Source organism: Cupressus sempervirens, chromosome 11 (assembly GCF_028749045.1).
Source record: "Cupressus sempervirens isolate cs-2001-9-10 chromosome 11, ASM2874904v1, whole genome shotgun sequence".
NCBI lineage: Eukaryota > Viridiplantae > Streptophyta > Pinopsida > Cupressales > Cupressaceae > Cupressus > Cupressus sempervirens.
Window position 1 is genome coordinate 279,449,760 of NC_143128.1, and position 72,089 is coordinate 279,521,848.

At 33.4% G+C, this 72,089-nt stretch overlaps 2 pseudogenes; both read right to left on the bottom strand.

Moving 5' to 3' along the window:
• Positions 1-10,712: 10,712 nt before the first annotated feature.
• On the bottom strand, positions 10,713-26,313 carry LOC149529199 (uncharacterized; annotated as a pseudogene).
• Positions 26,314-32,977: 6,664 nt separating this feature from the next.
• Positions 32,978-35,703, bottom strand: LOC149529200 (uncharacterized; annotated as a pseudogene).
• Between the last annotated feature and the right edge of the window lie 36,386 nt (positions 35,704-72,089).

Genomic DNA, 72,089 nt, shown 5'->3' on the forward strand with positions numbered 1-72,089 from the left:
ACTAGACAATGACTTTAACTAATACCTTTTGTTCATGATGCACACACTGTTTGCAATATGTTATCTCACATTACTCATGATTTATTTGGAATTTTGTAGTAGATCATCAAATTTTTAAATCATTGTAAATAATTTATATTTTAGAACAATCTATAGTCTTTCATTCATCCAACTACCAAGCATCATACACCATGCTATTATACCAAAGTTTTTTGTAATTGTCGCTTACCATCACCATTGTTACTTCACTTGCATGACTATAATGACCTTAGAAATATCTCTCATCCTATGTGGATAACGCCATACTTCACTTCATGTATGAAAAACTAGTCATATCATGAGCTTACCTCCACTCAGGAGGCTCACTCCTACTATACAATGTGACCTTCCATACTTTGTCACATTAGAAAAGCCCTACATTAGCAAGTTGGTTCAAAAATCCAAGGAGCAACATGGTTAGAGTATGTCTTTAATTTAGCATTTTTAAATTATCCTCTTAAAACAATATTCAAATTTTGACTGGACAATATTATGTGTTCTTCCTAGACAACATCAACATTGTTTTAGATTCATTAGGACAGTTCCACTTATATGTTTTTCCTCCCCCGCCATTTACTTATGTTGGAAAATAACAATCATGTTTCTAGATCAAAGAAGGAAAAGCCTAAATGCCCTATATAACATATGTTTGACTGTTATGTCAGTACAAATGTTTACATTTACTGAAGTGACCTAATCTCCTAGCCTCTGATTTTCCTTTTGACAAGGTATAGAAACAAGGCTTACTAACACTGGTTTTTCCTTTTATTTATTGATAGTGTTCCTGAGTCATTAGGATGTATTTTATTTTTTGTTAGGATTGGACTCCAAGGTAATCATGTAATAAATATAAATAATAGAATTTATAATGTATTTATTTATTTTGGTATTGGGGAATATATGAATTCAATACAATTTAATTGCTTATAATATAGATTTTGTTATTACACCAAATATTCTTGAATCCTGGATTCAAACTCTTTACCAACTTTAGTTTTACAAGTTATTTTCAAATTGAGTTCTAAAATATAAGGGTATGAATTGAGTGCCTTCTTAGTCACTTTGCATGATGGGTTTGTATGTTTCAACTTTTCATCTCTTTTAACAAGATGATCAATTAAAATATTATTATAATTGATTGATTTGTTGAGTATTTGGTTTGTTATTTATTTTTCCTTTTTGTTTTTTCGTTATCGATGCCCTACTAAATAGCATTCATGATATTGTGTCCTTTCTATTAGTAGAATACTTTCTAGATATGTTACCAAAACCTTCTACCTTTTAAATATAAATGCATTATATTAATGTTGCTAGAGACAATTTTTCTATTAGAATTAACCCATGATTAAAAAATAATTTAAATTGTTAGACAATTTTTAAAAAATTAATACTTAACATATATTTTAAATGTCTACAAACATACATTTTAATTTCTCCTTATTAGTCCGTACATGCACATAATTAATTTTTTTAAAGAATGTACAACTTATTGCTTATTACTTCCTTAAGAAGTACAAGATTAGTACTACACAATGACATTAACTATAACTTTTTTCCTCATACACACCATTCGCAACATGTTATCTCACATTACTCATGATTTATTTGGAATTTTTACTTATACAATAAGATTTTTAAATCACAATAAATAATTTGCATTTCACAATAGTCTACCGACTATCTTCCGTTCATCCAACTGCCAAGCATCATATACCATGCTCTATGTACCAAAGTTTTTGTCTTTGCCAATTTTCATCATCGTCGATACTTCACTTGGTGTGAGTATCATGGCCTCAGGAATATGCTTTTGAGGCAAAGCCCCTACATTAGCAGGTTGCTTCAGCAGTACAGAGAACAACATGGTTAGAATATGCTTTTAGTTTAACATACAAGATGGTTTTGAGGCAAAGCCCCTACATTACGAGGTTCGTTCAATAGTGCAGAGAACAACAAGGTTAGAGTATGCTTTTAATTAGAATTTTGTAATTATCCACTTAAAACAATGTGCAAATTTTCATTGGACAATATTGCATGTTCTTCATAGACAACATCAAGATCATTTTACATTTGTTTGGATAGCTTTCGTGATTCTTGAAAAGTGGACAGTTCTAGTTATATGTGTTTCCTACCTCACTATTTACTTATGTTGGAAAATGACAATCATGTTTCCAGATCAACGCAAGCAAAGCCTAAATGCCCTATAGAGCACATGTTTAACAGGGCTCGCTAGCACTAGTTTTTTCTTTTATTTATTTATAATGTTTTTAATTTGTTAGGAAGTATTTTACTTTTTATTGGATTGGATTCCAAGCTATGTATGTAGCAAATATAAACAATATAATTTAAAATGCATTAATAAATTTATATATTATGTATCAAATATAAATAATAGAATTCAAAATGTATTTATTTATTTTTGTGTTGGAGAAGATTTGAATTTAGTACAATTTAATTGCTTATAATATAGGCTTTTTCATTACACCAAATGTTCTCGAATGCTAGATTCAAAATCAAGTCACCAACTTTACTTTTAAAAATTATTTTCAAATTGAGTTCTCAAATATTTTTTCAACTGTATGAATTGAGTTTATTCTTAATCACTTTACATGATGGGTTTGTACGTTCCAACTTTTGATCTCTTTTAACAAGATGATGAATTAAAACATTATTATAATTGATGGATTTGTGGAGTATTTGGTTTTCTCTTTAATTTTCCTTTTTTATTTTGGGTTAGAGATGTCCTATTAAATATCATTCATGATATTATGTCCTTTCTATTAGTAGAATAATTTCTAGATATGTTGCCAAAAAGCTTCCTTCCACCTCTTAAATATAAATTCATTATATGAAGGGTTCTAGCTCAACATTTTTCTATTAGTTTAACCCATGATTAAAAAATAGAAAAGGCTTACTTCTAGTTATATGTTTTTTCTCCTTTGTCATTTACTTATGTTGGAAAATGACAATCATGTATCTACATCAAGGTAGGAAGAGCCTAAATGTCCTATACAGAAAATGTTTACAAAAGTGACTGAATCTCCCAGCCTTTAATTTTCCTTCTCACAAGGTTCTATGAAAACAAGGCAAGAGAAGGTTTTTTTTCTCTCTTTTTTTGTTATAGATGCCCTACTAAATATGATTCATGATATTATGTATGTTCTATTAGTAGAATGCTTTCTATATATGTTACCAAAAAAGCTTCCTTCCACCTTTTAATACATAATATTAATCGCACTAGAGACATTTCTCTATTAGTTTAACTGATGATTAAAAATTAATTTAAATTTTTGGACTCAATTTATAAAATTTAAACTTCACATATATTTTAACTATCTGCAAAAATACATCTTAATTTCTCCTTACTAGTCCTTACATGCACAAAATTGATTTTCTTTATAAAATATACAACTTATTGCTTACTACTTACTCAACAAGTTTAGGATATAGCCAATGACTACCGAACAACGTATATGCACCACATGCAACGTTAAATAGTCTTAAAAACTTATATTTTCATTGTAAATTGGTGCATTCTAGTGGCACCATAGACGACGCCCAAAGTATGGAAGGTGACACGGTATAGTGGAAGTGGGTCACACCAATGGAGGTAAGCTCATCATAAAACTAGTTTGTCATATATGAAATGGAGTATGATAACTTTGTTAGACTATTTAACATTGCATGTGGTGCATATAAGTTGTCTGGTAGTCATTGGCCATACTTTGTCACTTAACACTAGTATGATTCCTTCTAGAATCTCTACTATTAGAAGGATGAAAAAAGACTCATTGTTCACTTAGAAATAATTTTGAAAATGATTTGTGATGAAGCATTTCAAAAAAGATTGATGGTGATGCAAAGTGAGAACTATGAAGAAAAGGTAAATTGAAGGTAATTGGAGCAATGAAGGTGATATCCATTTCCTAAAAAATATTCCATTTCTCCGAGCTTCATACAACAAGATTTCCCATTCATGAAAGACTAGCATTTCTATAAGAAAATCACTTTATAACTTGTGGTAAGTTAACTTCTAAACTAAAAAATGTCAGCAAATTTTTATATTTCCTTGTAAAATGATGTCATGAAGGACATTATCAATTGTGAAGTCCAAATCTATCAGGGAAGACTGATCTACAATAGTTTAGTGTTTAGTGATTTGATTTAGAAAAATGAAGAGAAAATAAAGATATTTCTTCTTGAGTTTTTCTTTTCTCAATGAGCACTTCATTAGACCATAGATTTAATTTTTTTAAAAGTGTGAGCTATCTTTCTAATTTTTTGAAAGATACTTGTATCCAGACTTATAAAATAGCCATTGCATTTTTCATATATACCAAGATCTCTTTTTCAAGTCAATATTAAGATTTTCCAAAATAAACAGTTCATTTTTTCCTATATGTTCTTTAAGTACATCTATTTAGTATTAAGATTTTCTAAAATGAACAGTTCATTTTTTCCTATATATTCTTTAAGTACATCTATTTCATACTACTAAATTGTGTATGTATCAAAATGCCAAAACTTGCAGGACACTTGGTACCATTTCTGGAAAGGATTTTTTCCTCTTCTCAATAAATGTTTGCTATCGAAAAATTGAATTGTTCACACCAAAAATTATCTCATTGAAATCTTGATGCTATGTCTGAAATTCTTCCTTTTACACCCCGGCAAAATAAATTTAAAAATAAATAAATGATTGCAATTGCAATCTCTTATTTTTCTCGTTCATTTCATATAATTTAATTGCGAATTGAAACATTATAGACCCTTTCTCCCACCTCTCCTTGAGAGAGATGAAGAAATTGTTACCGCAATCAAATAAAATTGGCAAATGATTTAAGCTTAAAAAGGCTAGAATTGCATGTGTCAAAAAAAAATTATCCTTTAGCCAAATAGGAGGTGCCAAGAATATGTCAAGCTACTCAGTAACCAAGCATGTTGGAATATTAATTGCAGTCGGTCGTTTCTCTCTAGAGCACAATGCCCAGCTACCACCCCTGACGGATTGCAGAATAGCCAGAAAATTTATTGCAGGTAGGTGAGTTTTTCCAAATTCAAAAATGAAGGGGAAAATATTTTACCATAGTCATAATGGAATGTCTCACATTCTATTCGTTAGAGAGACAAAGAGAGAGAAGCAGAGCAGAGAAGTTGCAGAGCAGTGAAGGCAAAAAGAAGAAAGGTGATCAGTAGATCAGTTGTTGCAAAGACAGAAGGAATCATTGTCGTGCTTGCAGTTGCACGTGCTTGTTCCTGTCATTCTGTAAGTTCATAGTTTATTGTTTCATTCATCCTGTTGAAGCAGTGATTGCTCCAAGCATTATTGTAAGCAGCCATTAAAGCTGCAAGATTAAAGTTTCTAAGTTTGAAGTTTTTCCAGTTAGAAGTTTTAGGGTTTTCTGGTTGAAGCCAAATGCTCCCAGATTTTGTATTAGTTTAAATCAAAGGTTGAATAGAAAGCAAGCAGGCATACTTGAATCCATTGCTCTTCCATTGTATGTTGCATTTGAAAAGTTTTATTTGGAAGCTTCAAATACTGGCTCTCTGGTTTTAATGGTGGAATTTGTTCTTGTTATACATTTCCACTTGGTCAAGTCTTGTTAAAATCCTTCTCTGCAGTGTCTATCAAGTTCACTCGGTATCCTCATCTACCGAGCTCCACCTTCGTGTGGCTACCAAGTTCACTCAGCATCCACACTACTGAGCTCACTCGGTATCTAGTGTCTACCGAGTTGTTTTATTTACCGAGCTTACTTGGCATCCATTGTTGCCAAGTATTATCTCTTTGAGTGCCGAGCTAACTCAGCACCTGTTGCTTGTCACTCGGCACCGTCAAGTATCGAGCAACCTACCACTCGACACCTTCATGTGCCGAGCAGTTTCTAAAGTGCTGAGAAAAATTTCCAGTTTAGGGTTGTGAGTTGTGAATTAGATTCTTTATTATATTTCTCACAAAGAAAATATCCTTTTTTCACTTAGCATTTATGAGAGCTTTAAAATCTCCACTTCTCTTTGAAGCCAGATTGGTAATAACATTGAAATCTTCAGTTCTCTTTGAAGCAAATTAGCTATGATAATTTATATCTATATGAGAGTGGTACTAACTTATGTGAACAATGTAAGGCATGCCTAGCATGACAGTCTATAGAGATATCAAACTATGTCATAACAATTAATTTAAGGGCAATCAAGATAGTTTGTAAAGTTACACTAATTTGGAGATAGTGAAAGTAAGAATGCAGTGAGTTAACAACAATAGTAGACATAGAGTTCAAAGAAAGAAACATGTTAGATCTGAGATTTCCCTCATCACAATGCTCAAAAGATAAAAAATGTGTATTGTATAAATAAATTAGGATGATTTTCGGAAAAAATATGTTTAAAAAAACTAACTCAATTTTAACTATTTAATACTTCAAACTTATGAATATGTTCTTTAAGCCATCCGTCAAAATGCTCTCTTCCATAACAATTTCACCTTGTTTCTGCTCCTGTGTTGTTTAAGCCATCGGTAACAATTTTGACCTATCTTGCTGATAATGGAGATATATACTACTAAAAACAAAGAAGAATCATAAAGAAGTGAACACAGGAGCAGAAACAGAGGATAATCTTGATGACGTTCATCATGAAGTTGAATGATATTATTATCGTGCTAAGAATGAAGGGGGCAACATGCCAACAAAGAAGAAATTTATTATATACAACTTACAAGAGTCATTTCTAATTCTTTTATAAAATATACTTCAAATACTAATAGACATTCTTTTGCATGAAGAGACTACATTCTGTAGTAATCTAAATTCAAATAGAACTTCGCTACCTGAAAAGCCTAATGACAAATAGGAGATTGTCTTTGTGATCTCAAGGTTGTGTTCAACACAAAGAAGCCATCATCAGAAATTTAGCAGTTGCAATGAAAGAAACTATGGCTAATGCAAAACTGAAACATGAACAAAAAGCCAAAAGAGAACAATCAAATCTTTATTGCATGCCATCGAGAAACTTGTTTCACTTTGAGCTCATTTAAAAATATTATAATTTATGAGTCAATAGATCCATTGTTATCATTTGTATCTACATGATACTACAAAAAAATTATAGAATAGTTGGCCATAACAAGATCAAAAAAATTGAATGCCAAAAGTACAATTGTTGGAGAGATATCATTCTCAAGTTGCCACTGCAAATTGTAAAATTGTAATTATTGTATCGTCATTTGTTTGTTATAGAGATATCTTTCTGAAATAGAGGTAGCCAAAGGATAATGGAGTAAGGTATCTTTTTGGAACAGAGGTAGCCAAAAGATAATGGGGTAAGGTATCTTTTTGAAACAAGGCTTACTAACATAGACATTTAATTGTAGTTAATTTCTTATAGTCATGATGATAGTATCAAGCCCTGAGATTTAAATTTAGCCATATGACAATTCACATTGGAAAAAACTTTAAAAATTTTAGTTTTAAAATTGGAAAGAAGAAAAATTCATCATTCAAAAGCATATTAAAATGATTATATGATACTTTTATAGAGGAAAATGTAGCATACCTTTTAACCTCGAGGTGGGGATCAAAATTCTATATGTAAAACAAAATTAATTACTTTTTAAATATTTATAATTTTTTTCCTCCTAAAATTATAATTAAGTCTAGACTTCTTAACTTGTTGAAGAAATTATCTCCTACTTATCAATTGATGAGATTAAGGAGCTTTCTAATGAATGGTTCATATGGTACAACACTTGGGGAAGGTTTGGCAAATGGGGTTGCAATTAACATTTAATGTCAAATTTTGAATATGGAGAATACACATTTCATCTACAAATTGATGTAGTGTAGGCCATTCCATATAAGAAAAGGCTCAATGATTGAATTTATATTGTTATTTAAATTTATAATTAATAAATTTTTTGATTTTTTATAAATGTATTACTAAGTTCATTTTACTCAAGTGTATTTCAAAATTCTAAAATAAAAACAAATGTAAGATTATATTTTATTAATAACAGATTTTTCAAACACTCAAATCAGTTCATTTATTGTTCAATTTATAAATCAAAAATTACTTAAATTAGAATAAATTGACATTTATATATTGAATTTTTCTTTTTAAAATAATACTTTTTAAATATTATATATATAAAATGATATAATAAATGTTAAATGTATCTTAAAATTAATTAATAGATAAATTTTGTAAATTGTCCATTATTTAAGAAATATAATCAGCATTATCTTTAAATTGTGAGTCATAATTCATTATATAATAAAAAAATAAAACATCAACACAATATAATGTAGACTGAATAAAGTCTCCAAGATCAATTCCTTGAAAGTAAAAGTAAAGTCATAATGGAAAACAAAGGATATTTTCTAGTCAATGTGGAACTGTAACAACCTTAAAATAAACATCCACATTATGTTATTATTACTTATCATTCTCCTTCATAATATTAAAACATATTTAAATTCTGACTTCGAGTTTTGAACATATGAACATCATGTTTCACCTTTCAATGCAAAGCCTGCTAGTGGTGGTGAAGCACTTTGAACATTTGAAATGCCTTATAATTTATTAAACCTAATCGATTGGTATTTTATTGAACTAAATTGGGTATGAAAGTGAAGCATATTCAAAGCTGCCCCTTAAAGCGCTCCCACTAATGCTGATGCAGAATTATTTAGCAATAATTTATTTGCTCGGCATGCTAACCAGCACGGAACCTTGGCCATATCCGTTTAATGAGCACCGTTTCCGCTGTCATAACATTCCGGCGGCAAGTCGGCTTAAATAAACCATGATATAAATTTTGAATGGATATACTTAAAGACTTATCAACCATGCCGAAGTCTAGACTTTCTCACTACCATATCAGAAAACACTAAAACTCATGCTACAGGAATTGAGGAAAGGATTCCAGAAGTACATTTTACAGAATAATTGACCATAACAAGATTAAGAAATTTGAATGCCGAAAGTACAATGTTTGTATCATCATTTGTTTGTTGCAGAGACATCTTTTCGAAAAAGAGATAGCAGAGATAGCATCAATTTTTTACTGCAGAGATATACTGCAGATAAGAGCTTCTGGGTGAGATTGTGTATGATTTTTTAGCATCAACGTTCCTGCATTCTAAGCTCTTTCATTAACATCCTGATGATGGATCATAGAGTATGATCCGAAACATTGATGCTAAAAAATCATTAACAATCTCACCCAGAAGCTCTTATACAGAATATGATGGATTGTGGAAATCTGTTGCAATTAATGCAGAGATATATTTTTGAAACAGAGATAGCCAAAGGATAATGAGGCTTACTAACATAGACATTTAGGTAGAATGAATTCCTTACAGTCATGATAATAGCATCGAGGCCTCGGATTTGAATTTAGCCAATATGACACTTTTCAAAAAATTATAAAATTTTCATATTCGAAATTGAAAAGAAAAATTCATCATCCAAAAGCAGATTAAAAAATGATTATATATACCTTTATCAAAAATAATATTAAGAAGGAAAATTTATTTGCATTTCTAAAAAGTGAAAATTTTAATATTTCTAATTCTCTACTTTCTCAAATTATAACTAAGTCTAGATTAGTTTATTTACTTCTACTTTCTCAAACTATAATTAAGTCTAGATTATTCCAGTTATTCTAAGCTTAGGCATTAACAGTTATTTTATTATTTAATGTTATTTACTAGTTACAATTTAGATGTTTATTTACCAGTACTAAAAGATGTCTTATTTAATTTATTTACCAATTACAATTTAAATGTTAAATTTCAGTAATTCTAAGTTTAGACATTAACATTTATCTTATCATTTGATGTTTTATCACATGTTCATGAATATTCTTACACATTTCCAAAGAAAAATAAGTAATTTTTCAATTTTGTAATCTTCCCATTCATCATCAATGTATGTAATACCACAAGTCTAGAATAGTTGGATTTGTGTATATGCATTTTATTAGACTGATACAAATAAAACTAAAGGATGTCTTATTTTATTTTTTTACTAGTAAAGTGTTCCATTTATTCTAATGAGAGATGGATTCATGTTGAATCACTACTCATGAAATATGGGTCAATGAGTTTGACTCAAAAACATGCAGTTAAATCCTAATAGCAATATCACAAGTCTACAATAGTTGGATTTGTGTATATGCATTTTATTAGACTGATATAAATCAAACTAACAGATGTCTTATTTTATTTTTTCCTTAGTAACAACTTAGATGTTCCAGTCATTACAAGTTTAGACTTCAACATCTATCTTATCATTTGATGTTGCATCATATGTTTCTAACAAAATCAATAACTTTTTAATTTTTGTATCTTTCTTTTCAATTACAAGTAGCTCCTCCCCAAAAGCATGTGTGGTGATTTTTTTCAGCCACCAAGTACAAGAAGTCTTTGGATGAAACAAGAAACCATCATAGGCAAACATAGGTCCATGTACACAAAGTTATATGTATCAATAAAAAGTAGAAAATTATATCATTCAATTTAAAAGAACTACCAACAATCTACAATTGATAGAATAACCTATGGAATTTTATCTTATACCAACACTTTTTGAATTTTAGTATTTCAATATTTAGAATTGTGATATATACTTTGAAGGACAAAAAAACTCACATTTAAATGATTTGTACATGTATCCCTTCATAGTGTCAAATTCTTCATCCATGGAAATAAAAACTTCAAGATTGCATCAACTTTAATGAAGTATTTCCTTCTCCAATTGATTTTTATGAGGATCAATGATATTACTCCTCCAAAAGCTATTCCATAGGACAATCCAAATGCTATCCCATGCCATAGATAAGTAGAGCTTCTTTTTATCTTATCAATGTAAATTGGAGGAGGAGAAGGAACAAATTTTGGCCAAGAACAATTTTTGGGTAGGGGACACCCCCATAAATCAGAATTCCCTGAATAAGAGGATTCTTCAAAGGTGCTCATATGTGTTCCTTGTGGTATTCTTCCTGAAAGATTATTATTTGATAGATTTAATGAGCCTAAAGAACTCAAAGAGTCAAGCTCTGGAGGGATCTGTCCTGAAAAATGATTACTTGAAAGGTCCAATGCATCCAATTGATGCATTTCTCCAAAACTTTTTGAAATGTTTCCATTCAAATTATTCATTGAAAGGTTTAAAAGCCTTAGCCCCTTCAAATTCCCTAAATTAGAAGGAACTTCTCCCTACAATTCATTGTTTGAAAGATCTATGCATGTGAGTGTGGAAAGAATATATGGATAGTGTTGATCTGTACCTTTTAAAGTCATATCCAACCCATCTTGATAGAATGATTCAGTAGAATCAGACGACAATACAAAACCATTTTGAGATTCATTTGCTATTGCTCTCAAGAATGCAATTGTTTGTGGAATTTTGCCTGAGATGTGATTAGATGAAAGCAGCAAGATTTGAAGGTTCATTAACTGGCCTATCTCTGAAGGAATACTGCCTGTGAAATTGTTCCCCTTCAACACCAGCACTCTTAGCTCTGAAAGATTTCCAATCAAAGTTGGTATTTCACCACCAAATAAATTGTTTCCCATATCAAGAACATGCAGTTTTGAACAATTTTCTAATGAAACAGGGAATGACCCATTCATATTATTCTTGTTTACAACCAATGAATATAATCGACTCAGCATACCTAATTCATTTGGTAAGCCTCCCTCCAAACTATTATTTCCCAAATTCAGGACAACAAGGGAAGAGCAATTGGACAAGCTGACAGGGATTACTCCTGTTAAGTTGTTGTTTGCAAGATTTAACATATTGAGTTTGGATGATTCGCCCAAGCTAGGAGGAATGTTGCCAGTGAACCAATTGTCGTTGAGCAGCAGTATCTCCATATCAGGAGACCGCATTGATGGGATGCATCCACTCAATTTATTTCTAGACACATCTAGCCTGTATAGTTGCATCCATGTTGAAGGATTTAAGGACAACCTTCCTTCCAAATGATTTCCTGAAAGATTCAGATAAGACAACAGAGGACTGGTTTCCCATAACCAAGAGGGAATTAATCCCACAAGACTGGCGTTTGTTATTTCCAACAATTCAAGTGAAAACTGTGTTGATACCCAAGATGGAAATTGGCCGTCAATCCTACATGACTCTAAATTTAGCCAAGATAAATAAAAGGATGGAATCCAGCTTGTGCTGATATTTAGTACACAGTCAGATAAATACAAACTATGTAGGCTCGTAAACTTTTGAAAGAAAGTTTCTGAAATTGACTGGTGATGGTTAAATGACAGGTCCAGTTCAAATAAAGAAGGTGGAAGTGACGAAGCCGAGATGGTTTCATTGAAACGATTGCCATAAGCATGCAAGACGGTGAGTGAGGAAAGCTGAGAAAATGAAGGGGGAATGGTCCCGCTCAGTTGGTTATTATAAATATTCAACCGCTCAAGTGAAGACAGATTGCCCAAAGAATCTGGAATTTTACTGCTCAGTTGGTTAGTATAAATAGTCCACCGCTCAAGTGAAGACAGATTTTCCAAAGAATCTAGAATTTTACCGCTCAGTTGGTTATTACAAATATTCAACCGCTCAAGTGAAGACAGATTGCCCAAAGAATCTGGAATTTTACCACTCAGCTGATTTTCACCAAGGTATAAATTCTTCAACAAAGAGAGACTTCCAAGAGAAGCCGGTATGGTTCCACCAAGTCGGTTGCTATGAAGGTCAAGGTAAGTTAAAGAAGAAAGATTGGCAAGGCAAGAAGGTATGCTCCCATTGAAGTCATTCCCTGACAGATCAAGATGTGTAAGCCGAGTGAGAGAGCAAATGGATGAGGGAATATAAGAGAAAGGGATTCCACTAAAGCCGTGAAAAGAGAGAGATTCAATATAAGAGAGATTGCCAAGGCAGGAAGGTATGCTTCCATTGAACTGACTCACTGAAAGATGTAGATCTGTAAGACGGGGGAGCAAGCAAATGGAGGGAGGAATCATCCCACTTAAGACAATTGCATCTATATAGATAGAGTCAATATAAGATAGGTTTCCCAAACAGGGAGGAATGGACGTAGTACCTGATACTCCAGATATGTTTAGGCCCCGTTTGGTTGGGGAAGATGAATTTTCCTCATAACCAGGTTATCTGATAACCAGGTTTTCGAAAACCTGGTTATGTATTTTAGGAAGATAGTTGGACCGTTTGGTTGACACGGAAGATGAATTTTCAAATCCATATTCTGCGTTTGGTTGCCAATTTAGAAATTGGAATTGGAACAGAATATGACTAGGAATATCTTTTTGTTGCGTTTGGTTGTTCATTTTCTAATTGGAATTGGAATTTGATGTAAATTTTTTTAATCTTATTTAATTAGTGAAACACAAGGATTAGAATGAGTAAAGTATTAATATTTATGATTTAATTTATTTATAATTAGACTACATTATTATTATTATTTATTCTTGAATATTCACAGTTTTATTTTGTTAGTCAATAATAAATAAAATGATTATTATTTTTTATTTTAATTCTATTTATTAGCAAAGAAAAGTTAAAAATAATCATACATGCAATAATTTGTACGAAGTTATTTTTTGTCCCATTGTTGAAAATTGTGATCATATATATTATATATTTTTGAAAAATTGTGTAAGACAAATTTATCGTCGAATTGAATTTATTGTCAAGTTCATCCGAACTTCATAATTGTCGAACTCGAATTGAAACTTGAACCTTGTGACTTAGCCGCTAAATATGTGTGTTTGTGTCCTCTCTCTATCCCTCCCTATGTTTGTGTTCATCCACGTGATTTGGCAGAAGGATTGGACACAATAAATGTTGTTTATGTAAATGAATTATTGCCTACACTATATGAGAATTCTCGCATCTCTTAAGACTAGTTGCCGACACAGAGAGGGATTGTGAGGCGTGTTGTGGCTCTTGGTCGGTATCTTCAGAATCCATTGGCCATGGTTGCAACATTATATAGTCTTGGCAAAGAAATATTATCATTGAAGCTTCATTCACTAGAACATTTCCTTACTCTAGATGAAAAGTATGAAGCTGTTGAGCAGGTAATAGTTACAACAACCAACTGTAGAGGCTATGAAGCCACTTGTCTTTATAAATGCTATTGGTTTTTTTATGGGTTAGAGGGAATGGACAAGCAGCATCCGAAAACCATGTTATGGATCCATTGGATGATACTAGAATTCATCCAAAGTCATATGAATTTGCCAAGAAAATGGCTAAGGACATATATTGTGAAGAAGATGGACATGATATAGATGATATGGATGAGGAAACACAAGAAATGGTTGTTGAGCATGTCAAAAATATCCTGATCTGTTAAATGCCCTTGATATTGATGAATATGCTAGAAGTGTGGAGCAATGGACATCCAATAAAAAGCAGGAAACCCTTGCTGACATAAAGAGTGAATTGTTACATGGATTTCAGGATTTGAGATCGCCATATAAAGAGCCATCCCAGGATGAGGAATTTTATCTGCTAACTGGAGAAAATGAAGAAACCCTGTTAATGGAAAAAATTGTCCCCGCAGAGTCCAAAATCATCGTATAATTTGTGATCTGGAATCAAGCTTGACATGAATAATATTGAAAGAGGAGCTTTCTGATGATCTAGATATAGATCCTTTAGAAAAAATTGCAGAAGGCAGCATCCTTACCTGTTGGGTGAAAACTATGACAAAAGTGAAGTACCTAGTTGAGTTAACTTGCAAAGAGAGTTCACTAAAGAATGATAACTATCAGGGTGCATAGGATAAGGATAAGGACGTTAAGGATCCATATTTTGCGGAAGAGGATTCCATTTCATGAAGTGAACAAGAGAATGAAACCATTAAGTTCCTAATAGATAAAGAGCCAGGGGAGAGTATTATCCGTCCATGCTTGAAAGGGGCTACTCACTTGATTCTAACACTGAACATTTTCAATGGAGTTTATGCACACAAGGATATTGTGGAGGGAGGAAAAGACCAAAAGGATTTTGCTAGCTATCTTCGACTTGGAAAATACTTTCAATTGGGGAGGAGACATTTGAAGATCTTGATGAGGTCATAGACAGATATATATTCAAGAGAGGATAAGATATTTCAGTATTTCATTTTACTGTTTGGTGAGTCATAAAACACACATCAACAGACACCTTTCTACAGATGCAGGAACACACAAGCTCCTCTCTCTCTCTCTCACTCTCTCCCTCTGTCCCTCCGTCCCCCCTTCTTATCCCGCACTCTCTGCCCCTCTATGTATCTCTCCCTTTTAATAAATTTATTAAGTTAGTTAATTATTCAACAAAATATGCAACTAAATTTTACGTGAAATATTATATAGGAAAAAATATACCATTTTACATTCACATACATTAAACATTTGATGAGAACTTTAACAAGAAAAATGATGCTTTGTTAATAATTGCTCTTAAAAAATGTGGAATTTTGGCAACATAGATTTTACATGCAATTTAAAAAAAAAGATCATGAAAATCATTAATCATATAAATCATATTTTAACATCATGAAATTCTAATAATGAATTTCACATAATTACTACAATATGAAAACTTGCTAACTTGATAGAACAATATCCATGATTTGATGATGGTGTGAAAACAAACCGTTAAACACGAAAACACTGAGAAATCCACGATGTATGCCTTTATGCCCCACATTCGACGACACACCGTTACATATGAAAACACTGAGAAATCCACGATGTATGCCCTTATGCCCCACATTCGACGGCAACCCTCTCATGCTGCTCAATCTTTCCATTACTGTTTGTGTTGTTAGATGGTCAATCCTGCATATATGAACTAAACATGCTTGAAAAATTAAAACTTGATTATTTTTTTAATGGAATACACCAAGGAGTGGCATCAGAAATATTGATCGTTTACAAACACAGTAAACAATCATCCGATAGCTCATTTTTTATCAGCATGTGTGGTCTTACAATATTAGCAAATCAAGAGCAATAAAAAAATACAAGAGAAAGACACTTTATCAATACCGTTGACAATCTTGTCAAGAAGCACGTACATAGGAAACCAAACTGTGAAAAAAAAAATAAGAAATTTTAAAAATATCCAAGCAAATTAGGAATATACATATAACATGGGACATAATCATGACTGTACAATCATCTACCAAAAATCCTCAATACTTTTGATAATCTTGTCAATGAAAACATACATAGGAAATCAAATAGGGACAAAAAGACAAAAAAATAAAAACATATGCAAGAAAATTAGGACTATAGATATAACATAGGACAGAATCATGAACTATACAATCATCTAGCAAATCACATTTCTATATGCTTTCAAGTTCTACAATTGAGCATTCATCATTTGCCACTCCTTGTGTATTCCACGTATGTATGGTTCAAATATAACTCTAATTAACAATGCAATGAACAACTATACCAAACGTTTACGAGATCATAAACTACGTGTTGTGAGAGATCAATGCAATACCATTAAACAAAGCCAACTAACCCTCTGGAATTATTTCACATGCCAATCGTGTGAATGCCAATGAAATGAACAACTAAACTATGTACTGACCAATGCCAATCATGTCAATGAAATGAATGACTAAACTATGCATATATCAAGTATGTATACATACGTACATACATGCGTGAACATACATATGCACAGACATACATATATACGCACATACATACATACATACATGTGTACATACATACGCACCTACATACATACATACGCACATACATACACACACACATACATACATGCTTAGCAAAATAGAAAAAAAGTGCTCAGTAATGATTTCCAATATAGTGTTGTGACAGATCAATGCAATACCATTACACAAAGCCAATTAACCATCTGGAATGACTTCACATGCCAATCATGCGAATGCCAATGAAATGAACAACTATCCTGCATATTGACCAATGCCAATCATGTCAATAAAATGGATGACTAAACTATGCATAGATCAAGTTTGTATACATACGTACATACATGTGTGTACATACATATGCACATACATACATGCATACGTACATACATGTGTGTACATACATACATACGCATATACATACATACATGCTTAGCAAAATAGTAAAAATGTGCTCAGTAATGAGTTCCAGTATAGTGTTGTGAGAGATCAATGCAATGCATAGATCAAGTATGTATACATGTGTACATACATGTGTGTACATACATATGCACATAATACATACATATGTACGTACATACATACATGTGTGTACATACATATGCACATAATACATACATATGTACGTACATACATACATGTGTGTACATACATATTGTTTGTTTCAAATCTGTTTAGCAAAATAGTCAATATGTGCTCACTAATGAATTCCAATATAGTGCTGTGACAGATCAATACCACTGAAATGGACAACTAAACTTTGTAACAGTTTCTTGCTAGTAATGAGTTCTAGTATAGTGCTGTGAGAGATGAATGCAATACCATATAAATAGAGCCAATTCATAAGCTATGTATAGATCAATGGCAATCATGGCTTTTATCTAGACATAATCAATATGTGCTCAATATGTGCTCAATAATGAAATTTACAAGTATATCACTAGCTTTTATCTATACATAGCTGACCTATACATAGTTTATCATAGTTCTATTTCTATCTGCTATTTGCTTAGCATAGTCAATAGATGTGGTAACTATTTGTTTCAAATCTATTTAGCAAAATAGTCAATATGTGCTCACTAATAAATTATAGTATGGTGCTATGAGAGATCAATACCAGTGAAATGAACAATTAAACTTTGTAACAGTGTCTGGCTGTTTGTGTCAAATCTGTTTAGCAAAATAGTCAATATGTACTCAATAATGAATTCCAGTATGTGCTCACGTGATTACTTGTATATATCATAATGCCAATCATAATAGCAAAACATGGCAATTATGCTTTTATCTATACATAGTTGACCTATACATAGTTTATCATGGTTCAAATCTGTTTAGCAAAACAGTCCAATATATGCTGTAACAGTTTGTTTAGAATCTGTTTAACAAAATAGTAAATATATGTTCACTAATGACTTCCAGTATAGTGTTGTGAGAGATCAATGCAATACCATTAATCAAAGTGAATCATGCCAATGAAATGAACAACTAAACTATGGATATATCAAGTATGTATAGATCCATGTAAAATCATTCAACATACTTATGATGTCATAAACTATGTACAGATCAATGCAATACCATTAAACGCAGTCAACTCATAAACTATGTATGGATACATGGAAGATCAATGGCAATCATGGCTTTTATCTATACATAGTTGACATATACATAGTTTATCATGGTTCAAATCTGTTTAGCAAAACAATCCAATACATGTTGTAACAGTTTGTTTAGAATCTATTTAACAAAATAGTAAATATATGCTCACTAATGACTTCCAGTATAGTGCTGTGAGAGATCAATGCAATACCATTAATCAAAGTGAATCATGCCAATGAAATGAACAACTAAACTATGGATATATCAAGTATGTATAGATCCATGCAAAATCACTCAACATACTTATGACGTCATAAACTATGTACAAATCAATGCAATACCATTAAACGCAGCCAACTCATAAACTATGTATGGATACATGGAAGATCAATGACAATCATGGCTTTTATCTATATATAGTTGACATATACATAATTTATCATGGTTCAAATCTGTTTAGCAAAACAGTCCAATACATGCTGTAACAGTTTGTTTAGAATTTGTTTAACAAAATAGTAAATATATGCTCACTAATGACTTCCAGTATAGTGTTGTGAGAGATCAATGCAATACCATTAATCAAAGTGAATCATGCCAATGAAATGAACAACTAAACTATGGATATATCAAGTATGTATAGATCCATGCAAAATCACTCAACATACTTATGACGTCATAAACTATGTACAAATCAATGCAATACCATTAAACGCAGCCAACTCATAAACTATGTATGGATACATGGAAGATCAATGACAATCATGGCTTTTATCTATACATAGTTGACATATACATAATTTATCATGGTTCAAATCTATTTAGCAAAACAGTCCAATACATGCTATAACAGTTTGTTTAGAATTTGTTTAACAAAATAGTAAATATATGCTCACTAATGACTTCCAGTATAGTGCTGTGAGAGATCAATGCAATACCATTAATCAAAGTGAATCATGCCAATGAAATGAACAACTAAACTATGGATATATCAAGTATGTATAGATCCATGCAAAATCACTCAACATACTTATGACGTCATAAACTATGTACAAATCAATGCAATACCATTAAACGTAGCCAACTCATAAACTATGTATGGATACATGGAAGATCAATGACAATCATGGCTTTTATCTATACATAGTTGACATATACATAATTTATCATGGTTCAAATCTGTTTAGCAAAACAGTCCAATACATGCTGTAACAGTTTGTTTAGAATTTGTTTAACAAAATAGTAAATATATGCTCACTAATGACTTCCAGTATAGTGCTGTGAGAGATCAATGCAATACCATTAATCAAAGTGAATCATGCCAATGAAATGAACAACTAAACTATGGATATATCAAGTATGTATAGATCCATGCAAAATCACTCAACATACTTATGACGTCATAAACTATGTACAAATCAATGCAATACCATTAAACGCAGCCAACTCATAAACTATGTATGGATACATGGAAGATCAATGAAAATCATGGCTTTTATCTATACATAGTTGACATATACATAATTTATCATGGTTCAAATCTGTTTAGCAAAACAGTCCAATACATGCTGTAACAGTTTGTTTAGAATTTGTTTAACAAAATATTAAATATATGCTCACTAATGACTTCCAGTATAGTGCTGTGAGAGATCACTAATTAAATAGTCAAAATGTGATCAATAATGAGTTCCAATATAGTGATGTGAGATTAATATAGTTTTAGTTTAGTGCTATTAGAGATTAATGCAAAACCATTGAATAGAGTAATCATGCAGCATAAGTCATTGCAATCCAGTCAGTAGCTGAAATAGCTAAATGGTACCAAATGTCATTGCAATCCACTCCACTCTCTCCACCTCATCCATCATCAAGAACCCTTTGGCTCTTTCACGTTGAAGCACGAAGGTATCATGTGCTTTCACGAAAATTGCTCGACTCAGTTCAGGGACAGCTTTGAGAGCAATATATGCAGCAGTCAAAATATTATCATCTTCAGATTAATGCACTTTTACAATCTGAAGCATAATGAGGCCATCTTTCAGTTCCTTCATAGTTTCGCATATCACATCCAATGATGCAGCCAAAGATGTCTTCTTCCTCTTTCCCCTCCTTGATGATGATGGTGGAGGAGTCCCTCTAGCACTTGCACTCGACTAATTGGAATGATATAACTCTTCATCAATATCTGGTTGGCTGTCAAGAGGTGTACCACAATTGGTATCATCCTCATCAAGCACATTAAATGCATCATTCATAGGGTGCCCTTCTTCAGCATCAAGGGGTGTTTTAGATGCGAACCCTTCAGCAATGTCATTACCAACAACTACAGCCAATTCATTGAAATATTGGAAAGGTGACCTCTTATACATTTTTGCATTTTTGAATTCTCTCCTCTACATATAAGCATTAATAGATGGATTAGGTTGTAAGTTTTTCATTATTAAAATAAGAGGGAAAAATTTCTTCAATGAAAAGAGTACAAAGATGATCCTACCTTCAAAAGGTCATCCCACACTGAATCCTCAGCATCCACAGTTTGAGTTTCTTCATTCCAAGCTAACCCACTTGTATTTTTCAAGTCCTTCATTACTTTATATCCTACTTTCCATGTTTTTAGCTTATTCTTAAAATGATCTCGTGACAGATTCGAGTTCATCGCTGAATTGAATGTCCTCTCTATTGCAGTCCATGCCTCTTTTTTAAACCCACCTTCACCTTTCCGTCCGAGATGGACTTGTTCAAGGAGCAAGTCTAAAAACTTGCATTCCATCGATTTTGTCCACATTTTCTTCTTTGAAGAAGAAGATTTGTTGCTCACAGTGAGGGATCCATCTATATCACTCAAAGTAATGGGAGAACACATCTATTTCACATGATCAGATCCATCTATGCTCATCATGAGCTTGGTATATGCCATTGTGTACTCCTTCCTATATTTCATTTAAATTTGAAATAGAAAATCTTTAACTATCAATTTGTAATACGTCATAATGGAACAAGGCTAACATATTGAATAGGTAAACGTATTACGATTTAAAGTAATCATATGACTAAAATTGAAAGTTATTGCTCTTTAAATTTAAATAGAATGCAGCAAGCAGTAACATCAGAAAAATAAGATTTTCAACGAATTCGTTGTTCTCTTCTTACTAGTGGGCTTATGATCTTCATCATTTGGTACTCCTTGCTGTATTTCATTTAAAATTGAAGATGATAAACTTTAAATATCATTTTTTAATACATCCTAATGCAATGAGGCTAACATTTAATAAACTTGAAAGAATTTAACTGAAGATGATACAGATTTTAAGCAATAATTGATGATAACACATCAACATCAAAAAAACTACCAGTAAGACAAAATGGTGATATCAATGGAAAGTAAATAGTCATGAGCCCCATTATGAAGCATGTTATTGTACTTTCTCAATGCAAAGATGTATAATAATTGTGCTTTCTTGCATTTAAATCAATGTAATCTATATTTCAAGTTGAATTGTGTATTGCAGATATGATCAACAATTTTTGTACATAATGTAGGTGTGAAATTGAAAGTTAATGTTCTTTTTATTTAATTAGAATGTAGCAAAGACTGATATCAGAATAACGAAATCAAACACCATCATTGTATATGCATACATCAATTTAATCATATAAAGCACATTGCCTTCTAATAAATCATTTATTGTCGAGATCTATAATCTTCCCACATCCTATTTGCTATATCTTCTCGAAATTGGGCCCACTCATTTCTATCCTCCTGAGACAACCCATATGTCTCAAGTAGTGGCACCTCTATCCCATCACGATCATCTTCCTCTTCAATAGCTTCTTCCGATGGAAGGCCATCCTCTATCGTAATGAAATTGTGAAGTATGCAACATGCTAAAACAATATAGGATTGTGTCATGATATCATAAGACGTTGCATGTCTTAAGATTGGAAAACGCTGCTTCAGAATACCAAATGTACGTTCTACTGCATTTCTAAGAGAGGAGTGTCGATGGTTGAACAACTCATGTGCAGAGTTTATTGGGTTTTCTCTTGACCACTCTTTCAAGTGGTAGCGTGTACACCGATAAGGAGCGAGAAATCCAGGTGCATTTGGATATCCAGCATCCACGAGATAATATTTTCCTATATAAAGAAAGTATATTGTCAATACTTGAACCATTTAGCATAACCTTGAGTATTTTAAAATGTGATTTGGCTTACCAGGGGGAACTACAAGTGGATCTGATCTGGATAGAGTTGAGGCTAGAACACGGTTATCTGCAGCAGAGCCTTCCCAACCAGCAAGGCAATACTGAAACTTACAATCAAAGGAGCAGACACCCATAACATTTTGCGATAGGTTCCCTTTTCTATCACGATATTTACCCTATATGTCGACATCAACTCGCACTGGAATATGGGTACCATCGATGGCTCCAATGCAATCCTGTGGGATATGATACACTGATCAAATGTATTCTCAAGTAATAATAAGATAAGGACAACATTCTAGACAATAAACTTGTAATAATGTGTGATTTACCTTGAAGAATGGTTCAAAACGATCCTTCCCACTAATTTCAGGAGGAGTGCCTGGACTAGGTGGTATGAAGTAATCTCTGTGAAGGGCTAAGATAGCCATCAAAACCTTGTGGAAGTACCGACTGACTGTCTCTCCTGAGTGCCCAAAGTTATGGGCAATCTTGCGGTTCCTTAGATTGTGCCCAAGGGTGTGGAGGAACATCACTAGTTGTTCCTCTAACTTCAAGTGGATCGTATCTCTCAAGCTTCCTTTCAGCCTCAGAATACGAGCTAGAGAAAAGAAGGCTGCCCTACTCATCCGAATCTGATCATGACAATCCAACTCATTCGAAGGAATAATGTCTCTACAAAAGAAATTTCCTTTTCTTATTCGTTTACCCATTTGACTACCTTCTCGGGCTACCAGTACTTTGGCTATGCCAACAAAAGCAAAAAGAATTGTGAGAATGCGGGTGTATGTGGTCTTCCTAACTATGCTTCCTTGGACCTCTATACTCTCCATAGGATCCATTAGTGACCTGAAATGTGGACAATTTAAACACTATCAGTTATGAAATATCAACTATCACCTATCGAGATACAACATGATTATTTGCTAGCCTCATTGCATTAAGAAGTCAATTATTTATTCAAATACAACAAGGAGTACCAACTACCGAGGATCATAAGCCCATAAAGAACAAATTACAATGTGTCATTATACTCCATGTAATCTATCTATACCAATGAAAGCATAATATTGATTCCATTTGTCTATATGTATACACACATGTATGTATATATGTCTGTGCACACACATGTATGTATGCATGTATGTACGTACACACACACACATGTATGTATGCATGTACGTACGTACACACACATGTATGTATGTGTGTATGTACACACACACACATGAATGTATGTATGTATGTATGCATGTATGTACGTACACACACGAACACATGTATGCATGCATGTACGTAGACACACATATGTATGTATGCATGCATGTACGTACACACACAAGTATGTATGTGTGTACGTACATACACACACATGTATGTATGTACACATACACATGTACAAACTATAACTTGAATTTGGGCTTTTATGAATGTGTTTTAATAAATCGTCAGGTCCGCTGAAATTGAGGCTCGTCTTTTAGAAGATGAAAAGTAACATAGTTGGCAATAGGAATAGAGTTTCTTTCTGCATTGATCTATACATAGTTTGAAATCATGGCTTTTATCTATACATAGTTTATGACCTCATAAGTATGTTGAATGATTTTGCATGGATCAATACATACTTGATATATCCATAGTTTAGTTGTTCATTTCATTGGCATGATTCACTTTGATTAATGGTATTGCATTGATCTCTCACATCACTATACTGGAACTCATTGGACTATTTTGCTAAACAGATTTGAACCATGATAATCTATGTATAGGTCAACTATGTATAGATAAAAGCATGATTGCCATGTTTTGCTATTATGATTGGCACTATAATATATACAGGTAATCACATGATCACATACTGGAATTCATTATTGAGCACATATTGAGCACATATTGATTATGTATAGATAAAAGCCATGATTACCATTGATCTATACATAGTTTATGATTTGGCTCTATTTAATGGTATTGCATTCATCTCTCACAGCAGTACACTAGAACTCATTACTGGCAAGAAACTGTTACAAAGTTTAGTTGTTCATTTCACTGGTATTGATCTCTCACAACACTATACTGAAAGTCATTAGTGAGCATATATTGACTATTTTGTCAAACAGATTCTAAACAAACTGTTACAGCATATATTGGACTATTTTGCTAAACAGATTTGAACCATGATAAACTACGTATAGGTCAACTATGTATAGATAAAAGCCATGATTGCCATGTTTTGCTTGATTGGCACTATGATATATACAGGTAATCACATGAGCACACACTAAAATTCATTATTAAGCACATATTGAGCACATATTGATTATGTATAGATAAAAGCCATGATTGACATTGATCTATACATAGTTGATTCATACATAGTTTATGACTTGACTCTATTTAATGGTATTGCATTCATCTCTCACAGCAGTATACTAGAACTCATTACTGGCAAGAAACAGTTAGAAAGTTTAGTTATTCATTTCACTGGTATTGATCTCTCACAGCACTATACTAGAATTTATTAGTGAGCACAAGTTTATGACTTGGCTCTATTTAATGGTATTTCATTCATCTCTCAGAACAACATACTAGAACTCATTACTGGCAAGAAATTGTTACAAAGTTTGGTTGTTCATTTCACTGGTATCGATCTCTCACAGCACTATAGTGGAATTTATTAGTGAGCACATATTGACTATTTTGCTAAACAGATTTAAAACAAACACCCAGAAATTGTTACAAAGTTTAATTTTTCATTTCACTGGTATTGATCTCTCACATCACTATACTCGAATTTATTAGTGAGCACATATTGACTATTTTAAAAACAGATTTGAAACAAACAGTTACCACATATATTGACTATTTTAAAAACAGATTTGAAACAAATAGTTACGTTTGAATGAACCAAAAAAACTTAAAAAAATCCAGTATGCAAAGGTGGGTGTGAGAGGAGAACCGTTTACCACCGCCGCTGTTCAAAGTGGAGAAGAAAAATCGCAGAAAATGCCACAGCCACACGCCACGGCCATAGGAAACCACGGCCACAGAAAACCCACAAACCAGAAACCCTCGCAAACCACGGCCACAGAAAACCCACAAGCCCAACAAATGTAGCAAACCAAAAACCCTCACCTTCGCACAACAGAGCACGAAAACAATACAATCGTCGTCTTCCAAAAAACCCAATTTGTTCTTCCAAAAACCTAAGGCGGATTCGGCGGACCCGACGATTTATTCAAACGCATTCATAAAAACCCAAAACCTGGTTTTCATTTCAACTTCCACCTATTTCTTGGAAGAAATTTCTTCCAATTTTCGAGCGAAATTGGCAGACGAAACCCGAAACCGGGTTATGCGTTTGATGAACCAAACGCCACCATTTTCTTCCATAACCCGATTTTGGTGCTGAAAACCCTATTTCGCGCTCGGTATTCTCGTAACCAAACAGGGCCTTACTGATGTGAGAAAGCGAAGTTGGCAGAGGCTCTCAGATATCACACCCTGGAAAGAGTAGTGTAAAGATATCACACCTTGGAAAGAGTAGTCAGAAGATGATGCATCAACAGAGACGACGTGGTTGGTGTGATTGTCGCAGGAGATGCCAGTCCAGTTGGTGCAGCAGTCAGTTCCATTCACCCACGAACTCAGAGCGCCCTCGGTGTCATTCAGACCCGCTTTGAAGCGGAGCAGAGCATGGGATTCGTGGGGAGGGCATCTGTTGGGCATCAATCGATGGGAAACAGTAGAGGAGCAGAAGAAGAAGAGAAGAAAGATTACAATACAGAGATTGCACATAAAAGGGATGGCCATTGGGAAATGTGTTAAGCAGGGCACAAGGGAATTGAATTTCTTTTCTGGGCGTGCTCTTCTTAACAGCGTCCTGGTCAACAGGTCAATGACCAATATTTACATTGTTTATGATTTAATAATTTTATTTTCAAAGCTGGCCAGGTCAGTTGTCATTCTATCAACAACATATTTTGACTCCAGCAGATAAGTAGCAATCATGTTAACAAAATTAATTCTTTCAATTAAACTTTATTTTCATCTATCAATTAAGCTTTTTATCATTCTATTTTGTCCAGAATCTGTAATCTATTTGACAAGTTTGCTTAAAATTTTGTCTTAATGAAAAGATTAAAGTCGGAGTTTTTTTTCTTCTCTTAATTTTCCACACAATACCAGCCACACATTTTTGTGTTGTTTTTGTTGTACTTTCCAGCGTTTGGTTTTTTCTTTAGTCAAATTTTCACAAAGTACCAGACTTCTGAACATTGAGAAGATCAAGGATAAGATCGGCCACATCCATTAGGCAACGGCTACCCAGGCAGCCGAATTGACTGCCTGGGTATGCCCCCCATTCTCATGCCTCCTCATGCCCAACGATGCATTCCATCCTGCATCCTGCGGCTGCACTCATGCCTGAGTGTGACAGAGGGAGGTACTCGGAGCTTCTCGATTCTACTGCCCTCCTGTGTCCTGTCATTTTGAAAGGACTGCTATGTGAAGGAAGAGCTTCCACGTGAACAATTTCTGTCATAACTCTTCTAAATATCCCTGATTCGCTTTCAGCTTTTCATATAGTTTTTATTTTATTTTTATGTTGCATCTGAGAAAAGGTTTTACTATTATTTTCTTGTAACTTACGGTATGCTTTAAATTTAAACATGATAAAGAATACCATCTTTATTAATTTTTTTGGTTTAAATATTAAAATAAATAAATTTAAGTATTTCAAATTGGTTAAACTTGTGTTTTTTTTTTTTTAATTGGAGACGTCAGTTTGTTTTATTTTGTTGGGTTTATTTGTTTAGTATTATAAATGAAATTTCTTTGATTTAAAATTTCTATAACATTTAAAATTTGTCTAGTATTTTAATTTTAAAAATATAATATCTTATTTGTAAATTAAGTTTCTAGCATTTTATAATTTTTATAGGTAATTAATATGTATTCTAGAATCATCTCTATAATATAATATCCATTTCTCATTATTAACAAATATAATATTATTCTAAAAGTGAAACAAAGTGACAAAATTTAAAATAATTATAAGAGTAAGTTATAAAATATATATAAACAAAATTTATACATCTTTAAAAAATTATATGAATTTATTAAAATTATATATTTATTTTAAATAAAAATCATATACCATCTACTTTTAGCTGAAGTTCACACATTTTTAAAGTGAAATGATGTTGAAAGCTTGCACTTTACATCCACATACAGTACCTACTCATTTGCTTTTCTATCCATGTTTTATCCATGGTTGCAACGACTTAAGTTTTGACTTGACTTTGTAAATTACCATTCAAAATTACCATTCAACTAGTTCTACAAATTATAATCAGCTCCTAAATAATTAGTTAATTAAAATATTTATCTTAATTAGACATAATCCAATAATGGGACCGGCATTTTTTTATCTCAAATTTACAATGCAATTTCATTTAAAAAATTACATTAAAATTAACTTAAAATAAATTTACAATGCAACTTAAAATTAACTTAAAATAAATTTACAATGCAATTTTATTTAAAATAAATATATAGTGCAATTTTATCTAAAAGTAGATGGTATGTGATTTTTATTTAAAATAAATATATAGTTTTAATAAATTCATATAATTTTTTAAAGATGTATAAATTTTATTTATATATATTTTATAACTTACTCTTATAATTATGGATAGAAAAGCAAATGAGTAGGTATTGTATGTGGATGTAAAGTGCAAGCTTTCAACATCATTTCACTTTAAAAATGTGTGAACTTCAACTAAAAGTAGATGGTATGTGATTTTTATTTAAAATAAATATATAGTTTTAATAAATTCATATAATTTTTTAAAGATGTATAAATTTTTAAAAATTAACTTAATTTTGTAATTTTTAAAATGAAATTGCATTGTAAATTTGAGATAAAAAAATACTGGTTGCATTATTAGATTATGTCTAGATAAATATTTCAATTAACTAATTAGTTGAATGGTAATTTACAAAGTCAAGTCAAAACTTAAGTTGTTGCAACCATGGATAAAACATGAATAGAAATGAAAATGAGTAGGTATTGTATGTGGATGTAAAGTGCAAGCTTTCAACATCATTCCACTTTAAAAATGTGTGAACTTCAACTAAAAGTAAATGGTATGTGATTTTTATTTAAAATAAATATATAGTTTTAATAAATTCATATAATTTTTTAAAGATGTATAAATTTTATTTATATATATTTTATAACTTACTCTTATAATTATTCTAAATGTTGTCACTTTGTCTCAATTTTAGAATAATATTATATTTGTTAATAATGAGAAATGGAGACATTGAAAAGAAGAAATGCCACTTTCACTTGAATAAAATAAAATGATATTACATTATAGAGATAATTCTAGAATACATATTAATTACCTATAAAAATTATAAAATGCAAGAAATTATAATTTACAAATAAGATATTATATTTTTAAAATTAAAATACTAGACAAATTTTTTAAATTATAGAAATTTTAAATCAAATTAAAATGCTAGACAAATTTTAAATGTTATAGAAATTTTAAATCAAAGAGATTTCATTTATATACATAAAGATACTAAACAAATAAACCCAACAAAATAAAACAAACCGAAGTCTCCAAGTAAAAACAAATAAAAAACACAAGTTTAACCAATTTGAAATACTTAAATTTATTTATTTTAATATTTAAACCAAAAAAATTAATAAAGATGGTATTCTTTATCATGTTTAAATTTAACGCATACTTATTGTGACGTAAGTTACAAGAAAATAATAGTAAGACCTTTTCTTAGATGCAACATAAAAATAAAATAAAAACTATACGAAAAGCTGAAAGTGAATTAGGGATATTTAGAAGAGTTATGACAGAAATTGTTCACATGGAAGCTCTTCCTTCACATAGTAGTCCTTTCAAAATGACACAGGAGGGTAGTAGAATCAAGAAGCTCTGGGTACCTCCCTCTATCACGCTCAGGCATGAGTACGTCTGCAGGACACAGGATGACATGCATCGTTGGGCATGAGGAGGCATGAGAATGGAGGGCATATCCAGGTAGTCAATTTGGCTACCTGGGTAGCCGTTGCCCATAAATTAAATGTCAAAATTGTTTTTTCTAACAATTTTCCCCAAAACATCAGACTTCTGTAGGTGGGATGTTCACGACAGTGTGTTAGCGGAATAACATAATTTTAGTTATTTCTTATAGTAAACTATAGCACGAATAAGAATGAGGGGAATGCGTAGAGCCCATATGTTTCACTTTGTACTTTTCTCCCTATTTCAATGTGTCTCCCTATGCACCTCTATTTGTTATTTCTACATGCAATGACAGATTGGGACTGATTTAAGAGAATGAAGACCACCCTTGGATTATGTATAATGGTGCTTACACATGGACTATTTTTCTTTTAAAGGGTATGTGAAGGATCATGGTGTGTGAAAAAGTGGTGATGTGAAAAAAATAGAGTTTGAACACGTCTAAAAAGTGTTTCAAAATTTGCTTTGACCTTTTTCCACCTATCTAAGTACCAAGCTTGGAAGGAAAGGCCGAGCCTTATCGGATACCCGATCTAATATTGGATGTCTAATTATATATCAGATATCCGATAATCATATGACATTATTATTATAATATTATAATAATATAAAAACATTATACTATAATAGTATAATACATTATAATATAATATTATTAAATATAATATTATTATAATATTATAATATAATATTGTTATTAAATATATTATATAATATTATAATAATAATTATTATATTATAATCGTAGTATATTATTATACTATAATAATAATATTATATTATAATAATATAATATAATAATAAAAAAGTATAATATATTATAAACTATAATAATATAATATTTTATATTATAATATATATTAATGTAATATAATATATATAAAATATAATATAAAAATATATAAAATATAATATAATATAATATTTCAAAGCTATATGTTATATGTTATATATGTTATATATAAAATATAAGATATGCGGGCGATCGGATATCCGATATAATATTGGATATCGATATAATATAAGATATCTGATATTATATTAGATATTCAATACCTGTAGCATTACATTAAAAAAAAGACCAGACCTGCACGCCCTTATTTCTCACATTTTGAGGGCTAGTATTAGCGTGCGACCAGATATCAGATATAAGATCAGATATCGAATAATAAGGTTTTTTTTTTTTTTTTAAAAACTAATTTTTAATCTAAAATCGATAGATTTTAGCATGATTTTGTTTGTTTTAGTTGAATCTAGGGTTTTTTTGAAAAAAAGGTTAAAATTAAGGTTTTTTTAAAATATATATTACATTTTGCAATTCAATAGGAATGGTTGATCAGAATGATGACACTGAGGTAGGGAATAATATTCCTAGTAACCCCCCACCAAATGATCCAGTATGCCCACAAAACAATCCACCAAACGATCCTCTAACCCCTCAAAACCCTCCTTGAATCGAGGATTTGATAAATGAAAATCTCACCGAGTTGAAAGGTTTGCATAGAAAATATAATAATGTACCTGCATTGGCTCCTATGTTATCCACGTTAAACACCATAGTGGATAACATTGAAACTCTTACAAACCAACAAAATGCCGCTTTTCATTGGCGTGATCAAATGCATGAGATGTTTGATGATGGTTTGGATTATGATTAGGTTGTGGCCCTCAACATAAGCAAAGACAATTTGGCCAGCCTTTTTGCGAACTCGAAAACATGTTTACCAGTTGACCCAAAAAAATCCAAACTATCGATTAAATTGTGCACAAATGACGCCATACGTGAAAACTTTTGGGATCGTTGGTGGATGGTCTTTGATATCCCTCCACATGGCAATTTAGACATGCCATTTTATTTCCTTAGAAAATTATATGCTGAATTTGTGTTGAAACTTAAAGTGAACTATTGGAGCATGAAGCCCAACATGGGCTTAGGACTAGGAGCTCCTCAGGATAGACCCTCTTCCCAGTGGAAGAAAGCTGGCACTTTTTTCCCCCCCACTGATATCTCCCCTCCTCCTTGAGTGCAGTATCCAGATATTATGATAGAGGCTAGCTCTCAAACTATCAGAGTCATTCATAGGCTGAGTAGCCTAATGATATATCAGGCTAGGTCAATCCTACCTCCTTGTGTTGATGATGTTGGTGCAAGTTCATCATCGGCTAGCTCATCACATGTTTGTGTGCCTCACACTTGCATTATGTGCAAGAATATTTGCCTAGGTCCCATAGGTGATCTTCCTGAGTATCATTTTGTATTAGACAAGGATACACTAGACACACACAGAGAGGCTACAGACCCTGATGCGAGAGAGCAGGGGAATGTAAATGCATGGACTCCTTCGGTGTCAGTACGTGTATATGTTTTTTGTTATGACATATGTGATTTAAAGTTAATTTTTATAATAGAGTAATTTTAATTTTTAAGCCATATTGACTTTTATATGTATGTGATATTCATTCACGTTTAGTTGATGACCGAGGTGGAGCTCAGACAGATTGATGATGCCATGCTCTTGTCCATTTCATTTGGCCTTGAGACATCTATGGTACATTATTTTGTGTTCGCATTTTTTTTTCTATTTGATATTGTAGCATATATGGTTGCTAATCTTTCTTTTATCTTGCAGGTAGCACCTGTCTTGGAGGGACAAGGTGCAGAGGGTGAGCCAGCACACATTGACAAAGGAGAGGTAATTAGGTGCTTTCTATTTCATTAAATATCGATGCATTCTAGTAATCCCATTTAATTACATTCTTTATTGTATATAGGGCATCGCTACTGGTGATGAGCCTGTATAGATTTCGCGTCATAGACCATCAGGGATTTCCATTTGCATTGAGAGCCCCATTGTATGTATAAGTATCATTTATTTTTAATTATCCTTATCTTCATAAATAAATTCAAAACTAATTTCCCTGATATTAACAACTACTATTTTTTATCTCATAGGAGACTCCTAGTGCACATGAGGTCCGACGGGAGAGTTATGTAGATTTGATGACACGGCCACTCTCTCCTGAGGAGGAGCCTACAATAGTAAGTTGTAGTTTGAATTCATGATTAAATATGTTATAAATTTATCATGCTATAAATTATAATTTTATAGTTCAAATTGTAGATTCATCTGACAAAGGTATTTGAACATATACAACCCACAATTAGACAAGTACCAGCATTGACGAGGGCATATGAGAGGACTCTTGACCGGTGCAGGAGGTCGACAAGAGAGGTATTTTATCTTAAAATATACCAACACTTTTTGAATTTTAGAATTTCAATATTTAGAATTTTAAGATATACTTTGTTAAAATATACCAACACTTTTTTGAATTTTAGTATTTCAATATTTAGAATTGTGATATATACTTTGAAGGAAAAAAAAGCTCACATTTAAATGGTTTGTACATGTATCCCTTCATAGTGCCAAATTCTTCATCCATGGAAATAAGAAGTTCAAGATTGCATCAACTTTAATGAAGTATTTCCTTCTCCAACTGATTTTTTATGAGGATCAATGATATTACTCCACCAAAAGCTATTCCATAGGACAATCCAAATGCTATCCCATGACATAGATAAGTAGTGCTTCTCTCTATCTTAGTAACATAAATTGGTAGAGGAGAAGGAACAAATTTTGGCCAAGAACAATTTTTGGGTAGGGGACACCCCCATAAATTAGGATTCCTTGAATAAGAGGATTCTCCAAAGCTGGTCATATGTGTTCCTTGTGGTATTCTTCCTAAAAGACTATTATTTGATAGATTCAATGAGCCTAAAAAAGTGAGAGAGTCGAGCTCTATAGGGATCTGTCCTAGAAAATGATTACTTGAAAGGTCCAATGCTTCCAATTAATACATTTCTCAAAAACTTTTTGAAATGTTTTCATTCCAATTATTCAATGAAAGGTTTAAAAGCCTTAAGTCCCTTCAAATTCCCCAAATTAGAAGGAAGTTCTCCCTCCAATTCATTGTTTTAGACATCTATAGATGTGAGTGTGGAAAGAATATATGAATAGTGTTGATCTATACCTTTTAAAGTCATATCCACCCCATCTTGATAGAATGATTTAGTAGAATCACACAACAATACAAAACCATTTTGAGATTCATTTGCTATTGCTTTCAGGAATGCAATTGTTTGTGGAATTTTGCTTGAGATGCGATTCGATGAAAACAACAAGATTTGAAGGTTGATTAACAAGCCTATCTCTGAAGGAATACTACCTGTAAAATTGCTCTCTTTCCACACTAGCACTCTTATCTCTAAAAGATCTCCAATCAAATTTGGTATTTCACCACCAAATAAATTGTTTCCCATATCAAGAACCTATAGCTTTAAACAATTTGCTAATGAAAAAGGGAATGATCCATGCAACTTATTATTGTGAACAACTAATGAATATAATCCACTCAACATACCCAATTCATGTGGTAAGCCTCCCTCCAAACTATTATTTCCTAAATTTGGGACAACGAGGGAAGAGCAATTGGACAAGTTGATAGGGATCACTCCTATTAAGTTGTTGTTTGCAAGATTTAGCATATTGAGTAGGGACGATTCATACAAGCTAGGAGGAACGTTTCTAGTGAACAAATTATCATTGAGCAGAAATATTATCATATTAGGAGATGACATTGATGAGATGCATCCACTCAATTTATTTCTAGACACTTCTAGTTTGTATAGTTGCATCCATGTTGAAGGATTTAAGGACAACCTTCCTTCCAAATGATTTCCTGAAAGATTCATATGATACAACAGAGGACTGGTTGCCCATAACCAAGAGGGAATTATTCCCACAAGACTGGCATTTGTTATTTCCAACCGTTGAAGTAAAAGTTGTGTTGATACCCAAGATGGAAATTGGCCGTCAATCCTACATGACTCTAAATACAGCCAAGATAAATAAAAGGATGCAATCCAACTTGTGCTAACATTTAGTACACAGTCGAATAAACACAAAACATATAGGCTTGTAAAATTTTGAAAGAAAGTTTCTGAAATTGACTGGTGATGGTTAAATGATAGGTATAGTTCAACTAAAGAAGGTGGAAGTGACGAAGATGAGATGCTCCCATTGAAACTATTGCCACTAGAAATCAACTCAGTGAGTGAGGAAAGTTGAGAAAATGAAGGGGAAACGGTCCTGCTTAGATGGTTATCCTCAATAGCCAAGCTCTCAAGTGAAGAGAGATTGCCAAGGCAAGAAGATATGCTCCCATTGAAATAATTGTCACTAGCAGTCAACTCATTGAGTGAGGAATGCTGAGAAAATGAAGGGGGAATGGTCCTGCTCAGTTGGTTATTATCAATAAACAAATCCTTGAGTGAAGAGAGATTGCCTAAAGAATATGGAATGATACCACTCAACTAATTGTAACCAAGGTTTAAATTCTTCAACAAAGAGAGACTTCCAAGAGAAGCCGGTATGATTCCACCAAGTCAGCTGCTATGAAGGTCAAGGTAAGTTAAAGAAGAAAGATTGGGAAGGCAAGAAGGTATGCTCCCATTAAATTGATTGTCGAAAAGATCAAGATATGTAAGATGGGTGAGAGATAAAATGGATGGAGGGATTGTCCCACTAAAGCCTTGAAAAGAGAGAGATTCAATATAAGAGAGATTGCCAAGGCAGGAAGCTATGCTTCCATTGAACTAATTGACTAAAAGATGTAGTTGTGTTAGATGGGGGAGCAAGCAAATGGAGAGGGGAATAATCCCACTTAAGACACTTGCATCTATATATAAAGAGTCAATATAAGATAGGTTTCCCAAATAGGGAGGAATGGATGTAGTACCTAATACTCCAGAGATTTGTAGTGATGTGAGAAAGCGAAGTTCGTAGAGGCTCTTAGATATCACACCCTAGAAAGAGTAGCCAGGGTAGATATCTACAGAGATGACGTGGTTGGTGTGATTTTCATAGGAGATGCCAGTCCAATTGGTGCAACAGTCAGTTCCATTCACCCATGAACTCAGAGTGCTCTGGGTGTCATTCATACCCACTTTGAAGTGGAGAAGAGCCTAGGATTCCTGGGGAGGGCATCTGTTGGGCATCAATCGATGCGAAACTGTAGAGGAGAAGCAGAAGAAGAAGAGAAGAAAATTTACAATACAGAGATTGCCCGAAAAAGGGATGGCCATTGGGAAATGTGGTAAGAAGGGGATTGCATTTCTTTTCTGGGCGTGCTCTTCTTAAGAGTGTACTCGGCAACATGTCAATGACAAATATTTACAATGTTTATAATTTAATAGTTTTATTTTCAAAGCTGGCCACATCATTTGTAATTCTATCAACAACATATTTTGACTCCAACAGATAAGTAACAGTCATGTTAATTAAATTACTTCATTCAATTAAACTTAAAAAAAAAAAAAAAATTTGAAGAAAGCTAATAAATACAAATATAGAGAGTAGTAGTCAAAGGCAACAAAAAATTTAATGATTAACTCAAAACTAGAAAACTATAATAGCCAACTCATAGGTTGGTAAACCAAAACATCCAGGAATAATGACAACCTGCTCGTAGGCTAGAAAACCATGTTACAAACAACAACTGTACAAGAGAACCAAGTCACAAACTCTAAACAACAACAATACATGAGGAACATTATGGCTACACTTGAAACTTAATTAGATGCTGGAGCTATCTAGATCATTTCATCTCACTAGCATGGAGCTGCAAAACCTGATATTTAATTTCATCCAACTATCTTTGGTACCTAGCATGATTCTGCTACTTAGTCTTCTTAGTCTTCAGTTGTGAACAAAGAAAAACTAATTCATACAAGATATCTGAATAAAACATAAGGATATCTATTTCCTGCTATAGATACTAGTTAGAAAATACTGCTCGACGTCTACTTTTCCAAATATGTAGCAATATGCATTGTCTCATATTGTCTACAACCATGTTCTTACAAAAACCAAGCCCAAAAATCACTTCCCTCTAATTTAAAATATGATAAAAAATGGACAAAAAGCGATGAAACATAATATTCCATTTAACTTTTGCTCAAGGATAACTCCAAAAGATATATTTCAAATTTTTAGATGTATGGCGAAAAGGACACAAGGGAGCTTGTACAGACAAAAACCTTAATTTATCCCCAACTGGCAACTTTTGATGTAAAATCTTCCAAGACAAAATTTGTGCATTTGCCTCAACTTTAGATTTCTAGATTTGAGAGCTCAAATTACACCATTTCCTTTTGGTAAACCTACACCCTCATTTATTGTTTAGATGATGATTTAACCTCAAACATGTAAAAATGTGTAAATAGATTTTTTTAAGAGAGAAACAAGAAAAGGGAAAACAACCCAGCCACTGCCAATCCTTGAAGACACTACATTGCAAAGGTGTACATAGCTTCATCATGAATTCCATAGGCACCAATGACCTGACAAAAATAAAAACCCCTTTAATCTTGTTAATTAAATTGAACCGATTCTTTGTAACTTGCCAACTTGCCCTATTAAAAGAGTTGAAATCCTATACATCATTAAAGCCATGAATCCCTTTTTTGAAAAGGTACATAGCATGCTTAGGAAAGCTAACTGCCAATGGCTGTTCCTAATATTGTATAAGTCTTTTCCACCAAATAGAGGTATTGGCAAAGCTGAAATCATGCTATAATGAGTTTCTTCTCCAATCCAAACCACTGCAAACAATCCTCCAAGCCTTCCAAATGGATTGTAAAGGAAAGGAACCTTTGAGATGAAAGAATGGAGCAAGTAAGATCTTCTCCAACCATCTCACATTATGCCGCTTATTGTTCCTATTAGTAAGAGCAATCCTGTTCGTCGCCAATATCTTCCAAGGTTCATCTCTAGACATAGCTCTAACAATCCATTTAGAAGCTAAACAAATACCTTGAGTCTTAGGGTCCAAAAGTCCCATCCCACCTCTATGTTTTGGTTGGATATAATGAAGCCATGAAGACAACCTAAAACTGGCCTTCCCATCACAATTTGTCTACAAAAATTAATGGATGAGTTTTTTGAGGCCTTCATAACATTTTTTAGAAGGAATCCAACAAGAAGAGTAATAAACATGTGATGCTAAAAAATTCTATTAATCACTTGAATTTTACTAGCTAATGAGAGATATATATTGCCCTAATTAAAAAATTTGTTCTTCAGCTTTGTGAGAAACCAATCCCACAGGTCATGCAGAGAAACCCCTAACCCAAAGGGAATGCCAAGATAGCATGTAATCTGCCCATGCTTAATGAGTTTCCACTGATTAGGAATCCATGTTGGGACTGGGTCAGGCTGGATCATCAGAAACTCAGTCTTATGATGAGCTAGTCTGGAACCTGAGACTAAGCAATACAATTCCAAAACCTCCATCACATTGTTAATTTTGGATTCAAAATTTTGCACAAACAACAAGCTATCATCAACAAAATGTGAGTTGATTACCACAAAATTATTAAGAATGGCAATGCCCTTAACTAGCCCCATGTGATTATATTTTTGCAAAAGATATCCCAAAGCATTAGCAGCTAATACATAAAGAAAAGGAGACAGAGGACGACCTTGTCTTATCAACTATTCCAAAGGAAATGGGTTAGATAAAGAATTATTGACCCTTAGCTATGCATTTGCATTGGTAAATAACATTTGAACATGCTTACCAATTTTTGGACCAAACCCCAACCATTGTAACATCTTTATATTGAAACCCCATCTCATTCTATCATAGGCTTTATCAAAGTCCAGCTTGGCCAGTAGTGCATCTTGTTGAGATTGCTGAGCCCATTCACATGTCTCCCAAGCTAACATTAAATTATCCAATCTGAATCTACCACCCAAAAAACCATTTTTTTCAGGATGAACTATCATCATAGCCATTGGTTTTATCCTGGTAGCCAATGCTTTTGCAATAATTTTATAGGAAGTATTTAACAAAGTAATAGAATGCTAGCCAGATATGGAATTTGTATTTTTCCCTTTAGGGAGGAGTTTAATCAAGCCTCTATTAATCACTGGACCCAACAAACCTTCATTAATAGCTTCTAAATAAACCAAATAGAAGTCCTCCTTAATATGCTGCCATAACATTTGATAAAATTCAATTGATAAGCCATCAAAGCCTGGGCTTTTATTGGGAGCCATAAAGAAAACAACATGTTCTAAATCATCCATAAAGAGGTCTTGATCAATGTATCTACTATAATCTTGCTCCACCTTCTGTGGAATGACATCTTCAAGCATATCTTCTCAAATTAAATGGACATCCTACCAATTTTTATCCTCTCTAAAGAGATTCTCATAAAAACCTTGAAATATATTTTTTATTTCTTCTGGATTAGAATTTAGTTGTCCATCATCATCAAATATAGGGCCTATGAACTCCTTTCTATGTTTGTAATTGAGGTACTGAAAAAAGTACTTGGAGCCTTTGTTAACTTCTTTATACCAATGCAATCTAGCTCTAATTTTAGCTCCTTGCCCCCTATAATTATCAAGATTTCATAGTTGAGATTCACTAGAAGCTATGGCAGCTTGGAAAACTATGTTGTTAGGATCAGATGCTAATAGTTTTCTATTTAGCTCCAATTTCCCTTGTAAAGATTTTTCCTTCCTTCTACACTACCATGCCAATCTTCTACCAAATGAACAAAAAAATTCGACACACTTAGAGATAGCTAATTGCCACCCTTCTCTATATGACTCCCCATCTCTCAGTCTAGGGAAAGAGTTTCGTAACCCCACCAATGCATCAACATAGGATAGGATTTTCAAATGTGACATGTTAAGCTTAAAAGGCAGCTGGAAATTAAAAACTATGGAATTATCTTTAGCAACCGTACAAATGATAGGAAAATGATCTGAAAGTGTAGTAGTTTAATCTACCCTCACAACACAACCACTAGCATCTTGGATTACTTGTAGGTGAGGAGAGATGTAAAATCTATCTAATCTACTAAGTTTCCTTTCAACCCCTAACTTGCAATTAGACCAAGTAAACTAGTTTTGTTGGTGACTTAGAGATATTTTTCAAATAGGGTCTACAATACCAATAGAATTGCGACAAGATAGCCATTTATCAAATTCTTCATTGCTCATTTTAACATGATTAAGCTAATGAGAGTATGCTTCTAGATTTGATTGCGTATGTTTTCTTTTTAAACATTAAAAACATACGCAATCAAATCCAGAAGCATACTCTCATTAGCAATGGATTGTGGAAACCTGATATTATTAAATGATTAAGCCAACTATGATCCGTACAATGTTCTACCATGTTAAAGTCCCCTCCAAAAACCCAATCTTCCTATGGAAGATGATTAGACAACCATTCACATAAAGCGCATCTATCCTTAGCATTATTAGGGGCATAAATTGAACAAAAACCTATAGGCTGATCGTTAATCAAGGTCAGTACCCACACATAGTTATGTGAGAGATCCTCCCCTTTATTGATGAAAAACCTATTAATCCAAGAAGCAAGTCTAATAATTGCTCTCCCCTACCTTCATTATGCGATGTATGGAATAAAGTTCCCTCTCTCCAAATGTTGAATAATGAAGTAGCAAGATGAGGGCCACTAAGCTTAACCTCTTGCAAAAACATAATATCATGTTTCCACTTGACAATGGTTTTCAAAACTTCAGCTTTGCGGTGAGGGAGCGATAACCCTCTCACATTCCAAGATAGAGTTTTATAATTTATAATTAAACTATGGGAAAAGAGTCATCCTCATTAGGCAAGACATCAAAGAAATTTGCATGCACCACTGACCTTTCCACATTTCCATCCTCCTTGCACTTGGAAATGGGAGATCTTGATCTAGGTCTTGAATTTTGGGCAGAGGAATCATGACTTTTAGGAGGGGAAGGGGACCTGTACCTCTCTAGAGGTTTTTCATACAATTACTTCTATCAAGTAATCTTTTTTTCATTCTATCTATTTTCTGTAGAATCTATAATATATCTGACATATTTGCTTAAAATTTTGTCTTAATGAAAAGATAAAAGTCGGAGATTTTTTCTTCTCTTAATTTTCCACAAAACACGAGATAGACATTTCTATGTTTTCTGATGTTGACTTACATCCCAGTACTTTCCAGCATTTTTTCTTCAGTCAATTTTCCACAACATACCAGACTTCCAAATGTTGATAAGATCAATGATAAGATTGACCTTTCCTATAAACACTATTAACCACATAAATTAAATGTTTTTTCTGACAATCTTCCCCAAAATATCAAACTTTTGTAGGTGGGATGTTGATGGCAGTGACCAAACTTTCCAACAGCTTTTGATTTTTCTTGAAGTGACCACAGTAGGAGGATGACAGCATATAATTTGCCTTGCTTTCTACGCAACTTAATCTCTCATCAAATTTAGATGCCATTCAAAATGTTTTCTTACCCTCCAGTTGTAAGCTACTTTCGTATATTAGACTCGATAATATTTATGGATGATCTATGCATGGTAGGTTTGAAAGTCTGATTAATTTTTCATCTCTCCATCAATACAAAGGGTTTAATGCTATTATGATTGATTTTCTATTTTATTTTTACTTCCCAATGGGTGCATCATTGGACATGAGTTGTAATTACTACATGTCATGAGAAAGTTCTCCTCTCCACCTAATACCACAGTTTTATATGTTCACTAAACTGCCCGTACATTCCACCCTTAGCTTTTTCTTTGGTCAATTTTCTAGGAATTTTGTGATAAAATCACTTTTTCTTCTCACAAATACTGATATTAGAGGAAATTATCTAGTAGCTCTTTAGGTTAACTTCATGGTTGCTCTACATCTATAGTTCCTAATATGTATGCCAAAATATGCCAATTTTTTTGGTGAACTTATGTTGGTGAGTGAAGACCTTAAAGCTAACCTTTCAATTTTTTTGCATTTAAGGAACACCTTGTAGAACTTGTAGAGTGGAAGGTGGTCTATAAGTATCATTTTAAAATGTTCACCCAATACCTACCACTAAGACCACCAAAAGTAGTTATAGTACTTTTTGCACAAATGAAAGTAAGTCATGGTAAAAAAAATTCCCATGTTTGTGTGTAGGTACTAGGTTTCTTTGGGTAGTAATTGGTGGGAAGGTAATGGTTAACATGGCAGCATTGTGTACATGAGTGACAAATGGCTCGTTTCCCCTAGTTTGTACAAATTGTTTCAAACTTTTTTCCCTCTTGCCTTGATGCCAATTGAAACCCACCATCCAACCAAAAAATTAGAGTGTGGCTGGATGTATGACCCTATGCCTATTATAAATATCAATTCTTACTATTCAAAAATCAATTGAATTGATGTACAGTTTGAAAAGAATATAAGATTAATAAGTAAGAGATATTTTCCATAGCATCTGTCGATAGTTAATCCATGGGGAAGAGAAAGGCGGAAGTGAAGGATGACCAATATGAAAACAATATAGAAGAGTGTGCATGAAGGTATGGTCATTTTAGAGGAGGAGTCAATAGGTCAATGATCAATTAAGGACCCCATTAAATATAATTTTGTGACACAACCATTCGAGATAAGTGAATTGTGGTTGTCAAGGTTTGACTTGCACAACCAAATGTCAAATTTTTGTTTTCCATTGATATGCCATGCAACAATTTTTTTTCCATTTTCTCCATTTCGAAAAGTTGGGCTCCATGGATGCAAGCTTCTTCAAAAGTAGAGTTGCACTAGTTTAGATTTTATAGGAAGATATTTTTTAATGAATAGTCCCTTCTCTATTAGATTAAAATATTAAAGTTAAATATTGGGTCGGGGATACAAGATCACCCTACAAGAGTCCACTTGGTACCAGGCTAGATACAAAAGGCTAGAGCACCGCCAATTTGGGAGAAGTTTTAGCTCCTAAGTTTTGAGGAACATAATTCTAAATTTTATATTTTGGTAATTATTTTAAAATTTTCATGAGAATAAAATATATGATTTTTTGACAAGTTGCTAAATTTTTTTGTAGGTAGGGCTATCTCTAGTGTCACCCTATTTTCACTTGTTCAAAATAATAGACCTAAAATAGTGGGGATAAAATTCCTATGGAACCTCTTGGACCTAAAAAAATAGTCATGTACCCCCTTACGAACTGCTGCCTAAATAAAATATTGATAACTAAGCAATGGTAAAAGAATAAAAACAATAATTATTTCTTAATGAGTTGTAGTTACCAATTGCATTGTTATATATTTTTATATATTTGTTTTTTTGTCCCTCCTTTATATTGATAAGGAACTAATGTTTCCAATTGCTTCAATGTAATTAATTGTTGACTTTAAAAATAGTGAAATTCCAAAGTTTGAAATTGTTGGTCCACGTGAAGTTCCTTTGAAATTGTTAGTCCATGTGGTATATAAACAATGGGAGGCAAGATGTCAATTAATCTTGCTTGCCAAAATGTGTCAATGGAATTTATCCTATAGTTTGCAGTGCATAAAGATTTTTTATTATATTTGTATTTAATTTTCTTATTTTCTCATTGGTTCATGTGCTTTTTGGTAGGGATTTTAGTTTTTTTCAATTAATAAATTAAGGAAAAAATATTCTAGCCAGTGAACAAAGGGCAATTTAAAAATATGAACACTTTCTAAATTTTTTTTATTGGCTAGGCTATGATTGGAAAGATAAAATGGACACTGTGATCTAGAGTTGCCATGAGTGAATGTGGTGACAAAAAAATTAAATACTCCCAATGCCTTTTTATCGTTCTAGGGAAATGCACTTGAGTATTCCAAAGTATTCCTAAATATCTTTTGAATAGTTCTAGACTTTTTGGATCTATTCTACACCCTCATATGATTCTCAAATTCCTTCTAATCAAAAGTGAAAAGTGATTTAAAATTTGAAATAATTTTTTTCTTTTGGAATTACTATTAAAAGTTATCTTTAATTTTTTAATTTATCAAATTTTGATAGATTACTAGAATGCATTTTAGTAGATAAATTTGTGCAAGTTTTTTTTTCTTCACCATGAAGTTGTGTGTAAATTTGTACAAATATTGGTGTTGTCAAGGGTGTCTACTATAGTAGAGCTTACCTCCGGTATGTTCCCCCTATATAGTAATGTAGTTTTTAGGTTTTATGAGAAGGGAGAGGTGGTTGCATTAGTTTTTCTATGATTAGAACTTTTAAGTTGTTGGTATTTGTTATTTGAATTTTAAAAGTGAAAATTTTATTTTTCTATTTTTGTTGGCTATTTCCTCAGTACCACTCTAAAATTCTCCAACCAATAGCACAATTGTTACATGATGTCATAGTTTTCCAATCTTTTCCCTTCATTATTATTTTTATCTATTTATGGATTCAGTGTTGAGTATGATATTCATTTTCTAGTGTCAGATAAGTTTATATATTTTGTGATTTCTCCCTTTATATATTTCTTTTCTTTTGTAATGTAGGGCAGTATATTGTATTTGTGAGGTAGAGAAAGATTCCATGTTGTAATAATAAAGTAGTTTATTAAAATTACAAAAGGGATAGGCAATGATCCGTGGAGGGTTCACCACCCAATATTAACATTAATCATCCAATGTGGAGTGTGTTATGCTTAATAGCCCAACTAGACTTCATTAAATAGATACCAACTAAATATTTCTATTTTAAGAATTCTTATTTTATTTAACCTAGCTAGGATCATGGTTTTCATCTTGGTTTACTATTAAAAAGAAAGAAAATATTGTACAAGATATTTTCTATCTAGAATTTGTCATATGACTTAAATGGTGTGGTATAGTGACAATTGCTCCTTGTTATTTCTTAGAAATAATTTTATCTGGAATTTGTAATATGACTTGAATGACATAATGACACTCATTTTTTTTTATTTCATTCTAGACATCTCAAGCATGGAAGAGAAAATATTCTTAACCTAGATAAACAATATAAGATCAACATGGTTGTCTTCATATTTTAATGCTAGCTATTTTACTCTTTTAATATTTAAAAGGAGTGATGTAATATGTTTGATTACTTGATTGTTAAATGTAAAGGAGTGATAAACTGAAGGATAAAGTCTCCTCACCTAGAGTGGTGGTGGTGCTAGAAAGTTCAAAATTTGTAGAAATTAGAAACCAAACCATACCCCAGAGGAACACGAAATCGGTAAGAATGATGGACTCAAGCGAGTTTGAGGAAATTCAAGAGCTGAAGGAGGCATGAAGTAAGGAGAAGGAGATGGTAAGGAACCCTATGGGGGAGGGTGCTAATGAGAAATTAATGGAAATCATCATTTTTCCACCTAAGAAAAAGGTAATGATGGAGCATGAGGAAGGGGATATTGTTAAAGTTCATTCCATGCAAATGGCCCAATCTAGGGAAGGATAGTTGAACCCACTTAAGGAGGACAATAAAATTGAGAAAATTGATCCCTACAACATATCCTCGAGCAAGGGGATTGACTCAAAAATCACAAATAGAACCCTAGTGGTCTCACTCCTAGGTATTGTTGAAATACATTTGTCTACCCATATGGGTACAAATCTTGACTACCTAAGTAATGAAGTTGAATCGACTGTTACTAAGAGGAAGCCTAGAGATGGAAAAAAAGGTTGATGTGGGTTAATATGGAGGGTGGTGAGACCTCAATCAGAAGGAGACAAATAAATAAATAGCACAGGAGAAACAAAAGACTCAGCTGAAATTAAACCACAAAAAGGATGAAGATAATATCCTGGAATGTGAGAGGGCTTAATAGCCTTAGGAAGCAATATGATGTTAAATAAAAGATCATTGAACTTAATATTGACATGATACTTTTGTAGGAAGTGAAAATGATAGAATGGGTGTTCTCTAGAGTGGTTGAATACATCTAACTAAGTGCTAAATTCTCGTATAGTGGTGCAAATGGTGTTTTCGGGTGGCATAGAGACACTTTATAATTTTGACAAAGTTGTGGGCAGGGTGATCCTCCTCAATACTGATTTTGTGGTAATGGACTTTACTTCCCAAACTGCTAATTGAAATTTGTTTAACTTATATGTCCCCAATACCTGCAATGGTAGGCTAGTAGTCTGGGATAAGGAAAAAAAAGTAGCTGATTTGATGAGGCATGATAACATTTTGTGTATGGGATACTTTAACACTCCTCTATACCCTTCGGAGAAAATGGACAGCCTAGAGGCCTTTTCTGAGAGTAAGCATGACTTAGAGGGCTTCCTTAGGAGGAATGATTTGATAGATATTGACCTTTAGGGATTTTCTTTTACATGGTAAAATAATAGAATTAGGAACAATCTGATCTAGGTTAGGCTTGACCGAGTGCTCATCTTGGTTGGTTAGGACATTCTCCCACATACCTCCTTAAAGGTGGATCTGAGGACCATCTTAAATGACTCTATGCTACTTTTCACATGGACACAGAATCAAACTAATACATGTAGGCCCTTTAGGTATGAGGTCATGTGGTACTCACCCCCAGAGTTCAAGGATTGTATTGCATGATGGTGGGATAATCCGATTGAAGGAATGGGTATGTTCCATATAGCTAGGAAACATGAAAGAATTAGCAAAGAGGTTAGAGGATGGAGAAAATCTTTGTTTGGAAACATTTTCAAGAAAAAGAGGACTACTACGATGTTAGAATCTCTTCATATATGTTTGGTAGAAGGTAATTCATCCCCTAAACATCAATACGAGGACAGCGATTACCATGATAGGTGGAAATTTATTCTAAAATGGGAGGAAATCTTCTAGCAAAAGAGATCTAAGGTTTATTGGTTGGAAGAGGGTAATAGGAATACAACCTTCTTCCATAGATCAGCCTCAAGAAGACAATAGATGAACACCATAAATTGTCTAGTGGGTAGTAATGGTCAGGAAATAATGAAGGTGCAAGGTATTGAGGATTGGGTCAATAACTATTTCCAAGAGATCTACAACCCCCCATATAATTAGGTTAGAAAAAATAAGTAGGAAAATATTTTAAGGTCAATGAACCCAATGGTGAGTAACCAAATGAATGAGGCCATGACTAGTAAGGTCAAGGAGGAGGAGGTGAGAAAGATAGTGTTTAGTATGAACCACTACAAAGCCCCAAGACTTGATGGGTTTCCCTCGGCCTTTTCTTCAAGAACTCTAGGAGATCATTAAGTATGAAATTATTCACATTGTGAATGACTTTGTGAGAATAGGAAAGTTTTTGAAGGAACTTGTTGGTCTGATTTTTGTAGGATAAAATTTTCTCCAATCAAGGTACAAAAAATTAGAATTGAGTCCATTGTTGGAGATTAGTGTTTCTGTTTTTTAGTCTTGCAAATTTGATAGCTTTTGAAAACCTTTGTCAAACCCTAGGTCTTGTTAATTTTGAATTCATTTGGGCATGAAACCTTTTAAAATGCGAATATTCCATGTCCAGTTCAAATATTTTGCTCCCCTAAGCGACTTTTTCCCCTTTTTTTGCATATCATATGATCCTTATAAGATCTACAACAATTGCATCATTGCTATCAAAAGATGCAAGTGTTTTACCCTATGTGACATAGAAACTATTGCAAAATTGAGTGGCGGTGTTGTGAAATGGAGGTGTGGTGATCAAAAAGTGCATTACTTTAGAAGTTTTTAGTCACATTTTTTTGGTCAAAGTTGTCAGAGCTGAAAAAGGAAACATGAATAGTGAAGTGAAAAAGTTGTCAACAGAATCTACTTTTTCCAATGGGTCACTATGTCACTATTGGAAAAACTCTGTGCCTTCCTAGTAGTGACATGGTACCTTAATAGAAAATATAGATGATGGTAGCTTTTAATTTTCCTGGTGACCATAAAAACATCCAAGTAGCATGGTGGACATGCAATTTTATTATTCTATTAGAAGCATTAATTAGGATAATCATGATTTGACAGGTATCTATCTTTTTGGCACTAGATTTTAACAAGACATCAAAGGTTGCTATGTCATGATCAAAAAATCAGCAATCTTCATTATTAGCAACATAGTGCCTTGAAAGAAAATGATAATGCAACAACAGTTCAAAAGGTGGGTCCTAGACATATGCTTTGTCAGATGTGAGTGATGCAACCTTTGGGACACAGTAGCATCTAGTTGGATACACGTATGCATCAAAAATTCTAAGAACACCTAAGTTTGCTATATTATGATTGAAAAATAAATGATCTTCATCATTAGCAACATAGCGCCTAGCCAAAAAGTAGGCATATAGTGGGACCTAAGTTACGTGGTAGTGCAACTAGGATTAAAATATTGATTTATGTGCCAAGTAGATAGGATATCCTCACATCATTAGTAACCTAGACCCACGCCCTATTCAGAAATCAGATGAGGGATTTTGATCATTGGATCAAAGATCAAATCAATGATAGTCACTACCTCGCTATGAAAAGATGTGCACTATTTACTCTATGTGACATAGTGACTAGGGTACCCACCATAATCTATGCACGTCATGTACTTTCCTCACCCTCAGATCAAGCTCAAATCTACGGCCATCGGTTTATCACTATGGTGAGTTGCTCAAGTGTTATGTATAGCGACATATTGAGTCAAGAAAATGAAGAGGGGGCCTACCATATTACTCTTAAGTGATGCATTAAACATCCATCGTTAGATCAAAATAGAATCAATGATCATCGCATCCTCACTGTGGCAACATGCTTACTCTTTATGTATAGCGAGGTAGGGACTCAATGACATGTGTCCTCAAAAATCAGTGGGTGTAGTTTGAAGTGCCAACAACGAAGGAAAAGTACACATGGAAAAATCTCATTGGATTGACTGCCAACATGTCAGGTAGAGCGTGAGTCATCTCTGCTTGCATCCCTAGATCGTAGGATTTTTCAAAGATCAATGGTGTAAGTTTGAATGTAGAAGGTGGTGTCATTCTATTCATTTATGAGGAATGAAAGATTTATGTGCAAGAAAAAATAGAGTATATTAAAGGAGATTTCACCATTTCCACATCACGCAAATAAAGATTTCAAGTTTTGTAAGCAAAAGAAATTGCTAAGAATATTGTGTTGAGCTTGCCTAGAGCATGAAGCAGTTTCCCATTGTTTAGGAGATGTTGCAGAATTACAAAGAAGAATAAGCAGAAAATTAGGTGAGTACTTATATATTATAACCTCTATCTCATATCAATTTCTACAAATTATAATCAAGATGCCTCTAAACAAGGTGTTATCTAAGAAAGAGAATTATTTGGATAGGAATATCCAGGATGACTTGCTCGAATTGCTCCCTAAATCCACCATTGAGACTGTACAAGTTAAAAAGCTAACTTCATTAAACCCTAGGCTAAGAGTCAGAGATGGATTATATGACAAGGGGAATTGGGTCTGAGATACTAACACTTCTCAGACTGCTCTATATTTATTCAAAAAATGGTTTTTAGAGAGGAATTTGTTTGCCTCACATGCCAACATTTGGAACTTTGACTTAGAAAAATTAGTGGTTCCAAGTGTCTTTATGGATTATGACTTCCTTGAGGATGTGGTAAAAAACTATGACCAAGCAATTAGAGTGGTGAGAAGAATTGATGGTGATTTTTTGGTCACCATTAGCCAAGAGGAAATTAGGCAGGTATTTGGTTTAGGGCCTCTCACTGATTGTCATGTGCCCATTGATTTGAAAGGATTAGAAAAGGAATACATGTCAAAGAAGGATGCAATTAGGGAAGGAGCATTGAGGGCACATATAGGAAAATAAGGAACTCTACTAGTGATAACAACATCCTCTAGGGAACCTTTCAAAAGGGCATACTTCAATACCAAGGTTGTGGAGGCATACAAGACTCTATGCAGAGTCTTTGGAGAACATGAAGAGGAGTTTAAGCCCATGAGTTTTGTGTACATGATTACTCAAATTTACTCTTTTGGTGTCGACAAAATTTCTGATTTTGCTTCTTATTTAGCTGAAGAAATCCATAATAGCCTGGCTGGGAATGTGAAAGGCAATATTGAAAAGATTTTTGGCCACTATTCTTTAATAATGTACATGTTTTTTTTTTTCAAAGGAGTAACATATTTTTGAAAAGAGATGAAATTAAACAAGGAATAGGATGGGGAAGCACTGCCAGTCCAATTATGGAGTGCAGATATGACTTGGGAGGTAGAAAAGGCTAGTTTTGTCAGGTTTGATAGGTATTTTGCTTCCAAATTGAGGTGCCTATTATTAAGTGACAATCCCAGAATACCCAAGGCATTGGCAAATCTTATTAGGCCCCTAGACAATCCTATTGATTTGAAGGTTTCACACAATTAGGGAGACATCATCCCATATTTAGTCTCAACTATCATTAGGATTTATGGTTTTAGAGGTACCCCCCATCTATTACCTTACCAAGTGCCTTTAAAGGTAGGAGTAGCTGAATTTTTGTGGTAGTTGGGAGGATTGGAGGAAACCTATTTTTTGAAAAGGAAGAGAGGGTCAATATTCCCCACTTTCATAGTAGCCCATCAATTTGTAATCACAAAAGGGGGTTGGCTTTCTCTACACAAGATTTTGGATCAGTATAAGATTGTTGTTTCTCACCCTCATTTTTGTGACATTGAGTGATTTTATAATCTGGCTTTTAGACATAGAATTAAGCTGGGTAAAATTGATCATGAATTCTATTTTCCTAAAGATATAATAAGAAATGAATACTCCCTTCAAGAGTAGGAGACTAAGAAGGAAAAATGGAGAGATTTCTCAAAAGTTTTGGATTTCATTCATTGTTTTGATGCAGATTATAGTCCTCTAAGTAATGCTATTACAACTGCAAATAGAATAAATAAGCTCATGCTCACTTTTCCTAAAATGATTGAAACCATGAATGAGAAGAAGAAAATTCTTATTAATTCATTCCTAGCTAAAGCTAGGGAGGTAATAAGAAAACTGGGATTTACTCCGAACCTAGGGGTAGGTCGACTAACTATCCTAAAGAGGCCAAGTTATACTATCATTCAAAATAAAAAGACCACTATGGAGAAAGGAAAAATAATAATTAGGTCCACTAGTGTTTTTTGGGAAGAGAGGCTTCCTGAACCCTCCCCTAAGAGGTGCAAAATAATAAGGGAGGAAGATTCTCATTTTGAAGAATACTCACCTTCACACACCCCTCTAAGGATTGAACAGGAACAACTCACTGGAGAAAAAAATGAATAGTTTAGGTCTCAAGGTGGAGTTTTTGTTACTCAATTTGAAATAGATGAAGGAAACCCCCAAGAGCCTTCTATGCCAAGTTTTGAGTTGACAATTACCTGTTATAGAGGAAGGGAATTAGACCCTGTGTTAGAGAAAGCAAGTCAATAGTTTTTGTCAGATGATAATTTTGTTAAATCTAGGACCTTTCGCTAGTTTGCATGGAGAACCAACATGGGCAAGTTCGAAGAAAGATGCAATAAATGAAGAATAGAGCATCCTGAGCTGGAGGAGGCAGCCTTGCAAGATCAAATAAAAGAAAAGATGAGGCAGGAATTCCAAAATATAACCCTTGAAGAGGGGAGATAGATGGTTAAAGCCTCAAATATTTTATTATTAACCAATTGGGACATAGCTGATGCGTTGATTTTTAATTCTATTTCAAATAAATTAGATGTCGAAGACCCAAGCAAGAAGGAATTCATAGGGACTGCATTCAATGAAGACCAGGCTGCTCTAGTTATATGGTCATTGAGAAAAGGATCTAGGGCTATTTCATCCTAGCCACATGACTCAAGATTAATGGGAAATATCATTGTGAGAAGAGTAGCAGAGACATCCCATGTACAGGGAGCTCATATGGGTGTAGGAACCACTCAATTTGTTTTGGCCACTATAGAGAAAGAAGGAAAAACAATGTTTGAAATGCAGAGTAAGTATGAGAGTGTTTTGGAAATCTATAATAAAGAAGTTAAAAAGAGGACTAAACTTGAAAACAAAGTAATGGGGAGGTCTGCAAGGCTAAGAATAACATATCCCCATCCTCTAGTGGAACCTTTTAAATCTACTCCTCTCATAGAACTGCCAGATACCCCACAAAGGCCACATTATTACACTGCTGAACACTTTGAAGAAGAAAAAAGCAAGTAATGGGCATTACATGTAGAAATGAATGTACAGTATGAAGATAAATTGAGAAAAGCTCTCACATATTTGAGGGATAAAATTGAATGGCCACTATTTTATGATCAGCTTACAAAGATAATAAATATATGGGATGAATTGAAAGCCCATGATGAGGCTCTGAAGCCTATTGTGAATTAATGGGTAAAAAGAAGGGAAGAAATGACATTTTTGTGTTACTCTGTCGTAAAATTTTCACATGATCAAATTGAAAAAAACATATGATATTGTTATTGATCTTCTAGAATTTGATAATAAAACAATTCATCTACAGAGAAGAATAGTGGGCTACTTGAGCAAGTACAAGAGCCAAAAATTTGATTTATTCCCTTGTGCTATAGATAGGAAGAATAAATTAAGAAACAAATATGAATGGGCTAAGGAATTAGATGATTTGTTTTTTTTGAGAATGAATAAACTCATCAATGAAATAGGAAATGCATGGTGGGCCATCACAATAGAAGAAATGGTGAAAGCCAAGATATTCTTTGATTCTTTGAAACAAGAATTTGATGATATTGATAGTGAAGTTGAATATGCTATCAAGAAGCAACAAGATATTCTGCATTTTGATTGGCCAAATGATACACTTTATGACAAGTGGATAGTAGATATTTCTTTTGGTGAATAGTTAGAGGAAGTTGAAATTGATGATGAAGAAATACATGAAGATGAAGTACAAATCAACGATTCACTTCCGTTAGCTCCTAAGAAAGAAGAAGACAAAGAAGGGTAGTCATCTCATGTGAAAGATACAATGGATCAATTGGATAACATAGCAAAAATAGAACCAAGTTTAACTATTATCTTGGTAAAACATGATGATATGAGTGAAAATGCCAGAGTGGAGGTGAAGCTACATCAATTAGAGACCAAAACATCACTGGCAAGTCTGATAGCTACATACACAGAAGAGTCATAATAGTAACCAATCAAGAGATAAACAACATGAGAGGATATAATATTAGGGGGATCTACCAAAAAAATATTTTTATGTATAAGTCTTTCTATTACTCAAAATTTTGTCTTTTTTTGACAAATGTATGTAAATATCTTTTGTAAAGGACACCTGCCAGTTCTTAAAGGCTAAAGCTTGTTGCATCTCACATTATATAAGTGAGATTCTCTGCAAATTTCTTAAGAATACATTGATATCATGTGATACTTGTGTCTTTTTAGAGTCATTCTATGTTTTACTACAACTATATACAATTTTCAAGGAAAATCAATACAAAATAAAGTTGTCCCCATATCTCTTCTTGGTGAATTTTGTCTCCTTTGTTTTTACCTAGTTATTCTGATATTGTGTGAAGTAAAGCTCATCCAATTGAGCGCAATTCATTTAGATTTTATGTCAATTAATTATTGCTATTAATTAAATGAATTAACTAAAGGCTTTAATGAGTTTAAAGGGATTGCCATGGTAATAGAAAGGATGTATGTAAGAGTAAATTCCAATAAGAATTGTTGATAGTATTTGTTGTAATGCAACAAATCAGATCTAGAAATTGTAGTAGGGTCTAAATCCCAATGGGATAGGCACTGATCCAATTTATTCAATCTGTAGATTCTTGTAGATCATGAACAAGCATCAAACCTACAATTAAAATCAATTTTATTTCACTAATTTGAAGAGTCTCAAAGATGGTCAACACTTTTTTGCATAAAACATTTTAGCTTTAGTTAGTTGTTGTTGTTGGATGTTCTTACAAACCTAAGAAGAATTGTGATCTAATCTATTTGTAAAGGGTGTATATCATCTCAAAGTGTGAGAAAATCAATAAACTACCCATATGTCAGAGATGAAAGATGAGAATAAGATTGGAACTAAAGACATTCTCATACCACAACATTCATTCTGAGTCATCCCTTAGATATGCCCACCTTGGTTTTGAAGAGCCTAAAAGAGTAGAATGACAATTGTGGTTTTGTTGAAGTTAGTTCCAAATGGTTTTCTCACATAATTATTGATAGGAAATAGCTAACCCTTAGATTATGTGAGTGTTATTATTTAGTATTGAGCCTTTGTTGTTCAGTAGTTTTCAAACACCAACAAATTGGTGACTCTACTAGGGATTATGTAATCTATTTGTGAGAAGTACTATGATGTTTTGGTCATGTTGTGTACATTTTTGTTAGGTTTTTTGACAAGCCTTGAAAATTTTGCAGAAAAGGAAAGCCGCATATATGCACACTGACATATAAACCCTTTCCACATGTCTTATCCTACAAAGCAAAGTTGCAGTCTTATGATTTGTGTGATTGGTTTTGTTGTGTATTTGAATACGATATATCATCTCTTGTCATTTCCTTAAAGATAGGAGATATTTTTTTGTATTTTCCCTAGAATATGGTGGTGACTCAATTAAGGTTTTGAAACCTAGCGCTGATTTTATAAATAGTGAGTGTGGTTGATAAAAGGAAAAACAAAAGAGCTTACATAAGAGCTAATCATGATATACCAATGTATACTAACTTACCTCAGGGTGGTAGGAATAATTTGAACATGAAGAAGATAGACTCAAACCCCACTTGGAAACCAAGAGGTAGTGTATTAGTTAATTCTCAATACCAACCAGTGGTAGGGAGAGAGTCTTCCTCACCCATTTCTGAATGAAAAACTACAAGACACTTAGGAGAAATATTTAGTACCCCATTACCAGATGAAAGAACGTACCAGGACAAGGATATGTCACCAATAGGGAATAGATCCCCTAGACCAGATCTGATAGCTGCAATGAATCACAGGTTAGGACTCAAGAGCTCATTTGGAGATCCTTTTAATCCCAGGGCATCCCCATACATGGAACCTAATCTTATAGACTTGGATGACCCTGTTGATTCAGAAGTGACTTTTACAGATCCTAAAGAATTGTAATCAGAGATTAGATTTTTGAAGAATTGGGTTACTGAGGAAGAAGCGAAGCACATTCATCTAGAAAAGGAAAAAAAACAAGGAACCTTAGATGCCATTGTGGAAAGATATTATCTACTTAGAAGGATGGCTGCATTAAAAGAACAGAAAAAGAAGTTAGAAGAAAGAACTTAAAATCCTCATGTTGATGTCTTCGGTGTTGTAGATAGTTTGATAACTAAGGTGAAGGAATTACTCAAGTCCAAGCTTACAAGCCCATTCAAGTCGACCCTATAGAACCTTCATGTTGATGTCTTCGAAGATGTAGAAAGTCTGAGAAAGAAGGTTCAAGAATTACTCAAGTCGAAGCTTACAAGCCCATTCAAGTTGACCCTACAGAACCTATTACGAAATCTATTGATAAAGGCAAAGGAAAAGCTATAAGAATTAAAATAAATGAACCCCAAGCTCTACCAAGAAAATCCATAAACCCTCCCATGTCTAAGTTGGACCTAGACTTGGAAAAGGCTAGGAAGGAGAAAGATCTCGCAAAATAAATTGAAAGGGTTGAGAATGAAGCCCAAGCCACAAAAACTAGGAGGAAAATCTAGTTCATAAAGTCTAATTCTACATTGTCTTCATGGCCAAATTTTTCTATCCCAGATGCAACTCCTATACTAGGTTGTGGTCCATTAATTTCAATTCAAGGAACACTTCAAGCTACCACTACCTTATCATACACTATTAGTACTCAAGTTCCTTTTGGCCAAACCCAACAATCTTAGAGTGTTGTTCTTAACCAAGCCAATATGGAAAGCACCTTGAATGTTTTTGGTTTTTAGAAGTAACCTATCTACATGTATAAATATAGACAAATGTCATTTGCAGGTATTCCTAGTGCCCCACACCCTATATCTTTTGATTTGAGAGATAAAGTTGTCAAGTTCTTTGGGAATAATGTTATTACTAGTGAGGAGCATTTAAGAGTTTTAATAGACATGTTAAATGATTTTGAGGTTGAACATGATGACGTGATGATGAAGTTTCTTGTTCATTCCTTGATTGAAGATGCACAGGATTGGTTCAGAAGACTACCTGATGACAACATTGGTTCATGGAGTGATTTGGGAAGCTTGTTCAAAGAACAATATGGAGATAATACTAGTGTTGGATTTATGTTGAACGACTTCAATAACACCAAGAAAAACCCTAATGAATCCACATTTGATGTCAATGTAAGATTCCAAAAGGGTATGTACAAATTATTCTAGGTTATGATGCTAAATGAGGATGTTTGTCTTACAACTTATTTTAATGCTTTTGACAACAAGATGGCTTACTAGTTAAGGGATAAAGATCCTAAAACCTTGAGGGATTCTTATAAGATTGTAGTGAATATTGAAAAAAATAGGAAAGCATCTAGCAAGCTGGGGAGGAGAGATGATCCAAAGTTATTTAATCCCAAGACTAATAACAAAAGGGATGCTGATAAAACCCCTACTAGAAAGAAAATTGAAGAAACCACAATAGGTTAAGTATTGGACTTGTTAAAAAAGATGAACCCAACTACTTTCAATACATACAAGCCAAATGTTGGTGAGAAAGCCCTAGTGAATAACAACAATTTAAATAGACAACCCAGAATGTAGAACTATCCTTATACCACTCAAATGAAGGATGGAAAGCCAATCCCTAGCGAAAACCAGATCCTCTATAGAGGAGTTCTATTAATATGAATGATGATGTGCCATGGTGTATCTTTTGTCAGTCACCTCATTCTTTTGAATATTGTGCTATTGCTCAATCATTTGCTTCAGACCATAGTGCACAAAATGAAGAGGATGAAGAAGGAAAAAAACCATGATGATGTAAGTTGTAATATAGTGAGAATGTGCAATGACTATGTGGATTCTAATTTGGAAGAAACAAAAAGTGATCTTGAAGATAATAAAATTACTTATCAGTTAAATTGTCAACAAGTGTTTTCAGACAATGAAGGGTATGATGAAGATTAGGTATGTGCTACATCTTATGAAGTTGGTCATGTGAACTAGAGAATGCCTTCCAAAGTGGAAATTGATAGGATCATTATAGATAAAATGAGGGATGAAGACAAGATGGCTAATGTAAAGACAACTAAGACCAAAGAAATCAAAATGAGGAAATGGGAACCCAAGAAGAAAGTTCAATTCCAAATAAATGAAACAACAAAAGCAATTGTGCAAGAAAAGGGATCAGGATCTGATACTAGTAAACAAATGATAGAACCTGCTATTCAAAAGGCTCTTACTCTAGGTATGATTGTAAAACCCATTATATCTGATCCTATTAACATGATATCCATGTTATCACAAATTATTATGAAACTACCCTTATCTGAATTGTTTACAATTAAAAAACATAAGAGAAAAGTCTTGTGATGGTTAGGAGGGATAGGAGATAATAACAAAAACATAGGAAAAAATGCTATTCAGAAAACCCCATTGGTAGTAGAAGATAGTGGTATTATGTATAAGATTCCCCAAATGTTCTTGGATGATTCATCAGTAGAATATGTAGAAGACATTGACCCATTTTTTCTTAGTCTGATTATAAAAGGGAAAACCCTAAAGAATTGCATGATAGATTCACGAGCTTCTAACATCATTATGCCATTCAAAGTAATGGAAGCCTTAGGGTTGAAAGTAGACAATAATAAAGGTAGATGTAGGGGCATGGATACTAGAGAAGTTCCAGTCATAGGTACTATAAATGCTTTACCATTTAAGTTAGATGCATGCCCTAAGGTAGAGTTGACCATGTCCATGCTTGTAGTTGATATTTCTCCACATTATGGGATGTTACTCTCTAGAAAATGGAGTGTTTCTATGGGAGGTAGTCTACAATGTGACCTAAACTATGCCACCTTTCACATAGGAGATAAGGTTGTGAAGGTAAACAAAGAGCTAAGGGTTAGTCATATTTTGGGAGAAGAAATTGATAAAGATGTTGCTTTCTTTTTAGACATCATTTTGAATGCATTTAGAGAAAAAATAATTATCTAGGAAGTTGAGAAGTTTCTTGCTAAGATCAAACATGAAGTTGAGTGTTGTATTGATTCACCAGTATTGTGGACCATGTTCGTTGATGGGGCTAGTTCTGAAGAAGGTGCAAGGGCAGGGGTAGTTTTTATTTTTCCTAAAAAGAATACTTTTAGATATTCTTTCACCCTAAACTTTTCATGCACCAAAAATATAGCTGAATATGAAGCCCTACTATTAGGATTGAAAGTTGCATCCCATCATGGAATTAAGAAGTTGCATGTCGTCAGTTATTTTGAATTGGTCATCTCATAGATAAAGGGGACATATGCATCTAAAAATAAGAGGTTGAAACAGTATAGAAATTTTGTTTGGGATCATATAGGATTCTTTGCTACATTTGGTATTTCATGGAGAGATAGGACTCAAAATAAGATGGCTGACTTATTAGCCAATGTAGTAATTAAGCCACAAGAGGTATCATTTATAGGAATCTCACAAATTGAGGTCTAGAATAGACCCTCAATACCTAATAATGTTGAACATTGACAAGTTTTTGAAGATGGCAAAGACATTGTGAATTTCTTGTTGAATAAAGATAAATACTATGGTCAAGAGTTGGATTGTAGTGATTTGGTTGAAACCATAGATGGGAAGGAAACAATCTTTGGTCAAGAGGTCATACAATTGAAAACTAATAAGGTACCTAAAGGTTTGGTTATTTTGGAGAACATGTTTGATAACCAAGATTGGGTAAGGCTTGGAGCTAAAGATTGTAAACCTCAAGAACTAGATGAGATAAATCTAGGTACTAATGAGGCCCCTAAGAAAGTTTATATTGGTCAGAATTTGTCAGCTAAAATTAGAAAGGCTTTGATTGACCTACTTAGAAAATATTGACATGTTTTTGCATGGTCATAGGATGACCTAAAAGCTTATAGAGAAGATCTCTTTCAACATGTCATACCACTGAAGGAGAATGTAAAGCCTTTTAGGAAAAAGTTGAGACTAGTCAATCCCACCCTAGCCCCAAAAATGAAAAAGGAATTGATAAAGTTAAGGGATGGAGGGATAATTAAACCTATTAGACATTCCACTTGGGTCTCAAATCTAGTACCTATTAGAAAAAAGAATGGAGATATCAAGCTATGTGTGGATTTTAGAAATTTGAACATTGCCTCCTTAAAGGATAATTATAGGTTACCAAACATGGAAGCTATGTTACAACAAGTAACTGGGTCTGAACTCATATCTATCATGGATCGTTTCTCAAGGTATCTCTAGTTCTTGGTGAAAGAAGAAGAATAGTTTAAAACAAAATTTAAAACTCCCTAGGGAACTTATGTATATGTAAGAATGCCATTTGGATTGATTAATGTTGGTACCACTTTTCAGAGAGCCATGGATGTGGCTTTCCATGAGTACATAAACAAGTTTATGTTTGTGTACCAAGATGAACTCACAACTTATTCCAAAAAGGCTAAAGACCACTATAGGCATTTGAAAAAGATTTTCATTAAAGCATTGGAATATGGAGTGTCATTAAACCCTATGAAATGTGCATTTGCGGTAACTGAAGGCAAGGTATTGGGACATATAGTATCAAAGGATGGAGTGAAGATAGACCCTGATAGAGTAGTCTCCATTGATAAGTTTCCAAAGCCAAAGAATGTGAAAGGAATACAGTCTTTCTTTAGGCAAGTTAACTTTCGAAGAAGGTTTGTCACTAACTTTGTGGAGATTAGCAGACGTATCTCAAAAATGCTCAAGAAAGTAGCCACTGTATATTTGAATGGTGAACCTTCACAAGCATTTTATGATATTAAAACTTTCATAAACAATGCTCCAATTTTGAGGACCCCATACTATACAAAGCCAATGCACATATTCTCTTTTGCATCTTTCCACACTGTAGTGGTAGTTTTGTTACAAAACAATGAGGAAGGATATGAACAACCCATTGCATTTTTCAGTAAGTCACTAGAGCCTACTAAATTAAAGTATGAGATAAAAGAAAAACAAGCATATGCCTTGGTAAAGGCTGTTAAGGATTTTAGATGCTACTTGATAGGTGCTACTGTCATTGCATTTGTACCTAGTGCTGCTATAAAGGACATTTCTTTTCAAAAATAAGTATTAGGTAGAAGATGTAGGTGGATTAACAAGATCCAAGAATTTAACATTAAAATATAGATTAAATAATTGGTAAGAGGTCAAGGTTTGGCTAAACTTATGACTCAATCTAATTTGGATACTAATCAGATAAATATGGTAACAGATGACCTCAGATCTAATATATGTGACATAGATCATTATGAGTGGTATGCTAATGTTATTCATTATCTACAACACATGGAAGCCCCATCCCACTTGACTAAAAATGAGAAGACGAGCACTAAATTACAAGCCGTCAAGTACATAATTGTCAAGGGTAGTTTATGGTGGAGAAATTTTGAGGGAGTATTACTAAAATGTGTTTATCCAAAAATGGCCAAAGAAATCTTGAATGAAATGCATGCTAGAGTGTGTGGGAAACATTATATGGCCAAGACTACTACACACAAGGTAATGAGAGCTAGATTTTGGTGGCCATCCCCTTTTAAGGATGCTCAAATCATGGTTAGGAAATGTGATGCTTGTCAAAGGTTTACTGGAAAATTGAAATTTTCAAGTAATACTCCATTAAAACTAGTTGATGTTCAAGCACCTTTTTTAGCAACAGGGTATGGATTTCATAGGTGTGATCTCTCCTAAATGTAGCACTAGTTATTCTTGGATTTTAGATGCTATTGAGTATTTTACAAAGTGGGTAGAGGTAGTCCCTAAAAGAAATGAAATGAGTAAAGTTGTCAATAATTTTTTTGTTGAATAACATTATTTCTAGATTTAGTTGTCCTCAAAAAATTGTAATAGATAATGCAATTTTCTTTAGGTATGAGGAGTTCATGAAATTTTGTGACAAATATGGAATTACAAGATCAACTTCTGCCTCTTATCATCTGCAAGGGAATGGACAAGCTGAATCCACAAATAAGAGTATTAAAAATTATTAAGAGAACCCTATATGACAATAAGAAGGCATGGGATTCCAAATTGCAATTAGCAGTATGAACTGATAGGGTGACTATGAAGAAAGTCATTGGTGTAACCCCATTTGATATTGTATATGGAATTCATGCAAGGATGCCATAGAATAACTTAATGAGCTTGTATAGCTACATTCAAATGTATGACAAGGATATCATTGATGATATGTAAGAAAGAATAGACAAGCTTGTAGGACTAGTAGAAGCTAGGAGAGAAGCATCTCTCAGGAATCAAAGGCTACAACTATAAGTTAAGACATTATATGATAAAAGGATAGTCAACAAAAAGTTTAGAGATGGAGATTAAGTCCTAATGTGGAATTCCACAGTTGAGGATAAAGGAAAACATGGTGAGTTTGATCCTATTTGGTTACGTCCCTATTTAATTGAAAATACATGGGGAGAGGACTTTTATATGCTCAAGGATTTGTTAGACAATATTCTTGAATTGCCAATTCATGGACAGTTCTTGAAGAGATACTTTTCCTAAAGTATTTAGTTTTCCATGAATAGTAGCTCTAGGGTTTCTTTTTCCCTTGTACCTTTGTATATTTTGTAAATCCCTATAAATATGTCTGTACAATGTTGTTCCCTATTTTTTTTCTTTATTCCTGTGCCCTCTAAAGAAGTTGTCATTTTTTAAGTTAGGTATATGGTTTTCTCACCCATAGATTCTAAATTCTTGCATAGACTTGGGTAGTCTATCATCCCCACATAGAGCCACCATTGGTCTAATTTTTGTAGAATAAAATTTTCCCCAATCAAGATACAAAAAATTAGAATTGAGTCCATTGTTGGAGACTAGGGTTTCTAGTTTTTTATCTTACAAATTTGATAACCTTTGAAAGCCTTTGTCAAACCCTAGGTCTCATTTTTTTTGAATTCATTTGGGCGCAAAACCTTTTAAAATGCAGATATTCCATGTCTAGTTCAAATATTTCATGCCCTTAAGTGGCCTTTTTCCATTTTGTTGCATATTGTTCGATCCTTATAAGTTCTACAATAGTCACATCATCACTATCAAAAGATGCAAGTGTTTTACCCTATGAAACATAGCAACTATCACAAAATTGAGTGGCAGTGTCTTGAAGTGGAGGTGTGGGATCAGAAAATGCATTGCTTTAGAAGTGTTCAATAATGATTTTCTAGTTAGAGTGGTGGGAGACGAAAAAGGAACCATCAATAATGAAGTGCAAAAGGTGTCAATAGAATCTAGTTTTTCTGATGGGTTGTTATGTCACTATCAAAAAAACTTTGTGCCCTACCAATAGTGACATGGCATCTTAATAGAAAATAAAAATGATGGCAGCTTTTAATTTTATTGGTGACCATGAAAACTTCCAAGAGGCATGGTGGACGTGTGATTTTATTGTTCTTTTAGAAGCACTAATTAGGATAATCATATTTGACAGGTATCTATCTTTCTGGCACCAAAATTTAGCAAGACACCAGAAATCACTATGTCACAATCAAAAAGAGAATGATCTTCATTGTTAGCAACATAACACCTTGACAAAAAATGATAATGTAGTAACAGTTCAAAAGGTGGGTCCTAGATATATGCTTTGTCAGATGTGAGTCACACAAACTTTGGGACATAGTAGCATCTAGTTGGATACATGTATGCACCAAACATTCTAAGAACACCTGAGGTCACTATGTCACAATTGGAAAATGAATGATCTTCACCATTAGTGACATAGCACCTAGCCAAAAAGTAGGCATATGGTGGGAGCTAAGTTATGCGGTAGTGCAACTAGGATTAAAATATTGATTTATGTGCCAGCTGGACAAGATATCCTCATGTCATCAATAACCTAGACCCATGCCCTATTCAAAAATTAGATGAAGGATTTTGATTGTTCGATCAAGATTAGATCAACGATAGTCACTACCTTGCTATGAAAATATGTGCACTATTTACTCTATGCAACATTGTGACTAGGAGACCCACCACAATCTTTGCATGTCATGCAATTTCCTCACCCTTGGACCAAGCTCAGATCTATGGCCATCACTTTATCACTATGGTGAGTTTCTTGAGTGTTATGTATAGTGACATAGCAAGTAAAGCAGATGAAGAGGGGGCCCACCATATTACTCTTAAGTGATGAATTAAATGTCCATCATTCAAAATAGAATCAATGATTATTGCTTCCTCACTATGACAACATGCTCACTCTTTATGTATAGCGAGGTAGTGACTCAATGACACGTGTCCTCAAAAATTAGTGGGTCTAGTTTGAAGTGCTAGCAATAAAGGAAAAGTAAACATGGAAAAATCTCATTGGATTGACTACAAACATGTCAAGTAGAATGTGAGTTATCTCTGCTTGCATCCCTGGATTGTAGGAACCTTTCAGTTTGTTTTGGCCACTGCAAAGAAAGAAGAAAAAACAATGTTCGAACTACAGAGTAAGTATGAGAGTGTTTTCGAAGCCTATAAATATCTTTTTGTGAATATATTTTGTAAAGGACACCTGTCAATTCTCTATGCTTGAAGCTTGTTGTGTCTCACATTATATAACTGAGATTCTAGGGTAAGAGAATGGTCTGATTTCTAATGCAATTTTAGTATTACATAAAGTATGGTTTCATCCAGTTATTGAGAAAACTTCATGATGTATCCTCTCTAAAAAGTTTTTGAGAATGCATTGATATCATGTGATACTTGTGTCTTTTTAGAGTCATTCTAAGTTGTACTAAAATTGTATATAGTTTTCAAGGTAAATCAATACAAAATATAGCTGTCCCCATAGTTGTTCTTGGTGAATTTTGTCTCCTTTGTTGTTACCTGGTAAAACTGATATTGTGTGAAGTAAAGCTCATCCGATTGAATGCAATTCATTTAGATTGTATGTCAATTCATTATTGCTATTAATTCAATGAATTAACTAAAGGCTTTAATGACTTTGATGGGATTGCCATGGTAATAGAAAGGATGTATGTAAGAATGAATTCCAGTAAGAATTACTGATAGTATTTGTTGTAATGCAACAAATTAGATCTAGAAATTGCAGTAGACTATGAATCCTAATGGGCTAGGCATTGATCCAATTTATTCAGTTTGTAGATAGGTAGATCATGAATAAGCATTAAGTCTACAATTAAAATCAATTTTATTTCACTATTTTGAAGAGTCTCAAAGATGGTCAACAGTTGTTTGCATAAATATTTTAGCTTTAGTTAGCTAGTATTGCTAGAAGTTCTTGCAAATTTAAGAACTGTGACCTAATCTATTTGTAAGGGGTGTATATCATCTGAACATGTGAAGAAATCAATAAACTACCCATATGTTAGAGATGAAAGATGAGAATCAAAATGAAACTAAAGAAATTCTCATACTAAAACATTCATTCTGAGTCATCCCTTAGGTATACCCACCTTGGTTCTGTAGAGCCTAAAGAGTAGAAAGCCAATTGTGGTTTTGTTGAAGTTGGTTCCAAATGGTTTGCACACATAATTATTGATAGGAAATAGCTAACCCTTAGATTATGTGAATGTTATTATTTGGTATTGAGCCTTTATTGTTTAGTAGTTTTCAAACACCAACAAAACTTAATCATACATTTATAGTGTTAACACCTAAGATGGATGACCTGAGACATCTTGAAGAATTCAGACCCATAAGTCTTGGCAACATGATTTACAATTTCCTCACCAAGGCTATGGTTAACCTCATCAAGCCCTTCTTGATAAGTTTAAAGGCCCACACAAAAATGGTTTTTTCACGAGGCTATAGATTCTGGATGCAGTCATAGCCACACCTGAGGTAATTCACTCAATGGAGAGGAGTAGGAATCTAGGTATGGCCCTAAAACTTGATATATCGAAGGCTTATGATAAGGGCAAGAGGGAATTTCTTGTTGATATTTTCATCAAGTTAGGATTCAATGAGAATTTCATTAAGATTATTAGGGTTGCTATTAATACTGTCAAGTTTTTGGTTCTATTCAATGGGTCCCCAGGTAGATTCTTTGACTCCTCTCAAGGTCTGCAACATGATGACCCCCCATCCTCTTACCTATTCATCATTATGGTAGATGTTATGAGAAGAAATTTAATGACCCTAGCTAATTGTTTTAGAATAAAAGGCATAAATCTTGCATGCTTATGTCCCCCATAGGTTATCCATCAATTTATTGACAACACCTTCTTATTTGTCATATCTTTAGTCCATGAAGCTAGAGATTGTAAAGTAATTTTGAATCACTATGAGGAGGTTTTAGGACAATGAATAAATTATTGAAAAATAAAAAAATAAAAAAATTTCAACACCGACACTAGTTTGAGGAAAAAAGAGACCTAAATCCTAGAATGTTAGGAGGCAAGTTTTTTAGATAGCTATCTTGGCCTCCCACTCACTATTAGGGTTGTATCCACACAATACTTGAATGGTTTGGTTAATCTCTTTAAGAGGAAGCTTGCAGGCTAGAAAGGAAAAATCCTAAGTAGTGTGAGGAAACTCCTTCTTCTCTCAGCTTCTTTGTAGGGTATTCTAGTGTAATTCCTCTCTATTTTTAAACTCCCAGGAAGATAAAGGGATATTCTTGAAAAAATCCAAAGAAATTTCTTGTTCTCTAGATTAGAAGATAAGACTAGAATGAGTTTGGTGAGTTGGGGAAAAGTATGTCGGCATAGGGCCCTAGGGGGATTGAAATTTAGAAGGATGGGGCATCTAAATAAGGCCCTCCTAACTAAGGTTGGATGGAGATTGATAAACCCTTTAAATAATGGGTGCAGTATTTTGAAAGCAAAGTATCTTAGAGGGGACTCATTCCAATACCCCTAAGGTTCAAAAATTTGGAACAATGTGGTGCATACCCATAAAAGTTTGAAGATGGGTACTTACTAGGTGGTTGGGGATGAAAATCACATTGACTTATGTGAAGACCAATGGATACAAGATAACCCTCTCATGCACTCCAAATTCCATCCCTTGAGTGAGGCTTGTACTAGATATTATGGTACTTTGATTTTAAGCTATATAACCCCCGATCGAAAATGGAAAAGAGTTTATAAGAAGGAGAATTCAAGGACAAGGCTCACTATGGAGCTCTAGAAATTGCTGCAGAGTTATCACATCCCTTTCAACCATGTTTGTGACTCTTTGGCATGGAGACTTACCTCCATAGGAGAGTTCATAGTGAAATTTTCTTACCTTTGTTATCTTGGGGGGGAGGGGGGGGGTGGATGTGGCTCTAGGAGTTGAAGGAAGGTCTAGCATGTTAGGATTAACCTTAGAAAGAAATAACAATTATATGAAAATATAAAAAAAAATCAGAAAATAATAAATCGCACAAAAGAGAACATAAGTCACCAAGATTTAATGTGGTTCACCCAAACCTTGGGCTACACCCACCAAAAAGAAAGTCCAATATTATTATGATCTATTGATCACCACCTTATTACAATCTGTAATCCCTTACAACTCAATATCACCACAGAAAGAAATTTTTGCATTACACATAATGAAAGATACATAACCCTAAGCCCTTTTAGATAAGTATTTTTTTACACTTCTAGGATTACAACATGTCATCCATATGTTGACTATGCATTGGCCACAACATCAGCCACAACCCAATAGTATATCTTTTGAACCCCAAAGAAGTATCAAGTATGTACAAAACTTCCTTGATCAGTCACCACAAACTAACAATATCCCACTTGGGGATTGATCAGACTCCACGCTAAACAATAATCTGCCACCTGGAGACTAATCCTATAACAATACTGCTACCACATGGGGCTCCCAGTGGATCAAAACCACCTTGGACTCTACTATTCTTTTATTCTATTTAGTTTAAAAGACCAACGAAAGATGAAAATGAGTTTAACCTCTCCCTTGTTACTACCTTTGTAAAAATATCTTCTCAATTTTCATCTGTATCCATTTTTTCTAGCTTTAGCATTCCATTATCCAAAATTGACCAAGTGAAATGGTACTGCAACTGTATGTGTTTTGTCTTTAAATGTAGAGAAAAATTCTTTTCAAGATGAATGGCACTCTAACTATCTATAAACAAGTTATTATCCCTTTAAGAGTGTCCCAATTCTTCTAGGAAGAAGTAAAGCCATATCATCTTCTTGGTTGACTTTGTAGTAGCTATATACTCTATCTCTATAGTGGATAAAGTTTTCACCTTCTATAGCTTAGAAACCCAACTCACTACTGCCCCACTAGCAATAAATTCATAACCTATAGTACTCTTCTTGGAATCAATATCCCTTGCCAAATCTAAGTCAATGTATCTATGTAAATTAGTAGTAGAGCCCCCAAAGTGTAAACACTTACTCGATGTTCCTCTCAAATATTTAAGAATCCATTTGACTATAGTCCAATGCTTAGTTCCTAGATGACTCATATACCTACTAACAACTCCCATTGCATGTGAAATATCTAGCCTTTTACATACCATAGCATACATCAAACTTCCTATGGCTAAAACATAAGGTACCTTGGAAATCTTATCCTCCTCTTCTTGTGTCTTTGGACACATCTCCTTAGTCAACATCAAATGACTAGGTAAAGTTGTGCTAATAGTTATAGCTTTCTGCATAGAGAAATGTTGCAACACCTTCTCAATATAATCAGCCTAAGATAATGTTAATTTCCTATTCTTTCTATCTCTGCAAATCTTCATACCAAGGGTTTCTTGCCCACAAATCTTTCATATAAAATGAATGTGCTAAATGGCATTTCAACCCCTTAATGTGATCCATGTTAGACCGAGCTACAATCATATCATCAACATATAAACATAAATTAATGTAGCTTTCATCATCCAACCTCCTAAAATTAACACAATGATCAAAATGATAGCTACTATATCCATGCTCATGTATAAAACTATCAAATTTTAGATAGCATTGTCGAGGTGCTTGCTTTAAGCCATATAAATTTTTCTTTAATCCGCACACTAAGTTCCCCTTACCTTTGACCTCAAATCCTTGTGATTGTGTCATTTATATCTCTTCATCCAAATCACCATGAAGAAAAGTTGTTTTAACATCAAGTTTCTCCAAATAAAAATCTTTAGTAGCCACAATACTTAAAACAGTATAGATAGAAATAAATTTCACAATAGGAGAGAAAATATCATCAAAATCAATGCCTTTTTTCTATGCATTTTCTTTTACAACTAACTTGGCTTTAAATATTTTCTTACCTCCATCCTCTTCTTTCAACATGTAAACTAATTTATTCTATAAAGCCCTTTTACCTGTAGGCAACTTGCATAAATCCCAAGTCTTATTTTTCAGCAAGGAGTTCATTTCATCTACAAAGACTCCCATTGAATCTTAGTATCCACCTACATAGCTGCATCATAGCATTCTTGCTCAGCAACATCAATAAGTAAAATAGAGTACAAAGAGGGAGAAAATCTTTTTGGAGGTCTACTTAGCCTTGTTGATCATCTAACATTCACTGGGGTGTGTTGTATTTTTTGTTGCAGTTGTTGAAGATCATAAGGAATTGTTGGAACATCAGCTTTCAAAGTATCATCCAACACTACATAATTATCTTCTTTCTTCTCATGTTGCTGTAAAAAATCTTTGTACAACACTTTCTCATTGAATATGACATCAGTGCTTCTTACAATTTTATGATTTTCAAAATCCCAAAGCCTATAAATAAATTCATTAATGCCATATCCAACAAATACACATTTCTTTGGCTTATCTTCTAGCTTGGTTCTATTTTCAAAATTTATATGAGAAATGCTTCACAACCAAATGTTTTGAGAAAAGAATAACTCACTTTCTTACTAGTCCATGCTTACTCTAGATAACCACAACCCAAAGAAGTAGAGGGACCTCTATCAATCAGATATGCAATAGCATTGATCGCCTCTAGCCACATGTTTAAGAGCAACCTAGCATGCAACCTCATGCTCCTTGCACACTCCATTATAGTCCTCTTCATGTGTTCAACCAATCTACTTTTGTGTGGAGTCCTTGGAAATTTTTCTTGTCTATGAATACAATTAGTGGAGCAATAATCTTAAAATTCATGACTGCAATACTCACCACCATTATCAGATCTAGGACATTTTAATTTCTTACCAATTTCATTTTCAATCAAGCTTTTCCATTTCTTAAAAGTTTGAAAGACATCAGATTTCTGTCTAAGGAAATAAACTCATACTTTTCTAGTTGCATCATCAATAAATGTAACATAATAATGAGATCCACCAAGGGAAGATACCTGAGTTGGTCCCCATACATCTATATGCACAAGCTTTAATCTCTCACTTTTCTTTTCCTTCCCACTCTTCACAAAACTCACTCTCCTTTTTTCATTTTTTTCCCATACACACAACTTTGACCAAAAAGCATATTAACACATTTGAGACTCGATAAAGCTTGATTTGAATGAAGTACTTTCATACCTTTCTCACTCTTCTGCCCAAGTCTATTGTTCCATAACACTATATCTGAATGTACAACAACTGTTTGTTCTTCTTGCTCAATTGTAGCAATTTTTTCTCAACATTCTTTTTCTCTGAAACAATCAAAGTAGAGGGAACAATATGACCTATACAAAGATATAAGGTGCCTATGTTCACATCTTTTTCTACTACAAGGAAACCTTGTGAAACCTTCCAATTTTTATCATTAGAAATAACTACACAATCTTTATCACAGAGTTTCCCTACTAAAATTAAATTCCTACTCAACCTTAGAACATGTCTTACCTCATGTAGTAGCCAATGATTTTCATTTTGCAACTTAATCTTAAATTTTTCCTTTCATAGAATTTGATAGGGTTCATCACCCCCCAAATAAATAAGCCCAAAATCCCCTTAGACATGACCTTAAAATAACCTCTATTGGGTGTAGCATGACATGAAGCCCTGAAATCTAAAATCCATGAATCATCAACACCTTCTAAAGATAGAAGTAAAGCATCCTCTTCAGATTTGTTACTTACCACATTTGCCTCCTTATCTCCATCTTTCTTTTCTCCTTCATTTTTATTTCAAGTCCAAAAATCCTTCTTCTTATGTCCTGGTTTCCCACAATACTAGCAATTGTTTGGTCCTCTTGATTGAAACATCTTCCCTTTCGATTTTCCTCTTGATTTCCCACGATTTCTAAAATTGTTTTCTCTCTCAGTCATTTTGCCTCTGCTTTGTGTGTTCAAAGCACTTCTTGATGTACATTCAACTAAGGTTTTGCTAGAACATTCCTCACTGAAAATAACACCAATCACATCATCAAATTTTAAGGTATTAGATCCAGAAATAGAATTACTTATAGCGATTACCAAGCCATTCTAGCTTTTAGGAAAAGAACATAAAATCAAGAGAGCCCTAATTTCTTCATCAAAATTAATAGCCAAAGAAGATAAATGACTAGTAATAATATTAAACTTATTTAAATGATCTGCAATAGATCCATCTTTAGTCATCTTAATATTAAATAAACACTTCATGAGAAATAGTTTATTTGAAGCAGAGGGTTTTCCATAAAAAATTTCTAGGGTTTGCATCATTTCTTCTGTCGTCTTTGCTTTTGTAATGTTAAATGTCACCGATGGTGTGAGGCATGACCAAATTCTTCCAAGTTTCTTCTTGTCTAAAATCTCCCAGTCCTCATCTATTATAGTTCCGTATTTCTTGGATTTTTGTTCCAACGGCTTCCATAAATCCTACTAATAAAGATAGTCTTCCATTTGCATTTTCCATAACTAAAAATTTTTCCCATTAAACTTGTCAACCTTTAGCTTACCCTCATCTATCATTTCTCCCACTCAACCATGAGACTCCCACTTAACCATGATACTTTCTTGCAGAGGATAACTCAGAGAAAAAAAAAAAAAAAGAACCTATCCCTGATACCACTTGTTAGGACTAACCTCAGACAAAAATAAAAATTACATGAAAATATAAAACAATATCAAAAAATAATATATCACACAGAAGAGAACAAAAAACACCAAGATTTAATGTGATTCGCCCAAACCTTAGGCTACATCCACCAAATAGCAAGTCTAATATTATTATGATCTAGTGATTCCAACCTGACTACACTCTATAATTTCTTATAGCTCAATACTGCCATAGGAAGAAATTTTTGCAATGAAAGATACCTAACCCTTAGTCCATTTATATGAGTATTTTTTTTCACTTTTAGGGTTACAACATGTCAGCCATATATTAGCCATATGTCAGTCACAACATTGACCACAACCCAAACTTTTTTTAAACCTTGAAAAATTATTATGTATAGTACCTCCTTGATCATTCACCACAAACTAATAATCTCCCACTTGGGGACTAATTAGGCTCTAGTCTAAACAACATAGCACCCATTGATCCTACCAAACATAGATTTATTCTAAAGGATGACCCTCCATGGGATAATTCTCAACATTGATAATCTTCAAAAGAGAGGGTGTCAATTAGCTAACTATTGTGCATTATTCTAAAGAGAAATTAAATCTATCCGACACCTCTTCATTCACTCCCCTAATATACTACAACATTTTGGATCAAATAGCAATGAAATTTTGCGATAGTGATCCAGATAACTAATTTTGACAATACCAACATCAGAGTCATAATTGTGACATCCACATAACTAATTTTGACATCACAGCTAGATGACTAAGGATTAATGGGAAATATCATTATGAGAAGAGTAGAAGAGATATCCCATGTACAGGCAACTCATATGGGTGTAGAGACCTCTCAATTCGTTTTGGCCACTATAGAGAAATAAGAGAAAACAATGTTTGAACTACAGAGTAAGTATGAGTGTTTTGGAAGCCTATAATAAAGAACTTAAAAAGAGGATGAATAGCCACTATTATATTATCAGGTTATAAAGACAATAAATATATGGGATGAATTGAAAGCCCATGATGAGGCTCTAAAGCCTATTGTGAATAAATGAGTAAAAAGAAGGAAAGAAATGATATTTTTGTGTTACTCTATCATAGAATTTTCACATGATCAAATTGAAAAAACATATGATATTTTTATCTATCTTCTAGAATTTGATAGTAAAATAATTCATCTACAGAGAAGAATAGTGGGCTACTTCACCAAGTACAAGAGCCAAAATTTTGATTTATTCCCTTATGCTATAGACAAGAAGAATAAATTCAAAAAAAAAGATGAATGGGATAAGGAATTAGATGATTTGTTTTGTTTGAGAACGAATAAAATCATAAATGAAATAGGACATGCATGTTGGGCCACTGCAATAGAAGAAATGGTGAAAGCCCAGATATTCTTTGATTCTTTCAAACAAGAATTTTTTGATATTGACAATGAAATTGAGTATGTTATCAAGAAGCAACAAGATATTCTGCATTTTGATTGGCCAGATTATACACTTTATGACAAGTGGGTGACAAATATTGCTTTTGGTGAATAGTTAGAGGAAGCTAAAATTGATGATGAAGAAATTCATGAAGATGAATAGTAGCCAATCATGAGATCAAAAGCACGAAAGGATGTAATAGAAGAGGGACCTATCAAAAGAATATTTTGATGTATAAGTCTTTCTGTTACTCATAATTTTGTCTTTTTGTCACAAA